The sequence below is a fragment of the Varanus komodoensis genome, unplaced genomic scaffold, assembly GCF_004798865.1.
Source record: "Varanus komodoensis strain SLA01 unplaced genomic scaffold, ASM479886v1 scaffold1, whole genome shotgun sequence".
NCBI lineage: Eukaryota > Metazoa > Chordata > Lepidosauria > Squamata > Varanidae > Varanus > Varanus komodoensis.
In genome coordinates this window covers 95,707,741-95,768,688 of record NW_025335268.1, presented here as the reverse complement: position 1 = coordinate 95,768,688, position 60,948 = coordinate 95,707,741, and the positions used below count along the sequence as shown (strand labels likewise).

At 41.2% G+C, this 60,948-nt stretch overlaps 3 protein-coding genes across 4 annotated transcripts in view; all 3 read right to left on the bottom strand.

The window, feature by feature from the left end:
* Positions 1-3,293: 3,293 nt before the first annotated feature.
* Positions 3,294-24,405, bottom strand: NPM3 (nucleophosmin/nucleoplasmin 3). Of its 2 annotated transcripts, XM_044437065.1 has the most exons (7): positions 24,394-24,405; positions 8,396-12,421; positions 6,915-7,000; positions 5,798-5,917; positions 5,536-5,629; positions 4,898-5,047; positions 3,294-4,166 (listed from the first exon to the last, which is right to left on the bottom strand). In XM_044437065.1, exons 2-6 carry the CDS (start codon positions 8,469-8,471, stop codon positions 4,914-4,916), a joined length of 510 nt encoding a protein of 169 aa, XP_044293000.1. In that variant the 5' UTR covers positions 8,472-12,421; positions 24,394-24,405; the 3' UTR covers positions 3,294-4,166; positions 4,898-4,913. The 2 variants fall into 2 exon arrangements, 1 of the variants encoding a protein (XP_044293000.1); XR_006415406.1 differs by lacking the exon at positions 24,394-24,405 and having other exon boundaries at positions 4,766-5,047; positions 8,396-14,846.
* On the bottom strand, positions 14,954-49,758 carry OGA (O-GlcNAcase). The gene is made up of 16 exons (XM_044437049.1): positions 49,267-49,758; positions 42,157-42,208; positions 39,786-39,883; positions 37,604-37,734; positions 36,661-36,832; positions 34,045-34,143; positions 33,604-33,888; positions 32,664-32,822; positions 31,376-31,986; positions 30,826-31,000; positions 26,342-26,427; positions 25,365-25,469; positions 24,068-24,153; positions 22,044-22,236; positions 19,179-19,338; positions 14,954-17,070 (listed from the first exon to the last, which is right to left on the bottom strand). Exons 1-16 carry the CDS (start codon positions 49,493-49,495, stop codon positions 16,934-16,936), a joined length of 2,778 nt encoding a protein of 925 aa, XP_044292984.1. The 5' UTR covers positions 49,496-49,758; the 3' UTR covers positions 14,954-16,933.
* Positions 49,759-56,430: 6,672 nt separating this feature from the next.
* KCNIP2 (potassium voltage-gated channel interacting protein 2) overlaps positions 56,431-60,948 on the bottom strand; it is a 122,665-nt gene continuing 118,147 nt past the window's right edge. Inside the window, exons 6-9 of the mRNA XM_044437034.1 lie at positions 58,052-58,159; positions 57,719-57,823; positions 57,145-57,207; positions 56,431-56,563 (exon numbers count right to left, since the gene is read on the bottom strand). Coding sequence (XP_044292969.1) covers positions 56,516-56,563; positions 57,145-57,207; positions 57,719-57,823; positions 58,052-58,159 — 324 coding nt within the window. The 3' untranslated portion in view covers positions 56,431-56,515. The remainder of the gene's footprint in view (positions 56,564-57,144; positions 57,208-57,718; positions 57,824-58,051; positions 58,160-60,948) is intronic.

Here is a 60,948-nt window from a genome sequence, read left to right as displayed (position 1 = left end):
ACGTTTTCATGAGCATAAAAAATTAGTTCCCATGTTTGTTACCATGAACCATTGGTCTTCAACTTAAAATTTTAAATCACTAGGCTTTATGGCAGCTCATTCATAACATGGATGTTCATAACCTGGGGACTGCCTGATGGGATCTAAGTGATCTAGCAGTGACTGAGCAAGAAAGAGCTCTTGGGGGAGTGATGACAGTTGAATTAAAACGTCGGCCCAGTGCTCCGCTGCTGTGAAGGAGGCAAACTCCATTCTAGGCATAATTAGGAATGGAACAGAAAATAGAACTGCTAAAATCTTACTTCCCAGATATGAATCTTTGGTGTGACTGCACTTGGAATATTGTAGTCAGTTCTGGTCACCTTACCCGAAAAAGGACATAATTGAGCTAGAAAAAGTACAGCGAAGGGCAATGAAATTCTCAGGGGGCTGGAGTAGCTCCTCTATGAGGAGTGTGTACAACAACTGGAGCTGTTCACCTTAGAAAAAAAGCAAGTAAGGGGAGACAGGATAGAGAGGTTTACCATTATACATGGTCTGGCTAAAGACCCTGCCTAATTTTAGAAGCTAAGCAGGGTTGGGCCTTGTTGAAATCTGGCTGGGTGACTTAAAATGTTGTGAACCACTCAGAGAGCTTCAGTTAGGGGCCATATAGAAATGTATTATTATTGTTATTGTTATTGCTATTGCTATATTTCCCTATCCCATAACACTCAAATCTAGGTTCATCCCATGAAGCTGATTAGTTGGAGGTTTAGGACAGATCAAAGGAAGTACTTCATCACACGTGTAGTTAAACTATGGAATTCATTGCCATGGGAAGCGGTGATGGCCCCCAGTCTGGATGGCTTAAAAAGAGACTGATCAGAGTCATGAGGGAGGCGGCGATCGGGCCGCCAGCCTTGCTGGCTGTGCACTGCTCCTTTGGCCGGGGTGCCATGCCTGCACGCACCAGCCGCTGAGGCACTTGGGCGGGAAGAGGTCTTGCACCCATCCCGCTTGTGGGATCCTGTGCGAAGTTGGTTTGCCACTGTCTGTCCGGTGTGCTGGACTAGCCGGACCGTTTGTCTGAGCCAGCATGGCTTTGCTTATGTTCTTGTGCTCTTAATCTGAACGTTGTGACCCAAATGAGCCATATTCTGCACATCACTGATTCTGCAGTTTTGACCACTTTGCATAATTTAGGCTGGTTTTGCTAGCTCGGAGGAGGAGCGGGATACTGAAGACCCACCTACAGCAGGATGTCAGTTTCCCCACTCCTCAGCACTTGCAGATGCTTGACAGGTTAGACTTTATGCATCTTCAGCAGAAGTCCCTGCTGTAGCCGCAATAGATTCTCTCTGTCGTCGTGCTTGTTAGCCGTTTCATGAAATGCAGAAATGTAATAGCTGAGCATCTCCCCACTCTATCCCAGTATGTTCAGCTGTAGCTCAAAAGGGCGACAGGCTCACCTGTTGCTTTTGGCCCATTGTGCATGTACTAAAAGCCATGGGAGTCCTGGCAGCAAGCCTATGGGTGCAGGGTCTTCCTACATGGCAATATATTAGGTCAACCTTTCCCCAACTTGCTTCCTTCCAGGAACATTGGACTGTATTTCCCAACATTCCTCACTAGCACATCTGCCTGGAGGATGCTGGGAGCTATAGTCCAACACATTTGAACAGAACCAACTTGGCAGAAGGGTGTTAGGATTTGGAATAGTCAACCAAGGTCACTTTGCTTTGTCCTGCTGTCATCATGGCTGGTGGAAGTGTGGACTGCTCTTTTGGACACAGATCCTGATCTGAGACGCTAAGACTTTCAAGTAAGTGTGAAACAGAACTGTTTCCTCCACTGCTAGAGCTGCCCGAATCTTTAGGTCCCCACAATACTAACAAGGCTGCCATCTTGTGGCTGCATAATGAACCTGCTTTTTCATGACAGACACACAGGCATAAGCACTGCTCCGAACTGAAAGAGGGTAGCCTTTTGCAGCATCTGTTTGGGTACCTGTGCAGAACTGATGACAAGGGAAGGCATGGCTGGGCACCTGCTGAACAGGAACAGTTCCCTACAGGAACAAGGAACTGCCCTCAGTTGGACTGTTGGCCCAACAAGCCCAGACATGTCACCTTGAATTGGCAGCAGCTTTCTGGCATTTCAGGCAGGGATCAGCCTGTAGGCCACCACTCAGCTATCCAGCAGGGACAAATAGAGCAGGGGCCCCCAGTCTTCTTGGACTCATGAGCACATCTGCAAATCTGAAGAAGCGCATGCTGCGGTCACCACCATGATTGCCCCCTCCCAATTGCCCTATGTGGCCTGTCACACAAGGGCTACCATGGGGGCCAGCTAGTCAAGAGAACTAGAGGTGTGTGTGCGGGAAACATAGAGGGAGGCCTGAGGCTAAGAGGGAGGGTGAAATATCAAGGCAACAGGGTAGAATGGAAACAAAGGGCAAGGCTAGAAGCTACAAAGGGGAGAGAAAGCTCATCCCAATATTTCATTTCTATGTTTTAATCTAAGGGGACTTGTCATTAACTTCATTTATTGTGCTGATTCAGTACAAAGTCCTATATAGGTGTCAGCAACCCTCCAAGCTATGAGGATTACAGGCATCCTATACCGAGCAGGAGAAACGTGGAGATGAAGGCCATTTCCACTTGTCTCCCATCCTGCAAAGCAGCCAATTTTGCTGTGTAGTGATAGCACTTTAAGGGGGAGGAAAGGAAGCTGAGGTACCACCAGGATGTCTCACATCTTGGCAGCACTGATTTCCTCCTCTCCCTTCTCGGCACTCCCTTTTGTGACCTTGGAGAAACAGCTGCTGTGATTTTATCAGTGCAGCCATGAGTGGGAAGGGCATTCCAAGTGCAGAGTCCCAGCTCTGATGTTGGAGCTGGGACTCTGAAAAGCTTGTAGCCTTCTAGACACTGCTATAGGGTTGTGCTGCCCATACCTTTGTTCTATGAATCCATTATCAGGTCCATATAACTAAGTGGTAACAAAGAAGAGGTGGAATCGACTTGCTATTTAAAATGAAGGCAAAGAATCAGATGGAGTTACTCAGTTCAGGCATGCTGATAACAATGCTCCATTCTCTTTCTTCCCAAGAAAGCAAAGTAACAGAGGGGGAAACGAGTTCACATCTGTCATCTCTATGGAAAACAGTAAAGACTATCCTTCAAATCTGTTACATATTTGGGAAGAGAGAGGAGGGAAGACACAATACATTAAAAGTAGTTTAATGTTATTCTCAGTCTCCTGATCCACCAATGTTTATCTCCAGCTTGAAAACAATTTAGAGAAAAACCATGTATTACAAACGTGTTTATTTTAAAAAGCAAGACACCTTTGTTAAGAAGTGGAGGCACAACAGTGCGGAACAACTATGGCCACAAGATTTAAATACAACATGGACATTTGGAAGTCCTGCCCTATGACAAGCTAATGAACTTCTTTGGGCATCAAGGGGGAAAAAGCAGTAAAACAGGTGGCAACACAGTCACTTTCAGTGGTACAAGATGAATTAGTAAATGGATTTTTAAAAAGCCCCGTATAAGGACATTTATAATTTGGTTAACACAGTAGGAAAATAAAAGATCTATACTTTTCCATAAAGCAAATCCTGCAAGTATTTTGATGGTGAGGAGGTGGAGGATCAGATGCCTCCCTAAGAGCAATTTCCCCAATCTGGTGCCCTCCAGATGGCGCACATTATAGCTCAATACATATGGAGGCCGCAACTGACCCACAGAAAAATATTCTTCCAGAAGTGAACTCAGTGGCATTACCCATTTTGGAAGGAACATGTCCTTTAAAAAAAGAGTGTAAAATGCATGGGGAAATTGAGGCTCTCTTAACAACTTCTCCTGGAGAAATAACTCAACACACATCAACAGCAGCAGTCGGCTGGTGCTTGGGACTCGTTCTAAGCACCAATAAGGTGTGCTCAGAAGGGTGCACAGTAGCTACCAGTCTTCCTAGGGAAAAAGTTCCTGAAAGGTGCTAGTAACTCTCCGGCATCTCCTCAAGCAGAGCAGCCTTCCCTGCATTCCTGGAATGAGTAGTGCTAATTACTTCCATTGGCCATCAGTCCCAGGCAAGGCAATACAAGAAAATACTTTTGTGATATTTAGCCGGAGAACAGCAACAAGGCATCACATGAAGAATTAAATCAGCAGCACCTGGCGGAAGGAAGGAAAGTCCAGTTTACCATATACATCAGGCACACTGGAGATGTAAGCTGCCCATCTGAAATGAGTCAGAGGGATTTACCTCCTCTCTAGGTTAAAAGGACAAACTACAGAACAGGCAATCAAACCAACTGGATTGGACCCCAGAGATACGGTTTCACCCCCAAAGGCGACTGTAACATCAGGGCAGGTAACCTGGTGCCCTCCAGATGGTTTGAACTGCAATTCCTATCACTCTGTCCAGTGGCTGGGAATGCTGGGATGGTGCAGTGCAAAACATCTGCAGTGCACTGGGGTTGCCTAGCCCTTGCTCAGACAGGACAAATGACTCACAGACGCAGTTTCTCCAGGCTTAGCACTGCAGTGGCCTGGATGGCCCTTCTCCTCCCCTTGCTCTCCAAGGCAGCAAGCCGGAGCTACGTGCAAGGAAGCAGTGGGATGCTCTGAACAGCCCTGCTGCGGGGAAGGGGCAGGGGCAAAGCAGTCACCATGGCAGAAGGCCTCCCTTCACTGGGCCGTTACTGGAAAAGGAAGCATCATATTGGGAACCCTCGGATTCATTGAACATGGTGCTATGAATGGATGGATACCTCCACAGGTCTAGGACAGCCTTCCACAAGCTGGATGGGCTAAAAATCCTGCAATCATTCGTTCTGAAAACCCAAGAATGGAATGGCGATTCTTTTGCAGGTGCTCTCTGGCCAGCTGAACCCATCGAGTACCTCTAGGGAAGCCGAGCTAAGACTTCTGTTGCTTCTTGGCTGGTTTGATAGGCGGCAGCTCTTCTTCCCCTTCTAAAGACTCATCGGCCTCACTAAAATCCTCCTCCTCGTCCTCCTCCTCATCATCTTCTGAAAGATCCTTTCTGTGAACTGGGAAACAGCCAGGACTGTTATTTCATAGTGAGATACAGACAATCCCTCCAGATCCCCTCTTCTTTGTCATTATGAGGCACCCTCACCTCCTGACTTCACGACAGTACAGGCAGCTCTAGGTAGCAGACTACCAACACACAGCAAAGTATCTCAACACAACATCCCTTGATCCCCTGCACTAAAGGATGAGTGTTTAGTCACAGAGCTGCCCCTGACGCACTGTCATGTCCTCCTTCCCACTTGGGTAATCACACTAATGACTAAAACATGCACAAACCACAGAAGGAATACACTATGGTGTAATGGAAGGTCGCACTTCAGATGCCAATGGCTGTACAGGTAGGCCACTTTATAAACATTAAAGAACGTGTCTTTTGGTGCATCCCTCCTTAAGAGCAAACAGTCAGTTCTTTGCATCCCTTAATTTCTGAAGGTATGACATTTTGCTCTCAAAAGCACCCCAAATCCCAGTCAGAATTTCTTACATATTTGGTGCTGTCCTGCAAGGTGGACAGGGCCAGATCCTGAACGTAGACGAAAGGTCACTGGAGGTTGGAACTCAAAATTGTCTAAACATAACTGTGGAAAGATAAAGAAAGAGAAATATCAGAGCAATTCTGATCAAGGTTTAGAAGGCTGGATTTGGCCTGTGGGTCTGAGATTCAGTAGCCACTATACACTGCCCGGTAGCCACCATACCCTCATCCATCCCCCCAGTAAATATCCAGTTCCAACAAACCCTTTTACCCAGGGCTGGCATGACAGCTTCAAGTTGGCTACTGGCACAACGATCTCCTTGTTCTGGTAGTCACGTCCTACAACCTCCACAATGTTGCATTCATCCTTGGCTGCTTCTGACAGGCAAACCTTGACAGTGGGAAGTGAAGGGACAAAGGAGCATAAAACAATTGTGGAACTACTCAGCAATGCTCAACTAGGAAGTAAAATGGTGTCCCAAGGCACCAATGTTGAGCCCCTTAAAGAAGCAAGTTGGGAGCATGCAGAAGAAAAGTGAACGATTGCCCAGTAAATGCAGTCTCCCCCAGTGCTACGCCTTCCAGATATTTTGATCCGTAACTCCCAACAGTATCAACAAATGGTCAAGAATGCTAGGAGTCATAGTCCAGAACACTTGGAGAGCATCAGCCTAGGTAAGACTAAAGTAAACAATAAAGGATCAGGCTCTCCCTCAAGGTCCCTTTATGGGGAGGGGGGAAATGGAACAAGAGTCTATTAGCCTAGGCTACCCAGGTTTCGGTTGGCATCCAACTAGCTCCTCCTTGCAGTGGGGCCACTTCCATCTATGGCAATTCACCCATGCCCAACCCGCCTATGCCCTCAAAATCTGCCTTTGGAGATTCTGCAGACCCTCTGTAGATGTAGGTACACAACAGGGAAGAGAAAGTCCCCTCTCATGGCACTCAGTTTCACCCTGTAGATTCACTAGCACCTTGTTCAAACTCACTGACCGATCCTCCTGTACGGAAGCCTTCTTCAGCCTGGCGCATTCCAGTTGTATTGGATCACATCTCCCAACTAGCTCACAGCATAGCTACCTTCTCAAAAGTTTGAGGAGCAAGATCCTATTTATTACTAACACGCTTCTACTTCTAGCCTCCTGGCAAGCTAGCTTAAAAAACAGACTTGGCAAAGGAGGGACACAGAAATCCACCTTTTCTCTGCCAATTCTCTGCATTTCCTTGCTGGCTGTGAAGAAAGAGGCATCCTTTCGCCACAGCTAGCACAAAGCAGCAGTCCACCTCTCCTGTCTCCTCTCATTTGCCTAAAAATAAGAGTTCTTAAATACAAAGCTGTGTTAAAGGACTTGGGTGCAAGTATCTTCTGAGAATGGGACCTCTCTTACCATATTCAGAGCTAGAAAGTGATCAGAGTCATCCTCTTCAGACACTTTAAAAGTGTAGGATCGGGCACTACCATTCAGCTCACATCCTGGGGGGAAAAGGAACCAATAAGTAAATAATGAAATCTGCAGGGCAGATTTCCGCAGAAAATGAACAACCTTCTTCTAACATTGACACTATATGACCCTCTTTATTCTTGCAGGAGAGCTTTGCACTCAATCTCAACATAGTCCCACCTGGTAGGAACCAAAAGGTAAAAGCCCTATAAAAATCCAGTGAGGTCAACAGCTGAAGGAAGGGCTGTGGTCAAAGAAAAAAAATCTTTAGCCCTGTTGGTAAAGATGGGTCACAGTAATGGAATATTCTTGTAGAGTCAGAGAAATTCAGGATCGGAGTGGTTTAGACTAACAGAGTTAAGTAGCCAAAGCTATTGACCAAAATCTGCCAGGGTTGTTTTTATGATTACATTATATTTCTATCCTGCTTCTTTTCCTTTTTTGAGGAAACCAAAGCAGAGTAAGTGCCTGGCTCAAAGTGAGTTTCATGGCCAAGTGGGAACTAGAACCTGCATCTCCCAAATCCCGGGTCCAACATTATAACTACTAGACCATACTAGTGCTCCAGTTTTTGACAGACTGAAGAGAAAATCCCACACATTTATAGCAAGGTATTAATACCAAACATACCAGAATTGCCTGTCATTTCTGTTTTGGATAACTCAGTTTGGGGACAGCTGCAGGATTTTAGCTTGGATTTCTAACAAAAAGCATGAATACCAGCACTACAGCCATGCCTTCCTATCTCCTACACAGAATCATTTTAGGAACATCAAGAAGGAACAGTACACAGTAGTAGTAATAGTAGGAGTAAAGCTAATCGGGAATACTAATAATAATCCAATTGTTTCATTTTGAGGAAAGGTGGGAGTTATAGAACTTTCCTATCTAAACTTGCAGAAAAGTATTTCCATAATGTGCTATGCCATGCTTCCAATAGGATGTATCTCTTGCTGTTTGATCCAATCGACTTTTAGAGTTCGGCTGTACCCAATGTGGTTCACAACCGAACTCATGGGTACAAGTCTCCCACTTCGCCACGTGTCTCCTTTGAACCAAATCCCCTCTTACAGTATGAAAGGCCCAATAAGCGTTGAGCAGAAAGTTCTCTGAGCCCGCCCATGCAACGAGCCAAGCCACGTGGAAGCATTAGAGCTTGGCCTCACATGCGGGACCGGGGTAGTTTGGAAGGCGCGGATGGCGCTGCGCGTTTTTCGGCGCTCCAGGCTTAGGGCCAGGAACCCAACATAAAAGCCCCGTTCAAGCAATGCCCTTCCAAGCCAGTTCTCCCCTCTTAATAGCAAATACCGTCGCACACCACAGAGTGCTCCCCCCCTCCCCGCGATCGCCTTACTTCCCAAACAGGAGCGGCGACCCCGACTAAGCCTTATTTGCAGAAGGCAAAATTCCAGCCTCTCCTTACCCACCGAATACGAAGCGGCTAGTGCATATCGACGGCTTAACCGCATCGACGAAGCTTTGCAGATTTAAGAAGGCAGCCATGCCTGCACAGAAAAGGCAAGCTAGAAGAGGAGGAAACAGGAAGCGGCCGTGCTTGCCACCCCTACCCGGCTTGGCTGGCCCGCCCCGACCGCAACGCCGATCGCTCCCCTATAGGAAGACCCCATCCGAGCTGGTGGGAGGAGACACCGGCGCACCTCCCATCAGGTAACGCGGAGGTTGCACTTGCCTTTGCAAATTCTGTTCTGGGAAATCCCTCTCTCAAAGGAATCCCTCGCAATTTCTTAAAAGACGACTTACGTCGCGTGCTTGCTCTTAAGGAAAAAGGGACTGTTTAAAGCATTGGCGATTCTGAAACGAAACGAATATTCAGCCGTGGAGTGGAGAGCAATCCGGGATGAAAGATTTCAGGAGTCGAGGAAATCTTCAGGATAGTTTTTCTGCCCGGTTCGCGCTGTAGCTCCGCTCTGTTGGCAAGGCGTGGGTGGGTGGCCTGTTCCAAAGGTTTGTCCTATGCGGGGGGCGGGGGGGGCGCAGTGCGCTGCAAGGTCTCTGCTTCAGTCCCAGGTATCTGGAGGAAGACCCAGCCTGAAACCAGGGGAAGGTGTGCGTCGGCTGACCGGACTTCTCCAACTTGATGCCTTCCAAATGTGCAGGATTACAACTCCCAGCATCATGAAGCTGATGGAAGCGATGAAAAGACTTGAAGGGCGGGTGTTTTGTCTTTTTGGTATAGAAACGGGTGAGATTACTTTATCCCAGGCTTCCCCGATGGGATGCTTTCCAGATGTGTTTATGTGGTTAATGAGCATTAACCACTAACCCATCTAGAACGCAGCAGGCTGAAGGCTGCAGTCACAGCTGAGCTTGGATAGGCCAGTGGTCGGACACCAGCTAAAGCAATGTTTTATTCAGTTTACTCCTAGAACTCAGGGTTTGCCCCATCCACAAACAAACAGCAACCTCAAGACAAGAACAATGCAATTTGGAAAATGACTCCATTGTTTTATTCTAATGAGGATCATGAGCGTATTCTTTGCTACTGAGTAATAATTTTGTTTTTCTTTTTCAAAATGACAAGGTGAAAAGTGAATACCCCTGGAAAGAATGGCTGTGGAAGGAGTGGTAAGAAGGTCAAGCAACTTCTGCTTTTTGAATTTGAAGGAAACAATAAAAGGAAGTTTAAGGGGGGGGGGTTGCCACTTAAACTTTTTTGCATTAGTAGGATTAGGCAGTTATGTGACATCGATGGAGACTCTATGAATGAAAGCCCTCCAAAATGTCCTCCTTCAACAGCCTTGCTCAACTCTTGTATTCAAAACTGTGGCTTTCTTCGTGGAATCAAGCTATCTCATATTTAGTAATCCTCTTCTTGTACTATTCCTTCTTCTGTCCTTGACTCTGCCAAGCATTATTTTCTTTCCTGGTTGAGTCTTGCCTTCTCATGATGTGCTCGAAGTAACCTGTTTTGGAATTTTGCTTCCAGGGCAGTTTCTGGCTTGATTTAATGTAGGGCCCACTAATTCATCTTTCTGTCAGTCCAGGGTATTTGTAAAGCTGTCCTTCAGCATTATGTTTCAAACACAGTGATTTTCTTCAGTGTCCACAAAGAAGCAGTGTAGCCTATAGCAAACCTCATCCTTCACTTCTTGTGTAGATTAACTACCACCCTGATACTGCAAACCATTATGAACTTTGGTTAGGAACTCCACCTGACAACATACATTGGAACGGTACAATGGATTCTGTGCATATTGGGGCATAAGAGGGAGTAATTTATCTGTTTTAAGCCACGTTTTTAATATTTGACCAACACTGTATCTGAGGAAGGTAGCTATGTATCTGAAAGCATCTGGTTAAAAGACAAGATGGTTATGGTTGTCAAATAGAGGATCTTTCAACCTAGAATACCAGTTTAATCTTCAGAGGGTAGCAGCAGGAATAGATGACAAGGGGTACTTCCTTTCCTAAATAAGTAAAACATATGCTGGTTGAGTTTCAGACTATGTATCCTAGCCAAAGACTGTGGGGCAATGCATACCCACACAGTAGTTGAAAATGGATAGTACGTTAACATCCTGGCTTATACCTTCTGTTAGTGATCCTGCCTTACTTGCAACCAACTTCCTGGGTAATCAAGGCCCCCTTCTCAGAATTAGGAACCTGAGGTAATGATTATTCACTCACCTTTCATAGCTCTGTGGGGAATATCAAGCAGCCTTGGTCGGCACATGGTTTTGAAAATGAGTGCTACTTACCACAAGTTCCCGTAGAGGCAAAGATGTTCTTCGGATGAATCTAGGCTTTGCTGTCTAGAACGGATTAACAACCAGTCAGAGCAGTGGTCTAGCTCATCACTTTTATCTGGAATTATCTGCCAAGTATCTAGAAAGCCACTTTTTGGAAAGGCCGGGCGATTTCCCAGCTGTGGGTGAAGGCAGGGGGTGAGTTTTTGAATGTCATATTTATAGTTGTTTATTCAGCGCAGTAAAAACAAAAGGGTTATTACAGTGGGATACTGATGGTGCTTTCCTGGCAGCTGGTTTCTGCTGTCAGATGTTAAAAGATGGAAAGGGAACTCACAAGTAGTGTGGATGGAGAAATCCCATAGAGAAACAGACATATTATTCCTTGCAGTAAGGCAGTTTCCTTCCTGTTCTGCGACAGAAAGAGTCCTAGTTCTGAAGCATTGTGTTTTTGCACTCCTAGTTGATCTGGCTATCATGCTTACCCCTCCCAATCTCCACTTGGGCTGGTACATTCCTTATACTTTGAATTTTATAGACCAATGTTAATATGGCGTTCCTTTAAGCGAGTGGTGATCTCCACAGCAAGCTGCTTTCTATGTCATGGGAGTCACAAACTGGTGATAATATAGAGATTAACCAAGAACAACTTGAGAAAGTTGTGCAATTTCCAGTATGGAAAAAATGAACAGTCAAATGAAGTTTAGGTCTGTGATTTAGCTATGTAAGGATATAACTAGAACTAAATTGCCTTTGAGGTTCTTCTTATTTATGTCCCATTCTCATCAATGTACTTGAACATCAGTTGCTGCAAGAACATCAAAATATTACATCAATATCACATTTTCCTTTTTTCACAGTTTTATTCCTTTTGTTAACCATAAAAATGCTTACAGATTGATCAGGGTAAACAAGAGAGCTCTAGCATTCAATATGAACTTACTCAGCACTGAGGTCTCTCATGGCCTTTTCAAGTCTTAGGCCATCATGGTTAGTTCATACATAAACTCATTCAACAAATTGTTCAATTTTCTTGGGTATGCTACAATTCCTAACATTTCCTGGACTGGGGAGATGCATGAAGAGATGGGGATTTTAGTGATCAGTATGGATGCTAGCCACAAGGCATTTGACTGGCTCCGGAAGGAGCAGATGCTCTTCCTCATCCAAGCTAAGTCCATCTACATAGTGTGTAATACCAATATAAAGATGCTATTGGGACTCAGCCATGCCAGGAGGAATTGCTGTTGCCAAGTCCCTTTTTCAGCACTGAGAATGTCAAAATGTGCGGAGTAACCAGTGGATGTGGTTGCACTTACTGATCTCCAGCCTGTGGTGCAATTTGCCCCCCCCCCCAAAAACCTCTCTTCCCACCCTTGCTTTTTGGATTCTAAGGGATCCAAGGCATTACAGCCATTATCTTGGGCTCAAATCACTGGGTTCTGAATTCTGCTGGGTCCAAAAGGTCCTGAAAGTCAACTGTCTTCATAAGGTACGCTACAAAGTTATTTCTACATAGTTCTGGAGAAATACTGAAAACCAGCACCACCACCTTGTTTTTGGCCAAAGGATCAGAAAGAATCTTGTACATACACTGTTACTTTCACCTACTTACTCCTTCCCCATACATTACGGTATCATGAATACCTTCCTCATCACAGCCAATGCTTGATATTGCAAAGATGGTGCAAAGCCTCATTTACAAGTCAAAAATTACTTATGTCTAAGCAAGCTGTATCAACTTGCCTGATTTAATTGTATTTCAGTTGCAAAATCTGGAGGGTTAGTGTGGAATTCTAGACAAGACACAGTAGTGACCACAAACTATGTCACAGTGGTCACAGTTATGACCACGACTACCACAAACTCTTGCTACCCATTCATTCAGTAGGAAGTTCTAATTATTTAAATTACTAGCCTTCAGCATAGTAGTTCCCCCAAGTATGCTAGTTAAAAGACCTTTATTAAATTAGCATGAATTGCAAATCTACTCAGAGCTGGAAAGAAAAGCTCCTGATGCCTATTATCAGGTACCCCACCACTCTCCTTTCTAGCCTTTCAAGTGAAGAATCTTCTCCTGTCCAGTTCTTGATATCTGGAATAATTATGCTACATCCAGTGAAGCCAATGCTCCTTTATTCTACTCTGAAAATTATCAGGAAGGATGCCACAGAGAACAGTGTTATATTACATTTCCAGGTCATTTCATTCAAGCAATATATGACTGTTTCCTACAGTTACTTATTCTGCAGGCCTCTAACAGGGGGATGGCCCTTCCCCATACACATTCTTTGGTGCACAAACCGAGCCAGATTCTCACAGAAAAGCCTGTTTTTCATTTTTGACCACATGCCACTAAAAAATACAATTTTTGCGCTGTTCAGTGAGGACTTGGGAGTATAATGAATTATTCCCCAAGGCTAGAAGAAAATTACTCACTTTTAAAGTAGATCATTATATCATTCCAGAACTTATTTTGGGTTTAAGTTACTTTCAAGTGTGAACCTTGGCTACTGATAGAATACTTACAGGTATACATAACAAGATATGTAGGCAACCTAGGCAAAGACAGCTGATATACTGCTACAGTAGTTTAGTCCCAATATCCATGCCTATTAAAAAGGGCAGCTGCAGTCCCCTTCAAAGTAAATCCCTGTGATCAAACTACCTCCTTCACCAGGACATAGTTATGGCACAAAAGATCAGAACTGTTGTTAGTCCACAATCCATCCACATCTGTCCAACCCCTTTTAAAATGCCTCTTCTCAATTTTCTCTAGTCTTGGTTGAGCAGCACCCTGGAATGCTTGTGCTGACTTTAGGTAGGACAGAGGGGGCAGCCACTAGTTGACTCCGCTTTCCCAAGGCTGAGCCAACCCTGGTCCCCTTCATATTGCTTCCTATCTAGAACTGTAGTACAGCAATAAGCCATGTGAAGAATTAAAACCTTGGACTTACCAAAAGGACACACTAGCCCCTAAGTTCCACATTAAGCACTTTAATAAAGGTAAGACTAGAAAGTAAAAATAGAATGAAAACTCAGGCGTACAGGAAGCAATAACAGTGCCACATTTTAAACAACTTTAGCAGTGATCTCTCATTTATATACAAAATAGTTCCTAATTTAAATGCTATGGGATTATTATATTGCATATCTATCCTGCCCTCCTCCTTCTTGCAAGGAACCCAAGTGGCTTTGAAAGTTTTGCAAAGATAGGAGGGGAGGAAGAGGAAGACAAGGAAGACAAGCACCCATCATCAACACCAAGGAAGGAGTGCATGTATCATTGGGATCAAACCTGAGAATTTGATGGCCGCACCACCTTCCCCTGCCAGATAGAATAATTAAGTTTTGCTGGGCAGCTTCCTGTCAGATGCTTGCTATGTGTGGAGTACATCCCTATGTAACAGGGAGCTAAGCCATCTGGCTGTACAAGCACTGGCTCTCAAAAGCAAAAGTCCCTACGATATTTTCTTCTTTGCAGTCTTGTCCACACGGTGTTCAGTTTTTGTGATGCAACAGGATTAGTGTAACAGTACAGCTAATGTGGTGGTGGTCATCATGTTGTGTACTGCATTTCAATAGCAAGAAGTGCTAACCTAAAAGATCACTTGAATCTCAGAGACCAACCGTATTCTGTCTCCCTTGACCACTTTTACCCATTTGTTAGTGTATACAAGAAAATTTGAGTACACTACCATTAACCTCATAACCCAGCATAAAATAAAATTCTAGAGAAAATCAGGGGAGATGGGGAATATAAAGTGAACAACCATGTCTATTTTTTAAAATGCCTGCTTCTTGTGGTTTCCAAGAGTTTGAAAATATATATTGTTAATGGAAAAAGCATTTAAAATACTTTCAAATCGACTTCAGGACACTACATAGTCTTTTGTTGCCTACTTACAGCCTTCAAAAATGCAGGGCATAATCCATCTTAATAAATACTGTGGCAAGAGCCCACTACTAGCTTCGCGAGATTAATTTATTTCTAAAAATGTTAGTTGTAACTTCTAATTACAACTTAAAATTAAGAGAACCACCCCAAATAAGCCTTCAGATCTATCCCACAATCCCTTTATGTTTAATATACTTACAAAACAGCACGCTTAGGATTAGGAGGAATGAACACTACTCAAGCTCAGAGTATTGATCTGCTATACTTGAGGCCAAGCAATGCATGTGTGCCTATTATGAACTACTCACATAATTAGTAGGCAGCATGAAAAATATTCTTCTCTAACCATTACTCTCATTCTGCAACAATACACAGAGACATTTTTACATTCATTTTGCAATTTATTCTATTTCTCACATGGTCTCCAAATACAATTATACACAGTCTGTTGTTCTGCTACAGATACAGTAGGTCTAAAGACAGTCATGAAAGTGGCATTCCAACTGTATGCAATGAAAAGTGATAACGATGAAAGCTGGGTTAAAGCATTGCTTTGTAGTCCCAGAACAAGGGACTGACCCAGACTTTCAAGGCTATCATACAAGTAACTTAAAACAGTGATAAGAGAATCTGTGTTAACAGTATAAAAATCAAAGCTATCCCCTCCCTCAAAATGTATAATGCCATAAATCCAGAGTTTTTTCCTGGTATCTGATGAAAACAAAACCAAGTGGCTAGATGCTTTGTATATATTCAAAGACAAAGGAAACTCATGAATGCCAGCTTGGAATTACACAAGATCTATCGTAACAGTTCAGTGACTCCCTCCCCAAGTGAAATGTATATGTTGCAGCTTAAATGCTTTGCTATTAAAACTGTTCACATAGTGAAAATCAAATACCTGTGAGTGTATCTATAACCAAGGCCAAACACCAGCTTCTCAGTAGAGGCTGCAAACTATTTGGCAGTAAATTGCCATTTGAAAGAGAAAAAAAGTATAAAGCTTCAGAATCTACATCGATGGAAAGGATTTAAAAAAGATCACCTCAATTTCTACCGTCCCTAAAAAGAAATATTTTCAAACTAAACAAAATAGTTGATTGTAGCAGGTGACAGAAATGAGGTGAGGTGTTAGCCAATTGCCTTGTGAGAACAATGCATTAAATGGAACAGTAATACCTCCTCCAATCTAATGCACCTACTTCTTATTACAACTACTAGCCATGCAGATTCCATTTGTAAGATTTCAGTGAAAACCTTAATATTTGGAACAGGCAATAATAATAGAAGTAGGTAAGTAAGTTGCACAAATGTGCTTATTTTTGTCCACAAAGAAGTCTCTAAAATGAACATGGCATGAAGATCTTGATTTACTCAGACTGAAGGACTTGGAAACGGGCCCTAAGTATTCCCTCTTTCATCCACCCAGGCTGGGTAGGCAACTGGCTGGCAGTAACAATCATCTCACTGGATCACCCTCTGACCAGCTTTTCCCCAGTAGGAGGCCATGTTGACTTTTTGCGAATTTATCCCCTAAATGACCTTTCTAAATCAGCACTCCTTTTTCTAAACCTACCTTTCTAATGAAGGGTATGAGGCATGGAAGAAAAGGCCTGTTGTGAAATTGGCTCTAGCCTCTCTTGTAATTCGACGTTATTCAAAAGTGCTGTCCCAGAGCTATACCACTTTGCTTTGGAAAGCAAAAGAATTACAAAACGATTAAACACAAAGTGTTAGCATACAGCGAGTTTATATATATTTACACACTGAAATTTACACTTCCGCACTGAGTGACTTTGCCACAGACAAATGCACAGTTTATCCCTACGAAGCACAAAGCTTAACCAATATTCTTTAGAGGTGATGGCCATTCATTTCCCTATAGTAAGTATGACAGCCAACAAAACCTAGAATTGTCCATGTCAGCCTTTCAGTAATTGACCAACACAGACACCCTGCTTTCCTCTGTTGAGATTTCACTTTCATCTCCTTCATCCACCTCATGACATATGGGAGAAGTATGTCATGGAGAAGACAGCCATTCTGTTGAGTACAGAGGTGGATGCATGGAACTGCCACCAGTACCTCTGGGAATTCATGCAAATCACTTCCCAAGGCTACATCGTACGCAGTATTCCTTGGCACTTCACTTAAGACCAGGAAATGAGGATGACCAGTATCCGTTTTCCAAACAGTGTATTGAGCAGCATCCCAGAGAGGGTAGTGGGTAAATTTTCTTGTAACTCCTGTCAGGCCAGCTGACTGCTGCCTTTGCACAGACAGACAATAAGATAAACCTCGGGCTCACCACTCTCCAATAGTTAGGTGACTACAGTATCAAAAGTTCACTGACAACCTCCTTACAAGCTTCTTCCAAGGATAACAACATCCTTTGGAAATCCCTCCATTTTAGCTATTTCGAAGCATCCCAGCTTACTGTAGAATTCCAGGATCCTTTTATCATCCGGCCTCACTTCACAGAAAGCCCCACGAGAGCCTGGAGAACAGGGAGACATTTGGGAAATAAATGGGGAAGCAGAAGGGTTACTGTAATAAAGCTGAAACTCTGCAAACACTGTTGGATTCTCTCACCAGTTGAAATCCCATTGACTCACAATATAAGTAATCAGACTAGCAATAGCTTTGTGTACCTCATCCTACTTCCTTGTATATGCCAACCTATCAAATCCCCACCCTCATTATGCTGAAGTCCTCCAGAAATTCAAGGAAAGCCAATGACCCCACACAGGCTGGGATTCAAAAAACATTTTAGGCATGCCCATAGGTTTTTAACAAATGGTCTCGAATTCAGGCTGCCATTGCAGTCTGCTCTGGAACCTTCCTGTGAGCTGACAGGGAAACTCAAAGCCTGCTTGGACACATGGAGGTAGCTCATTATTTTCTGGATCTCAACTACTGGAGAATTCACAAGCACTATTATTAGGCAATCGATACCAGCTGTTGAAAATGTATGATCAATACCATTATTAGGACCAAGCTTACACACAGTTTTGTGACGATTTTGGAGATTTTTTCCCCTCACAGAGTGATACATGACTGTCTAGGACAGTGGTGGCACACCTATGGCATGTGTGCCACAGTGGGCACGCTGAGCCCCCTCTATGGGCACGCGAGCCAAGTTGCCCCAGCAGCCAAGCATCCGATAACAGCGCACACAGGGGCCATGCGCATGCTCAGAAAGGAGTAGTGGTGCCAGGCGATGACGTCACAAGCCGCGACTCATTAGCCGCGACTCATCCGACCTTTCCCATGGCCGGACAGTGCACAGCCAAGGGTATTGGACTTGCTGTGAGATTTTTCTAAACTAAAACCTCAGTTTTCAGGTTTCATTGTAGTGTTGGCACTGTGCGATAAATAAGTTGGCTTTGGGTTGCAGTTTGGGCACTTGGTTTCTAAAAGGTTCGCCATCACTGGTCTAAGACTTGAAATGATGATGTAAATAACGAAAGTTGGCATGTCATTGCCCACATTTCACCCTGCCGTGTGCCACCCCCTGTACTCCCCCTGTACTCAAAACCCTCATATTTACTATTGTGTCTGTTCCTGTCAAGAATTATTTAGATATGCCAAAAGAGTAGCAACTGAACAATGACACAACATTAAGCCAACTGTGCTTGCAACCTGCAGTGATTTTGCTCTGTATTATTACAAATTAGAGAAATGTCAGTGCTGCTGAATGGGGGACAGGTGCAAATAAGCCTATCATAAAGGTCAATACTACCCATCATCTTAACATAAAACATTCTTCCTGCCTATTATACAAAATCCACTAAAAATTAAAATATCTACGTATGATCATTATCAAGCCTACATATAAATATCTAAGAATATTCTCAGCAGCTTCAAAGAAACTTCAGCAGCCAAAATCCCCTCTGACAAGTTGAAGGACAAGGGCAAGTTTAACAGATGGGTTCCCTTTAACAAGGAATTTCACAGCAAGGATATTACCATTGACCATTCTTTGGTAATCCCTTAAAAAACCCAGAGGCTGATGATGTAACTAAGCAGAGAAAGACACATCTTGAGGCCTTGAAGAGAGGCACACACAGTGAAATCTGTGTCTGTGCACTGGCAGAATGGCATCACCTGGAAGAACAGGTCCCCATGCAGCCCCACCCTTCCAAAGTCACTCAAGAGCTTTGGGGTACCCTTGGGAGAAGATTTCAGGGTGCAGAGGAGGAAGGAATGGGAAGCATCCATTGTGTGGGCACACATCTGCTCACACAGCATTGGGTATGTTCTTCAAAATGATGGCGACAGCAACCATGTAGGGAGCCTAGCTGTGAAATACTGGGCCAGGCGCTATTTCTGAACACTCTTTCAAGGCAACTGCACAGAGTGCATTGTAACAATCAAATGATGAATATTCTGGTTCTGCATTGCAAATATAACATGTCTACTTTGTAGGAAGGTAAAGAAACAGGAATAGCTTTGCACATCCCTGATTATTCAAGTTCCCATCTATGTTAAAGGATAACATGAACTCCTCAAAGCCATAAACTTTCCAACAGCTTATGACTGTGGTGAGTTGTTGTAGGTGCCTTAATACCCCAGTAGCTAAAACAGTCAGTGACACGTGCTTACCATTTGCCTTGAGAGAGGACAGTAGGCAGGCCATCATGCTTTTCGCCACACTTGGATCAGTCACTTTTTTATGAATATCAATCTTTATCAGTGATGGGAAGTTGGCAAGGAATGTTTCTGGAAGAACTTCTTGCTCTTCATGGAAGCTCAGCATGATTTTCTGTAATATACACAATAGGAATGGTCTTTCAACACCAAAAACTGTTCAGTGAGCTATGCTGGAAACATGGTATGCACTTTATGGACTTCTGATATCCTAGACTTCTACATTAATCCCCAAGCATCAAAGCTAACACAGCTAAATCCACTGGCTTTCAAGCAACCCCTTTCTTTATCCAAAATAGGACAAATATACAAATGTGAGATATTGTACCTATGTCAACTACCAATGGTGCAACTATCAGGACTTCCCATTTGAAAACTGCCATCTCTCTTATTGGTCTACCAGTACAATTTCTAGGCATGTTGCCACCACTGTTTACTTATCTCAATAACTTTTTGAAGCCACTTCAACTATTGGTATAAGAACTTACACCACTGGTATGTGTGCGCACATGTATGCACACAAAAATGACAGTCACTGACTGTCCTTGCACAACACAAAGCCACAGAGGCTTACCATGTCATCTGAACCCACAATACTTTTGTCAAGCTGGCTTAACTTTGGCTTATAAGCTACCATCACAAATCATGGCTTGTTTAAAGTGCCTGGTTGTGTTGTTTGAACCCAGACAAGGCAACCCATCATGACTTAAGCTAAATCCCTGCCGAGGTGCTTGGCAAGAGTGTCAAAATATCCTTGTACTCGTTCCAAGTGGCTACTGAATGACCACCATTTCCAGCCACCCCCAAAGTGGCCAAGAAGTATTAGAGAGCAGATGACAGGGACTTCTTCCCTCCCTGTTATGACTGCAAAAGCCTTGTTCCCCTTTCAGAGACTGCAAAAGTCAGCTGTTGAACCTCCTTTCATGATCCCCATTTTAATAACTATGCAAAATCTCTCCTGGTGGTGCTGACCATGGTTGCCCATCCTTTAAAATAACATTTTGGTCCCCCATGACACACACTAATATTTTCATCTATTTTTATTTTAATTTCTCCTGTCTAATCTGTGCAAATCCAGCATTCCAGAGTAATTCTGTTTATGCACACTGCAAAACTGGGATTTGGGATGTATGCCTGCTGCCCAAGTTCAGTAGTGCAGTGCCCACTTGAGCTGCAGGTGGGTTAGGGGTTAGGGTTAGGAAGCATCTGAAAGCTATCAAAAGGTAAACTGTCAAATGCTTCCAAATGGTGTTGGGAAGATATCAAGCAACCTCTCAGGGACATGCAAATCTACGAGTGGATTCCATATACACATATATTTTGGTAGGTATCAGACAGAACTTTTTAAAGTGGGATTTAGAGGTCTAAAGATATATGCACACTTTCCTGCCAAAATAATGGGAGAGGAGGTTTTAATCCTTTCTAAATTAAAAAAACAGAGTTCTGATTTCAATGGCTGTTAAAAGTACTGTTAAAAGTACTTATTCTCATATATGGGATCTCCGCAACTTTTGCAGGTTATGGTATTAGCCTCTTTGGGAAACTTGCAAAACTGAGTGCACTCCTGGGACACCTGAGCTCCTTGCTGTGAAAGGGGTGCTTGAGTCCCAAGTTTGAAAGCATGTAGCAGCTTATCTTCTGATAACTCTCAAAGTCTTCCAAAGGGGAAACTAATTGCAGCCACAGATGGGCATTGCATAGGGTGGGTACCTGCTAGACTTAGCCAGCAGGCACTTCCATACACAATACCCATCACCCGTTCCTGATGTATGCAAAAAAGTGTTACTCCAGAGTGCCAGATAAGCACAAATCAGGACACAGATATTTTAAAAATATTAACAATATTTGCACATACCATGGAGGAGAGATTTTTTTTTTTTTGGTTAAAAAGGGTGGGCAACCACAGGCACCTTGGTTGCCCTTGGAAGAACCCTGGAGGGACTACCTGTAGCTGCTTGATAGCAGCCCTTTATAATCCTTTGCCTCCCCCCTCCCCCCACCACCTTTTTTTAAATGGAAAAGGCCACAGCAAGCCAAAACAGCTCATGATTATGACAAGGACAACTTCGTGCTCTCACAGTGCCCCCTGGGATTCCTCAGGAGGCCCAAGGGAGCAGGGGGGCGGGCCCAGTTCCTATGCTGGGCCCAATCTTCTGCATGCTACACATGCTGCAGTGCTGCTTATTAATAATCCAACTACATTGTCCACTGGAAGTAACATTCTGTCATTTAGAATTATACATAATCATAAAATTGTGCCCATGACTATAACAATGGAAAGCTATCAGGTACAATTGTTCTATTCAAATTTTCTAAGGATGAAACTTCCTTCAACTCAAAGTTATTCAGATAATTATAGATAAGGGGTGTCTGGAGAAGAGCTGGTATTTGAAAAGGTCCAAGGCAAATTGTTCCCACTATTACCAGGAGACTAAAAACATGGAAAGGAAGCATGGCCATGTTTGTTTATTATAGTAACATCCTGCCTTTTTTCCTTTCAAGGAAGCTTACATAATTCTCCTTCTCTTCTCAATCTTATCCTCACAACAAGAATCCTGTGAGGTAGGCTGGGCTGAAGGTCTGTAAGTGGCCCAGTCTCCAAGTTAGCTCCATGGATGAATGGAAACTAGAAACCAGATCTCCTGAGTCCCAGTTCCACACTCTTATCCACTACACCACACTGTTATTTTTATTATATCCCATTTACCCACTATTTTTCATGGAGGAAGTGGAGACTAGAGACCAGATCTCCTTGTTCTCTAGTCCAACATTCTAACAACCATACCACAGATGTACAGCAGGCATACATGGATGACTAACCTCTGCCTCCGATAACTCCTTATCACTGCTTGGCTTGCTATACTTCTCCTGCATGAAAGGAATCCAGGCAATTTTGCATTTCTTAATGAAAGGAGTTACATCAACAGTGCCCAGGGCATAGCCACAGATGCCATCTTCATCTTCCAGGACAAAACAGTAATCTGGGCTAAGAGAAAGCAAGCCACCTACCAGCCTGAGGGGAAAAGAAAAGAAAGGTCAGTTGAGTCCAGAGTGACAGAAAGCAGAAATAATCAAAGTCACATTAGATTACAAATGTGATACAGTACACCTACTGAACTATTATTCCAGTGTAGTCTCATAATGAGATCAAGAAGTCATTAAGATATAACTAAAGCAATATACTATTGTGCACATTTAAGCAAAATGTTTGAGTCTAAGAGTGCTACTATGATTTAAGACTTATTAAATGCAATGGGTTGGGAAGTATGCAAAGCACAAAATGCCATCTGTGGGATTTTCTTCAAAAATACTTTAGATCTAATAAAGGAAAAAAGAACTGGCAAAGTCTGAAAGTAAAGTAGTAAGAAATGTGCAGGAAACAGAGAATGAATGGATGCCAGAAAATATAAAAAGATACAGCTATGATGGTTTGGGAAAGATTGTGCACATGTGGGTTTTGAGAAAAGTTGTGTAGGTAGAACTCTGGCAAATAGCAAGAAAGGCTGCTCCTAGCTGCAAAGGGGGGGGGGGGGTGGAAAATCAACATCTGAACTTGTGCCTTAAATGGAATGTGAAGTAGAAAAGGAAGAGTAGCAGAAGGTTTTAAATGTAAACATTAGGTTGGTATGAGGAGCAGACAGGGACAAGTACAGAAGACTGGTACAATCACAGTAGAAGGAAAAGAGTATTTTGGTTGTAATGGATGTAATCAGTTCTGGATGGTTGTCTCACAAATGCAACACATGACAAAACATTGCAATTAAACCAAACAGAAAGGAAATAGATTAATTTATTTACTGAGTTTTTATCTTGCTTTTCAGACAACTGTCTCCCAAAGGAGCTCACATCAATAAAGAGTCCAGCCTCGCCATCCCATTACAAACTAAAATGAAAGAACACATAAGAGAAAGGCAGTAGGGAGGAAAGGAAGAACAAGGGGATCATTTTTTCCAAAAACAAAATGAGGTAGTGATCTATAAGTGGGCATTTCAGTGCACGTCAGTCAGACTCATGTTGCTTGCTTATACGAAAGGGGAGTTTCATTGGATAAAGGAAGTACACTTTTGAGCATGGCCATATGGGGAATCCCAGGATGCTCAGATTTGGCCACAAAACCTGACTTCCTTCTTTCTAACAGTGGAAAAGTTAGATTTGCACCACCTAGCAGGGGTGGGCAACTTGTGACCATCCACGTGTTTCAGCCCACAACTCCCATCATTCCTAGCTGATGAACTCCAATTAATAGCTGGAAAATGGGGGACTCATCCACTTGGCTAAAACATTTCTGTTGATCTGGTGCACAATAATAAGAAACTACCTGTGTGGTTTCTTGGCAGTACTGCATTGAGCTAGGTGAGTCAGAAAGGAAAGGCAGTATCTAGTATCCAGATAGTTTATAAATTCTTATTTCCAAACCCTGACATGCATTCAGCAACCAATTAGAATGCCTGCTAAATCCTGAAAGATTCCTGCTCATCTCAGAAGCTTGCCTGCTATCTTTCAAAGGGTGATGCATCCTGGCTTTATTGTGCTATAACCCTACGTGGTTGCCTGTTTGCTTCTGCTCCACAAGTTTCATGTCTATTCTCAAGTATTTGTTGAGAGTAGCCAACCATTAATGAAATCAGCAAAACTGCCAAACTTCTGGCTGAACATGGCAAAGTGCAAACCAGAAGCCTACATAATTATTATTAACTTGTGTTGCCAAGGCACTGTAGTTTCCTGCTTTTCCCAGATGCTTTGAATATTGCATTGACATTTCTGGGCAGCAAAAAATGATGTATCATTACTACAAAACAATACAGAATCAAATGCATGTAAGATTTTCTCAAGAGTATACATACTTGTCACCAATTAGGTCAGGCTGACTATGAAAAGGCTGTTCAGTTCCATCATCATACATTTCTCTGCAGATTTTGTATACAGATGCCTAAGGAAATACACAAAAAAAGCATTATACACATTTGCACCACCAGCAAGCACAAACTTTGGAAGCCATGCTGCTCCACTAAAATGGGAATGGTAATTCTATAGTTAGATTCCATGGTCCCAAATAGGCTTATATTTGACAGGTACTACACTGAAAATGCAGGTTCTGTAAGGAAATTTCATTTCACTGGGTGGCCTTGGGAGACTATTACATTAATCTCATGATAGACTCCGGAGGTACTTAGACAAAAGTGGAGCACAAATATGTCAGATACATAAGTGTCTAAAAAAACAGATTCTGTTCAACTACTTTGTATGACATTTAGCTTTGCTCCCATTAGCATTTACAGCTATTTGTTGTAAATATATATTCTTGACTTCAGCAACAGAAAGAACATCCTTTTGTCTGGTAAATTTGAAGCCAAAATAAGATGCTTCAGGGAAAAGGGATGCATAAATTTAATAAAATCTATACCATATTTCTGCTGCTCTTTTAATTCAGGCCTCCCATTACAAAAATGAACTTTAATGCAGGATGTGTGTGGTGACCATGAAAAAAAGGTTTGAAAAAAAATAGTATGATATACAGCTCATCCCATGCATTTTTATTTAGATGCAATCCTATGCATGTGTAACTAGAAAAACAAAACAAAAAACAATTCCCTGCCAGCTATCCTGGGAGTTTAGGACTTTTTTCTGTCAGAACACATATAGGTATGCACTCTAAAGGAGTTTAACTTCAAATGTGTGGAAGTATTTCCCCAGATATAAAGTAGAGGCTGCAAATTCTCATATGAGATGGGAAGCATTATGGAGTAGTGTTCACTCTATAAATTAAGCATATTATAAAAATCCTTAATTCCATTAGAGGCTGCCTAAACCTGTTTAACTAAAGGTAATTAAGGCAGCTAACTGGACTAGAAGCACAATGCACTTCACATTTATATTCACTTCCACAAGTGGGTTCAGATAATTGCAAAAAGGAAGTAGGAAAAATCTATTCTAAGTGATTGCTGGGGCTACCAATGATTTGCAGTTAACCCAGAATGTGGCAACAACAGAAACTTTTCCCGTTTGAGTCATACTTCTTGCATACAATTAAGACATTCATCAAATAGACTTGAGAAAGTAAAAGGCAACACTTTTTTCAACCAATGTACTTTTTCAAACCTAAAGAACAGTGTACAAGAATGGTCAATGAATTTTGGTTACCTCATCTTTAGGAAAATAGGGCCTGATGGTGTAGACTTTAGAAGTAGGAGTCAGAGGAGGTGGCTGAAAAAAGAGGTCATTTGCTCCTTCAATAGGCAGCAAACGCTGTGAAAATAAAGAGTTAGCATGAGTGCTGGAGAAGCAAGATGCTATACATTCTTGGGCGTGCAATGCAGACTCCCAAGTTAACTTTTGCTACTGCAGGTACCCCAGAGGAAGGTACGGTTTTGCAGGCTTTACAAATGTAAGGACCATTTTGCCATTTTATCTGAATAGATGATTTAAGACACACAACTGTTATAGCACTTAATGGGGTTTACATTAAACTCATTTCTGCTTTAGCATGATTTCGCCAAATCTCATCTATGCTCTCAGCATAACATAGCCATGTCAGGAGGAAAGGTTTGGTCTGAAGAGGGTTAACTGGTCAGAGGAGACACTAACCCCAAAACAACGTGCTGACTCAATTGGCTGTGCGCAGAGAGCACCTGTGAGGGGGAAGAAAGTAAGCCCCTGAAAAATCCATGAGCAAATTCAAGCACAAAACAAACAAATGAACAAACAAGACTAATTGCCAATTGGGTTACCAGGAACATACACTACAAATTTTGTATTTTTGAAGAAGCCCAGAGTACGTAACATGAAGGTCTCTTTGTTCATGGAGTTCTCGTTGGCAGATAAGCAAGCGCGCATTGTGCAATTGCGGGCGCAGATAAAAACGCTGTGCGACCTGCAAAGAAACAATGTGAAATGTACAACTAAAGCCGCTGCGCTTCGCAGGCGCGTGGGAATGGCAGGATCTCCTTGGGATATTACTGTAGAAATGGGAGGAAAATTATTTAAAAACAAAGCTGTCAGGCTATTTGTGTTTTGGACCAGAAAGCCTTCGGCAGACCAAGCCTTCCAGCCCTCCGATGCGCAATAAACGTTTTCTCAAACAAAGACAATGTTATTCAGTTGTGAATTCATATTGATACCTGGAACTCTCCTGCTAGACCACCTCTAAAGGCCCAGGGTTCTTGGTCTCCACTTAAGAACTGTGCTGAAGATTGACTACGACACCCTGTGGAGATCAGATCCAAGCGGAGAACGTTACGAGAAGGGGGATTTGTCCTGAGATACTAAAATGTCCAACAAGCTAACACACACTTGGTGGGAAAAGTTCTCTAACTGTGCTATGATCCAAGAACTTGCAGGGCTGCAATAATGTTGCAGGATTGGTAAAGATTCCTATTTATTAGGTGCTTGTGCCCTTTATCAATAAAACTAAAAAAATGCTAAAGAATGTTAGTGAGCAGACAATTCAGTATGTTAAAAGTTGCCAGTATGTCCTGTTCCACACATGTACGTGAGAGATACAAAGATAGACAGTCCTTTTTTTAATACACTAAGAATACTTAGAAGTTCTGTGGAACAAGGAAACAGCTGCTCAGTTCCATCTGTTACAGGATTACAGTAATCAGCCATTATTACAGCACCTTGAAAATACTTGGACCTGTCTGAAGTCACATTTTCATATTGTTTGAATCTTGCCAGAAAACTAGGTTTGGTATGGAATAAAATAGCCTAAGCAGCTATGTGAAACAGAGGCTCATATAAAAGATTAAAACCATCTCTGCCCATTTCCATGGCTCTGCTTATACAACAGCAATCACTGAACACAGTATACACTGTGTTACCAATAAAGGCAACAAGGGCCTGTTCCAGCATTTCCGTTCATCCGCCTCAACTGTATCAGAAATGCCACAATTCCTCACAGCCAGTCAGTACTGAAAAGGGCTTCAAAGCCCTCTGAAAAACATATTTAAGAACTGGGCTGTAATTATCATCACTGGCTCGGCTTCGGCAACAGTTATCTGCTCTCCGAGCAATAAATCCAATTAACATAACCAACCTCTTTGAGAGGATATGAGCAGGTGAGTAACTGATACGGGGATTAAATGACCTGCCTAGTCTTCTGATAAGATAAGCTGCGCAAGTTTGTTTCTTCTTGTGAACAGCGACCTACTTCCTGTTCAAGTAACAATCTCAGATCAGTACAGTCAGATGTGCCATGCTAGCCAGGCAGTCTCAAAGCGAACCAAGCCGGATGTTGATGCTTTGCATCAAATTGTGAAAGCAAATCTTTTGATATAGCAAGTTTGAGATGACCCCAAACATGCAAGTTTGAGTTTCAACTGTTTCCATATTAGAGCCTCTCATGTAGAGAGACATTATGTATTTCATTTGTAACTTGGAGTACTTCTCCTTTGAGACTACATCGTAACTAGCACTCCAACTATTATACACTTTATAGAGCTGCATGAATGAAGAGCTGTATGAATGAAAATCAAGAGTTAATGCCTGAGTCGCTGCGCAAATGTGACTTCAGCCCATGCCTACTGTCCCTAATCTGAGCTGCCTCACAGACAGAACCTTCCCATCTTAAATTTATTAATCACGACACGCTGAGAGCATCTGGCGTGGTCCATCCAATAGCAGTAGACACTTGTGCTGAAGATTCTCCCATCTGCACACATTGGGGAAGAAGATAGTAGAAGGCATTAGTAATCCATAGCAGTATTATCCACACCAATTATAAACTGAATGCTAGCTGGATTGAAAGAAAGGGAAAGGAGATCAGCCTTCAGTGGACCACCAGACTCATCAGCATTCTATGGCTAGACCATCCTGATTTACTTTTAAACCTATGCACATCAAATGATATGCAAGTTTTATCACTATATAATTAAGACTGTCAACTAATGATCATGGTCCCAGCCATTAATGACAGAATCTCAGCTAGCAGATCTTAGGAGAGATACTGAGGTGAATGTATCAAATGGAATTTAAAAATGCTCTGTACTTTTTAGCTGTGTCAAAGGGGTCCCAGGTATCCCATGAGAGCCACAAACAGCAGTCTGCTCAGAAAACTGTCAACCTCAGGCTAGGACATCAAAAGATTAGTCTTTAACAAACTCAGCAGCCATGCTAAGCATCTCTCTTAATCATAATACACAACATTTATATTTTATTGAGGATTATATTAAGTGGCATATGCTGTGTTACCTTCCCTAGCACTTTCGGTATAAAATTAATAACTATCTTGGTTCCTATAGTTTTGAAAAGAGACAATACTGTTCAAAATCCTAAGGGCTATGGGCCAGGTCAATTCCTTGGGAGGGAGACCAGTAGGAGTCCCATGAAACAGCAGGATAACAGAAATCCTTAAAATCCGTATTTGTTCCATCAAGTGAAACAATCCCACTTGATTCTCCATACAGTGATGCAGTTAATTAATTTTAGATTCTGGATGTAATGCTTCCTTCTTCAGACAATATGTGTCACTTCACTTGCTTTAAGATGTGGTAAGCCAAGCATGCTGGGACTAGGGCCCTCCTGCTCATTCTGCTCAGTAGGCCTCTAGACATCCGTTCTTGAGCATGCCAGTGAGTCCATCTGAAAGGAGAGGAGTCATAGCTATATGCTTCTATGTCTATATTCCTAAGCTAACATGCTGCAAGCAGCACAGATTAACGTAGGTACAAGGGTAAGTCAGGGTGCCAAGAAACACCAGATTGCTAGAGGGGAAAAAGCAAAGTTTGAAAACAATATAATCACTTCCTCAAAGGTTTGTTAAACATTTAAACAACTTTTGTTCTAAGATCAAAACAGCTTTACAATTCAAATTAATAGCACATCAAGTTTAGAAAATCATATTGTTATTTAAATGTAGCCATAGCTGTTTTGTTTCTTTATCAAAATGCCTTGGGTCTAAAGTATTATAGAAAATTAATTTAGACTTCAGAAAATTCAAAGGAAGTCAGTTTGAGATTAATCAGAAATGTCTTCAGTCCCTTGTCTGAGCCCTTGCTATTTTTGCTCAAATTGGGCTCAAATCTAGCTGGTCTCATTGACGCCACTGATTATTTATTAGATGCTTCCATGTTGCCATCTTGGAACTAAGATAGAGGACTCTTACTTCTGCTAAGCACTGAATTCTGATTAACAAGGAAATACACATTCTGCACCAAGCTGGTGAGTTTAGCAACATCTCTGTTAATACAAATGGTTAAAAGTATTCCTAAATATGCCCTATGCTTCTCTGAGCTTTGAAATGTTGCTGTTCATGCCTTAGCAATGTTTAAGAAGTAGCTAGAAAGTGTTGGGATTCCAGGAATTAGAGGAATTCAACTATGTAACCAAAGTAATTACACCACTTAGTTATATCTCCTTTTCTGACTTTAAAATGTGAGGGGGCATCAGACAAAGACTGAGATACTTTTTTCTACTTCTGTTCTTTAAGTAACCAAAAAACTCACCAGCAGATCAGTCCTATCACAGTGCTAAATGACAGACTGTATTCTAAAGCCTAGATTTTGAATGATTTCCTTTCTTATCAGGGAAGAAATGCTTCCACTAACTTTCTCCTGCCAACTTTCTCCTACACCAAACCCTCACATTTTTCCTAGAACTTAAAAGTCTTCTGCTGAGTATTAACTAAATGCAATCTTGGCAGCTAACCCAAGTCTATTTATTTCAACATACATAATTAGCTATGACTAGATACAATTTAACATGACTTTAAGTGGTCCAGGAACTGTAGGCTGATCCAGACACTGAGGTTTATTAGGTTTGTGACAACTACAGAAATTGTGACAGGAAACCATCAGCTTTGCTGCCTGCTGTGTACATCAAGCAAGTCCACAGCATATTCCTTTACAGCTGGATTGAAACCTGAAAGTGAAATGAGGTCACTAGAGGAACCCAGGCCATGCTGGTGCTAGTCCAAAAAAACCACATAATTTTTAAAAAGGCTGCAGACCAAAAAACAAAAACAAAAACAAAAAAGCTCTTGATTTCTCTTCAGAGAACACCAGTCTGACATGAAAGCAGACTCCAGAGCTCTGGAATTTCTTACCCTTGCCCCAAATCAGGCATCTTGCAAATGTCAAAGCAAATCACTTTTGCACCAGAATAGCCTTATGCTAAAGCTCGCATGCGCAGAGAAAGGGCTAGGAGGCTCGGCTTCCTCTTGGCCAGGCCCACTGAAAGGTCACATCTGCAATTGTTCTGTTGAAGACAGCAATAACGTTATTGAGACAGAGCAAGCAGCAGATGACTGAGGTATAGTCACATTTCATAGTGTCATTTCCAATTCTGCAACAAGGCTGGGAATTGCTGCATATTATATAATCCAGTGTGCATTCAGTCCAAGTCAATACTCATGTTTCAGATATCTTTTAGATTCATTAGCCCAAGAAAAATGTTTCAATATGAACAGCTATTCACTGATTGGCCAACTGTTATGTTTATTGCCAGTCTTATAGTGAAGCATAAATAATGAAAAAAATAGAAGTAAGAAAAGAATCTAAGGTCAAATCAACCATAACATCAAAACATTTGGGTTTTTTTTCTGTGGGCTAATTAAACACAATCATATATGCTAGTTACCACTATAATTGGTTCCTAAAGAACATACCTAGCCACTGCACAAAAGATTTCACCATTGACATGATGCTCTTGATGTCCCAGACGTACGAATACATGTCATAGAGGATTGTTCGGTTGGCACAGTTGGAAAGACGAGTGAACATGCCCATCACCAAGCTACACATCTCTTCAAACTTGGTGGCTCGAGCACGCCATTCTTCAATCTAATGAATGAGATTTTTATTTATCCATCAAGCATTTATATCTCACTTTTCAAGGCGAAAGGTTTCATAAAGTGGCTAAAGATGAATATCAAATCCCACACTGTATTTTCCTTCAGGAAAGATTCAGAGAGGCTCAGTCTAGATTACAATCACCACACTATTCATCACTTCCACATCTATAGCCAGCATAATACAAAGCATGAAAATAATAGAAAACTCCTGAACACCAGCCTGCTCCCATACACAATCTACATAATACTCTGCAAGCTAGGCTCAGAGATTTCATGTGAAGTTGCCAGATAACTTTCCTTTGCTACTGCATTTTTTAATATAAATATACAGACACCTACCAATGAAAAATAAGAAATCACTCACCTTTTCAGAGTCCTTTCCTTTACAATTTACACTAACAACACTGCTATTGGCTCTGAGCCACTGGAACTCTCGTAACATTTGTGCCCCTTTGGGCCCATGTTCATATGGGAGGTAGAACAAATCTGCAAGTAACTGTAGATCTTCTAGAGTCACAGGTTCTGCTGCATACAAAGGCTTCTCATGGGGGCCAGGCACAAACTGTTCCTTGTTAGTTTGCTCATCTGTCTGCATTGGTGCAATGTCACTACCACAGTCATCCTGCATTAACATCTCCGGAGATTTTGATTCAGCAATGCTTTCTTTATCAGTATCCATTGGTTTTAACTCCTCTGACATTTTTGCTTCAGCAATATCAGTCAATATTTGATTTATATTCTTATCAGCATCCTCTTGCTTTTCTACCACCATGTCCATTGGTTCCTCATCTAATTGCTTCTTCTCCTCCTCCACTTTAACCAGAGCTTGAGACTCACTGCTCAGTGCAGTTCCTTGACTCATTATGGGCTCTTGGTACACTGTAGTAACCACAGTGGTTGAATTTAAAGAGGATGGTGCCACCAGAGGTACATCCACAACACTTGTTTTAGCCCCACTGTGGGCCACTTGCCTACCTGTAAACACAGAACAAACACACAGCTTTAGTTCTACTTGCTAAGTTTATTTCACAGAATCCTTTTTCTACATGCAAATAAGTTACATTCAAAAATATGCATTCCACAAAGTGCAAAATCATGCAAGTGTCTATTTTGTCTCAATCAGCCGTACTCTGGAAACACCTTATAAGACACTTGCACAAATTTCATGTTATATTTTTGCTAAACAGAGGCTTTGTAGGAACATGTGACATGTGTGAATCAGTACCCAGAATTGATCATGAGGTGCAAACTACACCTAAATTGCCTGCTAAGATGCAAGCTATGATGAGCAATAATGAAACATATTATTAAAGAAACTGGCTATCAATATAAGTCTATTTGGCAGAAGATACCAGGATATATTTCCACCCCTCTGCTTATTAGTATAAAGACTGACTTCTAAAATTATGTTCTGCCTTCATTTCAGCAGCACCAATTCCATATACTCAGTTTTCTTTGTAACAGAAACCCAAATGTAATTTTGAACAAACTAAAACAATATTTCCCATATATTAAGGAACCAAATCAGCAGTGACCCCTTGAAAAGGTTTGTTGGCAGTTTGTTCTGAAAGCTTGAAAACCACTTTTCATTTGAAGAACATTCTTTATTCACTCCAATGTTTCAGTTCTGACAAACCATAAATCTTACTCACTGCTGTACTGAAGAGGTACTGCAAATTCCTGTAGCCACTCTGTTAATGACAATTTCAAGGCCATCTGAGGGCTATAGAGAACATCTGTTTCAATATCTTCATCACTCCCTTCATTCTCCAGTTTAATCTGAATTGAAACTGTGCTGTCTTCAGTGTCAGCTACACAGAAAATTAAGGTAACAGTATATTAATTGGTAAGCCAAGTTGAAAATTGCCATATATTTGCATTCAAGGGCAAAATTTTTTGCTATCACCACATACTCCAGGGAAATAACATTCTGTAACTGGATTGCATAAATTAGGAACATTTCATACATTTATCCAAGTTCTGTGGTTTGGCCCAGCTAATGAAATGAAATTACTAGTGAATGGCTATACAACTCTATTGCAAAAGCTAACAGAGAATAAGGGTTGATAAGATCAACTGATCACAGACAAAACATACAATTGGTGTTTACACAAGATCAATTCTTGATCATATTAGTAATTTCACCTACAAATTGGTTAAAAATACTGCTGGACATCTAACAGTTTAGAAAAGTTTCCAAACTACATTTCAGTCTTCCAAGGCTCTGTTCTAATCAATTATCTGGTATTTCTGAGCCAGGATCCTACACCAAAATCTGAATCTATTTTGCTTTTTGGTTAGTCTTTTTACATTCTGTGTTATCCTTCCAATATCTTTGTTTTAAAGCTTCATCTATATTTTATGTATATTTTGCCATACTTGGGCAATTTTACACTTAGCAAGTTTTAAAATATATTTAGCTCTGACCCAACATCCTCTTTGACACCTGTTGCTCTGCTAGAACTAGCTTCTCCACTGCAAGTACTTTTGATATTACCACAGAACAAAGTCACTTTTCCTGAAGTAAGGTATTCGTCTTGAATTGAAATTTTCTGTATGCATTGTTTTACAAGCATTATCTGACCAACTTACTCATCACAACATCTTTCCTTACTCCATTCATATTAGATTTGTACCAGGTTGCCAGTGTATGAATTGCAACAAAATTGGCTTCAAATTCACAGTTTGGATTGGTCAGGACACCCTTTAAGCGTGGGATGAGTTCTGTTGATCGACCTTTATATGGCCCAAGAAACAGTCTTTTCTGATCATAGTCATTAGCATGAATGTTATCCCAGATGACTGGAGCTCTGCGAATTATCTTTGAAACTTCTTCAATAGACTCCACTGGAATGTCTTTAGATACCACTTTGGGACCTAAAATAGTTGGATAATAAAGTACTCAGAATGTGTTAACAGTATCTTCATAGTTTAGGATGATAATGTTTAACTAGCATACTAAAACATTTAATTAAAAGTCTGAATTTAGTTAGTGCTTTTGACTCAAATCCTGAGAAAAAGCAGAATATTCACCTGTCCATAGCACATCAATTCCAGGTAAAAGCTTCTCTCCCACAGTACGTAAATAAGGAGACTGAGCAACATTTGGATAGCAGAAAGTGCCACAGTATTCTACAATAGAACAATATGCATAAGTTGACACTCAAAAAATAATCAGAACATTTTTAGGCATGGATGAATTGAATTACTACAGCTGTCATTCACTCAAGTTGATGATACCTGTTGTGCTTGTGTAACACATGTGCAGAGTGCTGAATTGTGAGAGCTTGCCTTTCTCTAGACCTTTTCCCACAGAATGTAGCTGGGGGCCAGTTCTGCTCTCTCCCCTATGTGATGCACAGATTCTTACTTTTCTTCCTTCTGTAACTTTGAGGGGTTGGTTTTAACTAGATAGGCTCAATAAACTGCATTAATAGCAGTAGAGTTTTGCTCTTTGCAAGGAACATCTGGACTGCTGCAAGGTTAGAATGGAAGGTCATGTTCGCAAATCTAATTTTTCTACATCTCCACAGCATTTGTGGTTACATTTAAGCCCCTAACAGAGGCTTTGCATCTCCAGTAAACACTTTATTAAACTTCAAAACAATGTGAGAAAATTAAAGGCAGGATACAATCAGTGAGCACACTATTAGTTTAACAGTATAGCTGGACTCATTTTAATGTCACAAGTACTTTGGTGAGTCAAGTCTTTTACCCATCACGTATGAGCAAAAGAGAATATGAAGGAACTTAGGCCAAGAACATGTCATGAAGTATTAATTACATGTAGGAAAAATAGGAAAAATGATACTGACAAAATAGTCTATACTCTAATCCCACAACTATGACATTAAGGAATTTGCTTATTCCTATATAAGCAGTTCTCCTTAGAATATATTTACAGCAGTCTGCTTGTAAAACAAACAAACAAGCACAAAACCCCCACCCATATATTAAACGCATCCCCTTCTCTTTCTTTCTCTCTTGTACTTCAAGCATCTATTCCTCAAACAAACAAGTTCTCAACTGCAGTCAAAGAAAGGAAAATCGGCAATCATTGCAGAATCTAAGAAGGTTTCACCATCTGGATCACTGACCTATTTGTTAATTAAACAGTATCAGTTAATCAGTATTAACTGATTAAGTGTATTCCTCTTAATCAATTTTTACATCTTGGACAGTTCTGGAATCTTCTTGTCTGGATCCTTTTTCTGAAGAGATGGCATGAGGTTCTCTGCACATTAAAACAGACAAGGTACCTTCCAGAATTACAGCTGTTACTGATGTGGCATATAATGTCACATCAATTACATTTTAATCTATTTTATTATGCTAAATTGATGTTAGTGGGAAACTCAGATTTTAATGACAGCCTTGAAATTGATTTCCCCTTTGTTCAACTAGTGGTTGCCAATGACAAGATTTTGTTGTTCTCTGCTTTACATGCCAAATAAAACTTGCTTGCTATGGTGGAATGCCAGTACTTGCAAGAATAACGTTTATCAAACTCTGGGGCTATCCATGCTGTTTCTAGAGCTTCAGAGTCTCCTTTACTATTGGAACACTTATTGAGGCTGAACAGTCATATTGCCCCATTATCTATCTTTATAAATATTTCTTATTGGTAACAATTTTGCAGAGTCTTAAAAAGAGATGGAATATTTATTTCATTCATACACTGCCCAGTAGCTGAGGCTCTCTGAGCGGTTAGCAAAAGACAGAACAGGGAAGTATTTGCCCATGAAAGGGTTGCCACTTAAGCCTCACTGCCTGAAACATCTATGAAACTCTGGTTGGACCCCAGAAAATCTCTTTAGTAAGGATTTGTCTAAGTCAGCTAATTGCTGGAGGTATAACACAGCTTATGCTTCTTTTAAGCATGTTTTGGCAGTGCTCAATAGTTGTCTCTTTTGGGTAGAGGTCATCACATTAATAAACCTTGTGCTATAACTTGTTTAAATATTTACTGATATACATGCTATTATCTATCTTCCTCCTGGACGTTAATGCACTTTGAGCACAAATGGATTCTCTATGGTCTTTTGACAACACTGGGAATGTAAATGCTGAACTCCTAAAATGCAATATATTCAGGGTTGACCTTAGAACGTTTTCAACAACTGAAACAGTTATATATAGAAGCCACTTGTGAATGGCTATTTATACAGATACTTGCTCCTCTTTTGCTGACATTTATATGTAATTTGTGGAAAGCCATATCTCCAAGCAGACCTCCTCATATGTATATATTGCAATTGTTATAAACTATCCTGAGACAATATATTGCAATTGTTGTAAACTGTTCTTTACCGTCCTGGTAAAAGGACAGTATAGAAAAGTGTTTTTAAAAAAATCTATGCAGCTACAATTTTTCTATTTTCTTCTTTGTGTTGCTTCATTTTGTTACATTTTACAATAAAAATATAATTGGCTTTAAAACCCTATTTTATGTTTTGTGCATAAGAAAAATAAGAGGGAGAGACTGGCTGTGACATGCTGGCTCAGAAAATGTTTCCTGTATGACTTTGATTGTACAATAGGAAAGCATATTTCTACTTTCAGAAGGTAAAAATAGTAATGCTTCAACAGGAATTAGAAGGCTTTTCACTTCATTCCAATTAACATTTAGTAGCAATAATGCTTTCTTACCTGTGGGACAGAAAAGGAATGTTTCTGGCTCTCCAAGATACTGGTAGATTTCATTTGTGATTGAAATCTGGGCATGGGCAAAAGAGCTGAATACTTCTTTGTCCGCTGCACACATATTATGATCAATATCATCAAACAAGAGTGCAAATGATCTGCAACCAAACTGAGAAACCTGGCAGGGAGAGGAAAATGGAAAATAAAGGCTTACTGGAACTACATAATAAAAGTTTGTTCATAACTACATGACAGTATCTTGTCCAAAGTAACTCAAGAGATCAACTGCTTCGGCAGGCTATCCCTGTTCAACTAATGAATCATTATGTCTGAATAAATATGCATAGTTATTCCCTCCACATAAACTTCCACATTCATGGAAATTTATGTATAAAATAAACCTAGAGTATCCAATTGCTAAATATTATTTCTCAGTGTAAAATAAAATGACATGAAATAAATTTAGGAATGTGCATACGTGGGAAAGGGGAGCGTATGCACAAACATGCAAGAGAAAGAAAAAGGAAGGATAGTTGACAGGCCTTGTGAACTATTTTCAGAAAACAGCAGGGTGCTGGAATTGCATCTATATGTGTTAGTTATATGTCATGGGGGTGGGGGGACAGCGTCATTAAGTAAACCATGAGAAATGAGGGTGTCAAGAGGAGCCAGCTAGAGAGGTTTTCCACAGGAAGTCAGCACGGGGGGAACATGTTAGGTTGCTTGTTAAACAGCTTGGCCTTGTTCAAGCAGACGCACAGCACGTCATCTTAGAAGAACCATAGGATCCGGATAACTAGATCTACATCTGTGTAATAATGTACACAGGCAGGAGAAACAATTATACCTTTGTGTCAGGTTTTTTAATTAAAAATCAGAGGGACATTCCCCTATCCAGCCCTTGGAGTTTCTGATTTCAACAACTGGTATGTACATAAATGAAAGATACCTGGTCCAATTTGCGTTTCAACGTAGATACTTCCTTAGGGTTTGAGAAAGTAATATCCAGTCCAGGAGAGATGGCATAGATAAATTCTATTTCATACTCTTGAGCAGCTGCGATCAGAGTCATGAGCTGCTCTAGAAATCAAAGCCAACACATTTATCAAGGATCAACAATAAGAAAATAAATCCATTCTATCAATTTGCATGATTCACATTTCATTACATTGTTAATAATGCAACATTAATATAAATGTTATAATTTATATTAATATGTCATTAAAATTTACATTAAAATATTTATTTTATTTAAAATTTAATTAAAATATTTTGGAATATGCGCAGGCAGCATATATTTTTAAGTCTAAGAGGGAAGGAAACACGAAGAGTAAGTATTTCTTGTCAAAAGAATTCCAACCCTCTATGTGGTTTTGATATATACAGCTATTCTCACAACCGCACAGCATGCCAATAATCTTTTTTCTTTTTCAAACACAATGTAATAGTTCACAAATAGTACTAGTCTAGTGGTATCTGTACAGTTTCATTTAGAAGATCAAGGAGGATTGGCACAGGGTTATAAAATGATAAATACACTCTTTGCAAAAGGTTTAAGTGAGTATTTCTAAAATGAACATGACTACAAATTGGGAGAATATGCTTGCCTAATCATGTTTGCAAATTGCAGCTCCTCAGGTCACTTGTGGAAGAGCATAATTGCATATTCAATAGGGCTCTCAGATAAAATAAGGAATAAATGTAACCTGCCTGTTAATCCTATGCATGCTTGTGAGTATGGAAAAACCTTTTCTTTCAAATAAATATGAACAGAATGAAAAGGTAATGTATATTCGTTTGAACTAAAAGGATTCAATAGTTGGGTTGACCCAACAACCCACACTCAAAAGCTGAGTATTGGTTGTCACTGAACCATAGACTGCTATCTTGTGTCAATCCATCCATGCTAAGAAACCATGGTCTGTTAACTACAAACAACCTCTAAAGATAACCTATTTTTGTTGTTGGCTGGATTCATGCCATGACCCAGCTTGCATGATCAAAATAGTCCATGGTAATTTATTTAAGTCATAGTGAGCTGAAGCATATGCTGGCAAAATTTATATATTCACTAAAGGCCAAGAATAATGAGAACCCAGATGATGAAAGCTGCATGAGATTTAAATAACCCTCATATAACCTACAACAACCCTACAACAAGTCATAGGCTAGGTGAGGGTCTTTAACTCTTACATGACCCCCACTTGCCCAGGTTAGCAAAATACCAACAAGTAGGAGCTAGGCAGTGAATATATAAAATGTCCAAAGCTACCATGGCTTGAATTGGAAAACCCCTAGCTTATTGCTGGGTAGTGAACTCTGGATTGTTTATGGTTAATAAATTATGGTTTGGTTAGCATGGATGGGCTCACACAACACAACAAACCTCATTTATTCAAGAACAAGTGTTTTTAATGAAATTATTTTGTAAAGTATGAAATGAAAATGTTTTTAATCCACATGATTCTGAGCTGGTGCATGTAAAAATGCGGTTGCATAATTTACGTAGACCAATTTGCAAGAATGTGTTGTTCAATATTACACTGCTATAGTTAACTACATCCATACAATTACAACTGGATATGCACCCTGTGGTCTAGTATAAATGCAATGCTGCTACATAGTTTGCTCCGAAAAATCAAAGAACATGGGAAATATATGTGCAAACTGGGAAGAGTGCAGAGCATATGAACACATGGGTCATTGCTAGGATATCTGATAGTGGTATACCTGTAACAGGACTTTAAAGTCAAAAAGAAAGTCATCTGGAGCACAGAGGTACAATAGTTGCATTTACTCCACTCACCCACTTGGGAAACAATGTGGTGTTGAGATAGCTCTCCATATTTCCTTTCTCACTTGCATTACTCAGTTGATAGCTTCAGATCATAACTTTAGGACATATTTTGCAGCAACTTTCCTAAAACTACATAGGTCTGTGTCATGCCAGTGTCTGGATGGGGCCACATCCGGGAACTCTATGCATACTAACTTGAGTTCAGTGATGGAGCCAAGGTGAAGGGGGTTGTAAATAAACCTCATTTACTTTAATTCTATTGTTCATCTCTCCATACTGAGAAATTCCTCATGTTTACTGAATCATTACTTCAAAATACAGTATGGCTAGTTACCAGCTTCCTCCACAGAATACATTTCTCGCCAAAACATCCTGTGCTTGTAATCATCTTTTGGTGCATATAGGTATGTATTCAGTCCCCATTTTTGAAGTCTATAAAGTAAAAGCCAGAACAGAAAATTCATTAAGAGAACATTGTACAGTTTTAATTTGCTTTTCCTACACTTACATAACCAAGAGTACCTAAATAAGTTAAGAAACAAGACGTTTCTTTTCTAGATGATTCTTGACCATCTAGAAAAGCAAAGAATGCTTAACCTAGACAAATAATTATTAATAGAAAGATTGCATAATTATACAATCAAATTACTTAGAGTATGCCTAATATATTTAAAGTTGCTTACTTTTCATTTTTTTCTGTGCATGCCTACTTTCCATGTTCTTTCAGAATGTGTTAGACTCTACAACATATGTACATATAGGCATTTGGCTGGATTTAGAAGCAACCATCAGTTGATTCTTTTTTTAAAAAAACTGTCTCTTTTTTGAAGGGAACAAACATATTTTTCTAACAAGCAATCATGGGGGAATGCGAGAAGAGCAATGTGAGAAAACAATCACAATCCCCCTTTTTTTAAACCAGAGGCCAACATGAAATTCAGATATCTGAAACAAAATCACCCTGCTCTTTGCATAATCTGACCCCTGGAGTCTATTGTACAGAAGAGAATTGGACAGAAAGTCAGTATTACTGTGATTGCTATTATAAGAGTAACAGACAAATGCTGTGATCAATTTTCCTAACCTTTAAAAAAATAAAAGGGTTTTTTGGACAGCAGAAGTGGACTACGGATAGCTAGGAAGAAAGTAAAGGCAATGAGACAATTAACTTTGACTTTTGTAAAAATTAAAGAGACAATTCTTTATCAATATGCAAAAGTAGAAGAAGGGTTGTGCATATAATTCTGCAAATTCCACACTATTTTAAGAATCCCTATACAGTACTGTTTATTAGTTTATCAGACATGCTTACAAATTTAAGCAATACACATTAAAAACACAATTCAGTAAAGCACAACAAAGCAGGAAGAAACAACATCAGCAATTAAAATCAAGCAATGTCTTTTCTCAAAGGCTGACAATGTTTTCATCTGCCTTTGGAAGGCTAGCAAGAAGAAATCTCTCTACAAACACTTTGGAAGCAAGTCTCAAAACATCAGCATTGCAAGAATAAAGGCCTGTTCCTAATTGAAGGCTAACCTAGCCCCACAACACTTAAAATATGATTTGAAGCAGCCCTCATCAGAGGACCTACATGCTGGGAAGGGTCATACAGGTGGACATACTCCTTGAGAGTATCAAAAATATACTCCTTTAGTGCTTTTAATAACCAGCACCTTAAAACAGGCTCAGAAACAAACCACTGACCACAGCAAACCTTTCAAAATATACGATCTGCACTAATATTGGCTCATACTGCCTAAGGATTAATAGGACAGCTACCATATTTTGCAGAGCTTAAGTTTCCGAACAGACTTCAAAGAAAGTTCCACAAAGAACATATTAAAATAGACTAATCTGGAAGTGACAAAAACATGAATGACAGCAACTATAGCTCTACCTTCTAGGAGCGGACATAGCCAGTATTTAAGCTGGCCCTCCAGACCACTGTTGCTATCTGAAATCCCAGGAGCTTTGCCAAGTCCAGCAGTATCACCAGACTATAAACCTAATCTCTCAAGGGAAGCATGTGACTATACCCAGCACAGGCTTTTATAGACTGTTCTGGAAAATCAACCAGTCCAGTGACTTCCACTATGATAAACTCTACCTCATCTGAACTAAACTTTAGTTTATTCACCCTCCTCCAGTCCATCACGGATTGCAGGCATACATTCAAAGGTTTGCACTGCTTCACCTGGATCTGACAAAAAAAGAAAACAGAGATGGGTATCATCACCTTATTGATGACACCAAATCCCATAGTTCCTGATAATCTTTTGTAGCAGTTACATGTAGATGTTAAACAGAGCGGAAAACAATACTAAGCCCAGAGGAACCCCCATGCCAGACTACTCCCGCAGATAGGCACAGAAACACTTCCTGGAAACTTCTCCCCAGAGTATGTAATAAGTTAAAATAGCTGCATATTTTTGGACCACAGTGAAATGACATAAATCCTTAATACGAGGACTACCTATTAGTAGTGTTTAAAAAAGGCTGTAGAAACCTATTGGTTTTACTAGCACATGTTGCAATCCAAAGTTCTTTTATTACGCTGATCACTCAAGGTAGGATCTGCCCAATTTTGATGTTTTGAGGCTTTTGCCACACGTTTTTAACTACATGTCTTTACTTGTGCTTAATATTTTTTACAATATACAATTATGCAAATTATGCAATAGAATTAACATGATATCACATACCTTCTAAAAAGCTCTTTCCTTTGTTCCATAACCCAAGGCCTTCCATAAAATCCTGTGGGAAATATTGAAGGTAGATACAGTCAAATATTAGGTTTCCATTTAAAGAAATATTCAAATTGACTCTAAAGCCAAGCTTTAATAATTTGCAGGAATATATATCTGCTATTTCCAAACTTCCTCAGAATACTTTAATGTAATAGGAAGAAAGTATATTTATTTATGTATTTATTTATTTATTACGCATGAATTGCTGCTCTTTCCAGTGGTCACTTAAGGCAATACACACAACGAGATTAAAATAACATACAAATACACTAACAGGTTACTCACACAGCTGTTTCAAGGCTTTGTCTGCCCAGATAGATATATTTGACCTATCAGTCAAGAGGATAACATGCACACTAAACCACAAAAGCTATCCCAACCTCTACCAGGGTGGATAAAAAAATCAAGAAATGTGGACTTTTACACTTTAAATAATCACAAGCATAAATTTCTAATTCAAAAATAACATAGTTACTATGAAATTTCAGCACAAACATGCTAGCCCTACATTTACAGTCATATAAAAATGAAGTTATCTACTAAGGGCATTAATTCCCATTTTTATTCTCAAATTGACTCCATCCAGTCTAAGAGCTCTAGCTTTTTCAATGCTTTAGACCTTCAGTTTCTCACTAAGGTGATGTATGCAAAGATAATTGTTGTCTTGTGCATACAAGGCACTGGTGCTTGGTTAAGCAAGGCAGAAAGACAATATAGCAAGGGAGCGAAAAAATAATGCTTAAATTTTTTTTTAAACCCTGTTAGCTACAAAAAAAGGTTAACTGGATTTTTCCTGCTCAGTAACTACCACATCTTGCTTTTTCCCATTGCTCACTGCAGTTTATTTTCTTTGCTACTTTGCTTTTTGTGAAGGCAAGGGTGGGCAAGAGACACAAGTTACAAGATGGGCAGCCAACCATGGCAGGTTGTTGTGTCATCCAAACCCGGATCATCTTTTGTGGGGCAACTTATTTCTCGGGGATAAGCCACACAAGGAATCTACGACTTATTGTACAGTTGTTCTTGCTCATGATGTGTTGCCTAAGTTCAGAAAATGGTTTTATCATGAGTTGCCAACAGAACCACCATGTAAGAGGACCCCAAAAAACCTCACACTGCTGGCTTTTTGCAATCTTGCCAATGACTGCCTTTCCACTGATGCTGGAATGGCACTCTGAAAAGATTATCACTTGGTTCCCAGCTTTTAAAAAGAATTTTTCCATACCCCAAAAATGAATAACCATACTCATAATTGGGAAAAAAAAGTTGATCTTTCACAAATGCATAGTTACTACTATCCAATATAAGTACTGACTGTAAGAGGTTACCTGTTGTCTAATTTACACACAGTTCCAAAAGACCAAGAAAGAAGTCATAGTAAGAGAAAGAAAGGACCTGGCAGCACAAGTAAAAAGCATGGAAAATCGTGTGTGGGGGGAATAAATGCACCCAAAGTTGTGAGGAACAGCATCTTCCCCTTGGCCAATGTGATCCCAACAATTTTATTTTTTCTTAGTGTCTACCACATTCCAAACACTCTCCAGAATCTTCAGCTACTTCAAAAAGGGAAGATACTAATTGTTGTCCCATTTTTGAAGCACTTACTGTTGTGGTTATTGCTCCTCTGTGATAAGTTTTAAAAGGACTACACAAATTTGCACAAATGTAATAATTGGGAAGCGAACAGAAGAAAAATGCATAAGCTTGCTTTAACTGCTCCATTAGTACAAGTGCACCATTTCCACCCTTTCATATACTTTCCAGCCTTTAAATCTGCCTATATTTCTGCATGTTTTTGGAACTGTTAGGGGTTTAAAGTGACTACAGAAGTGCTTAAAACAGGTGCTGCAAAAAATGGGGACATTAGCATCTCCCTTTTCTGGAATGTTGAAAAGGTGAAGTGTTGAGTAAGTAATCAAGTGGATTACACATTTCTAATGGGAAGATATTTTCCCTCTTTTTATGCTTTTCCCCTTTTACCAGTGCTTTTCAATTTGGCAATTAGACCGGGGAAACTGAGTGCAAATTAGCATATACGTAGTCATACCTTGTAAATCTGCTTCCTACTCTTACCTTGTACAGTTAAAACAGACACTGAAATTAATGCAATCAACCCTATCCTCTAGCAATGATGATGCATCCAAGAGCATCCCAAGCTGTGAATGTTATCTTTCAGGGCAGATGGGACATTTATGGTCTTAGAGATGCTTTGGTCTGTATCTCCTACCATTCCTCACCACTAGTTAAACTGACTACGCCTGTTGACAGGAGGCCAAAACATTTTGAGGGCCTAAAGTTGCTCATCTCTGCTTTAACCAAAGAGTAAACTCCCTTTAGAACAGGTTGAACATATAAACCAACCACAATCACTAGCAGCATTCAGTGAATCTGCAATACAAATAAGATACACAAAAGAGATAAAGTTGTTTCTTTAAAGATATGCCTGAAGCTGTTCATAAAAATCAGTGAATTACAGGATGTTGTGGTTCCTAGAAATCAAAGCCTTTATAATAAGGAAAGTTCCTACTGGAGTGAATATCCCACTGAGGACTACTGCAATTCATTTATTTGGGCAGGGATCGTAATACATTTTGGATAGCATACCCATCTGAAAATCAATTTTAAAGATGAACAAGTCAGTTCTTTCTCTTGATGTGAATCCAGTATACCATCACAATGTGCAGGTTTCGTATGCTGTGTTGTGCCTTGTCATAGGTTAAATAACTTATGACAAGTCACAACTCCCATGGGCACAACACTGCATATCAATCCTTTGCTTCTGCGTTATTGTGTCATACAAAATAGGTAAGCAGGAGTTAAGTTACAACCCTCTAAACTCCAAAACAGACCATGGATTACACAAAGGTTGTTTAACTCTCACACAACCCATGCTTCTCTTGTTCCCATAGCATGACACCTGAATGGGGGTTGTATATTCAAAATGGCATCTATACATACCCCAGCCATACCCAGGGTTATGCAACCCATGGTGGGTGTTGGGCCACTAGTCCACCTTACTGACATCTTTCATTCCTGGAATCCACAGTGGCCCAACTCATATATAGTAATGCATCCAGCATGCAAGTCTGCACTACAACTCAAATAGTTCCCACAGACAAACTTATACATCATGTTATTCCAGGATTTTGGGGACAACAGCTCTCTCCCATCAAGTCTACCTCCATAATGCTCAGGTTTAAAAAGTTACTCCTCCCTTCTTCTCCAATCTTCCCCTGAAAGAGAGAAGAAAAAAGCTCCATAGCTTTGTTCTAAAGTTTGGCTGCTTCAGGGAAGTTTGTAGGAATACAAGAAGACATATTTAGGCAAATTATCTTCAAGGTGACACATCACTTTGCAACGCTATCTAACATGACAAGCAACCAGTGTACATCAAAACAATCCCCAATGGGAAATGACAGGCAGGATGACTGAAGTTAGGTGACCTGATCCTAGTGCCCTAGACATACTCATTACCCAGTCAAAAATGTGAAATTAGACGGTTTACTGGGATACTGTTATGTTCCAAATGCCTCTACACACATGCAGCTCCAGTGGCTGACTCCATGCTCACTCTAGGGTAAACAGTAGCACGCATTAAAAATGGACACTCAGAGAGGGAACATAATGTAGTAATGCATGATGGAGAGTATGATGCCATACTGCAGTTTTCAAGATGCATAATAATGTGTCTGCACAGCTATATATACACACAGAGAGAGACACATGAGATCTCGAAATAATGCAGAACTTGTGTCTAGATGAGACTGGGGAATTTCTAACTTGAAAAACAAATCACAGTTTCTGTTGAAGTAAGTTCACCTGTCAATAACTATAATAGTGCTGATTGTTACATGTTACTTCTTGCCTCGTCTATCATTAATTTCTTGGGAGAGGGTCCTCATGGTGCTTTACAGTATAAAGTTGATTAATTCACGCACATCTGGAAACATAACAGTGAATCTAACAGAGCCAAAGCATCTGTGTTCAACCTTCCTGCCACCATGGTTTTTCCTAACTTTACCTGACGATGGAAGGGACAAAAGAAGTAGGGTAGAACCTCATGATGGGGACAACATGTGCTGGGCCTCTACTGTGCTAGTCATAGCCACATTACAGGAGAACCCATGTAATACCACCTTACTTGAAGATGGAGTCTTACTACGTATGATGCTGCTGTGACAGCATGCTTGGACATAATGGAAACCCTTGCACAGCCTTTCCCATTCGCCATCACTGCTATGTAAGGTTGCTACGAACAGCTGTGGGAAGCAACAGCTGTGGAAAGAGTTGGCACTAAATCCAAACTTCAGGGAGTGGTGATTTGGGCTCAGTAAGTCATCATCTTAGCTTATAATATGCTTGGGAATTCTGAAGTGAGGATGTTCATTTTCAATCGCAAATTCCAAATCTGGCTCCTATCCTTGATACAGAATAACAGTGAAAATACCTTGCTTTTATGGTATATTATTTTTGATACTCCAGTGTAGTAGGGCATGCTACATTGCTCAATTATATGGAAAATTATTTATTATTCTGATCATTACTTTTACCCCATGCTTCTTTTGTCTGTTTATGAAACCAAAATTTCACAATTTTGCTTCACCATGGAGGTGTGCTGCTATCCTCTGGTGAACATGACAATGCCCAAGTTCTCTCTCTGCCTTGGAGCTGCTGAAATGGACAATGACTATCTTCATCAATGAATGGCAATTCCCTTCCTCTCTGTTGCTAACACTTATTTGGTCACTGCACAGGTCCAGAATAATTTGATAATACAGGATAAATTAATGATTTCTTTCCTGTTAAACTCTCATGGAACATTGAAACATAGAGGATAGGCAGTCTTGGGGGATTAAATGTATAGGTTGTATTTGTTTAAAATTCCCTTGGCAACTTTGTTCATTTTTCTCATTTTAGTTTGCTCTGCCTATTTTAGTTTGTTCTGTTTTATAGTCTCTTTTATGCATTTGTATATATTAAGAAAATAAACAAATAAATAAAAAGATAATACAGGAACAAACAACCCCAGCTGCCATTTTCTGCTACAAATCTGGATTTAGGGTAAGAAGATAGAAGAAATGCAGTGCAGGGTCAAGGACAAGAGGGACAGAATCCTAGCAACCATAATTGTTTAAATGAACACCAAGGGCAGCCAAAAACTGGAACTCTGTGCATAGTATAACTTAAAACTAATTTATAACACAAGCTTATGCATGTTTTTTCAAAAGTAAGTTATACGCATATCCCCAGCTCAGGATTGCAACCTTAAATATATAAATTATAAGAAAAGGAACTATGTTAACCAAAAAGTAACTGAGTGTTTTACCAATGTAAAGAAACTGGCAAATGGGAAGCTGTTATGCTTATCGCCAATAGCCCAAAGTATTAATCTAGTTTTAAAAATCACAAGCCTCTCATGCTAGCAAATAAGGTTTTGCCCCAGGTTAATCTCAGAACTGCATTCCAGCCTTGCTGTTTTAGTACAAGCACCAACATGACTGGTATGAACTATACTGCAGCTATAAAATATGAATACATGAAAGTGATTTGCAGATGAAATAAGCCATAGTTTCAACTATTTTTCTTATTAAAAGATACAATCCCTTTTCTCACAGCATTTGCTTCTCACCTGGCATCTTCTCTTCCCAGAAGAAGTTAACACAAAATGATTATTAGCATAGGTCAAGTGCAGGACCTCAGGCACAGGATACCAACAAATTTGGCCCTTCTGATGTTTCTCAGGAGGCCTCGCTCCTCTTCACCCCAGCACTGGCAGACTGTGAGCAATTTTTCTTTCATTCTAAAAGGATGCCTTACTAACTAGTCATAAGAGTTTTAAATTAAAATATGCTGATATCTCCACCACTGTTGCCTTTCATTTCATCTACCAATGGATTGTCCCTTCCCCCACAAAAGTTCTTCCAAAAGTTCAGGCCCTACCTGGGCACAAAAGCAAATGCTCTATACCAATACAGCAGAGAACAAACCCGATCTCCTAATTCAAACCCCATCAAGCCTCCTCACAGGAAAAAAAAAATGGAAAATTTGCCACAGAATTGGCCAATACTGGTTACCAGATAAGTAAGCAAAAAAATAACCCGTTCCAGATTTTGCATTATCTTCAATAGCTAACAATATTTACAAATTAATCCAGGTTAAATCTGGATGCACACATGTTCCCTGAGCAGCTTTGAACAAGACTGTATCATAAAGCCAAAGCACCAAGCACAAATACATCCTTACTAGATCATACAATCTAACCAAAAAAGCCTTTTTTAAGCCTGTAGAAATCTATCCTAACTAGACAGAAACAACACCAATCATAACATAACATAAGGACTCGGTATATGAAGGACCCCCAGTATATGGTTGATCATGGAACAGTAAAAGAGCCCTACATTATGTGCACTGAAAATGCTTAAGGTCGAAACAAAACAGCCATTAATTTTATTGACTATCTTTTTAAGTTAGTAAGATCAATAGCAATCATTCAAGCAACAAATAAACAATAAGTTATACAGGAAAAGCTTAGTCAAATGATTAGTCTTTAAAGGTGCCAGGGGACTCTCAGTCACTTTTCACTGTGAACATCAGTTCGATAACTTTGTTTTGTTCTTAGCACCTACACGAAAGGAAGAACAAACGGTGTGGTTCAGTAAGCGTGAAGTTAAAGTGAGATACGTTAGAAAGGAGAGCTCGGCCTTTTCTGCAGAAAAAGGTAAACCGCATTAGGCCTCCGCCTCCAGCTTTCATGGGCAGGGCGGAGCCTGACGGTACACAAAGAGCGAGCCGGGAAAAAAGGGTCGGCGGTAGCAACTGAGCAAAACAGAGAAGGCGATTCTTTATTCAGCTACAGCCGCCTTCCATGACTCAGTCCCCCCTCCGAAGTATTAAGACTAGAGCTACCAGCTTCCCAAAGCCAACTACTGGCGGATGCTGGGAGTTGTAGTCCAAAACATCTGGAGGGCCTTAAATCCGGGAAGGCTACAGCACCTCTTCCTTCTCGCTTTTACCTTAATTCCGACCTGCCCCGCACCCTTCCTGTTTCCAAGTTTCCTCCATTACCTTCTACGACGCCACACAGGAACCGTCGTGCACCTCCACTGCCTACAGTTCCAGCGCTGCTCCCGGGATCCGTTTCCGGGACCGTCGGGTCGTTTCTCGTGGGGGTCGACTCACTCGCAGGCACGGCGGAGGCCGGTCCAGGGCTTGGACTGGCCGTACCCTGAGAATCCCCCCGCGTTTCCTCGACCATCCCGGCCATGCCCGCTGCAGGACTCCCGTCAGCCGCCATCGCCCTTCCCTACTTTCTAACGGGGGAAGCTGCGCTTGCGCGGGGAAAACCAGCCCCAACCGGTCCGAGCCAGAACCAACCGCTTTGCTCGCCCAACCGGGGCCGCGGTTGCTGATCTTGTGCCGCTCCCTTCCCTTCCTTCCTTCCTTCCCTCCCTCCGCGTGCGAGCCAGCCACAAACCCCGAGCAAGAGCAAGCAGCCCAACAAAGCAACTGCTTGAAGGAATGGACTGAGCGACAAACAGTGAAGAGAAGGGGGAAGGGGACGGAAAACCCCTACTGCGCAGGCGTAAGGAACTAGCAGACGATTAACTGCGCATGTCTTTCCGGGCCGGAGGAGGAAGATGTGTTAATACGCACGCGCGAAATTGCAGCTGCCTCTTATTGCGCATGCGAACGGAGATAGCTCAGAACCATAGAATGTAGGAGCACGCGCAATTGGCATTCAGGGGTTGAAGTTGGGTTCTGCGCATGCGAGGAGGGAAAATAAACAAAATAGTGGGTGTTATGCGCAAGCGCAAAGCAAAAAACGGCGGCGCGGGGACTGTTCGTATGTATTTTCGCGCATGCGAAAGGAAGTTGCGGAGTTCTCGTCGGCTGACTTTCCGCCTTGTTGCACATATACGCATGCGGAGGAGGAGGAGCCTGGCTCCTGGGATTTTTGTGGCTTGACACACTTTTTCTTGGTTGCTGAGCAACGTTGGAGGCCTTTGTTGGCGGCTGAAGGTGCACCCTCCTGCTGTAACTGTGCTTTGGCAGCTACACTTTCTGCGGTGTATTTCAACAGCTATCTTGCACCAACCAGTGCAGTCTAGTGGTTACCATTAGCAGCTCGGCTTTGGAATATGGATAGCGGAGCTCAGCTTCTCCGAGTGAGGCAGGATGAAGCGTGCTTGATGATTTTGTCCCTGTCGGCCTATTCTGCATCACAGGGCTGCTTTGAGGATATAAACTGGACACTACAATCAAGTTCTGGGCCTGTCTCCGACTGCCACCTGCAAGGGAGGCTTGGATATTGGCGATAAGGAGATGGGCCTTTTCAGTGGTGGTCCTTCAGTTATGAAACGAGCTCCCCACTGAAGCCAACCTGGTACCAATTAAAAATTGTCCTCTACTGCAGGACATTCAAGTAGTTTACTGGGGCCTGCTAGCTGTTAAACAGGTCTTAAGATTTTTCTTTAAGCTATAATGTACGTTTTAAATTTTGCATTGTAAACTTGTTATGCTGTTTTATATGATACAACTTCTATTGTTATTTTTAATGTGTTGTTGTGAACTGCCCAGGGGGCTTCGGCTGTTGGGTGGTATAGAAGGACTGTCGTGTGTCTATGCCCCTTGAAGGGACAATGGGAGAAAAACTATATAGTGAAGAGTGAACGGGCTGTAGTTCAGTGGTAGGGACATACTTTGCATATATTGCCAGCATAATTTCCAGTCTCAGGATAGTTTGCCTAAATATATTTTGACTTATGAAACAACTTTTATTTCAAAACTGTTGGCCTCTTTGGCAGGGGAAAGGTATAGCCTGCTTTATCTGCTGCTGCATATCTTAAACTGCCAGTAGTATCTGCTGCTGCATATCTTAAACTATTATTGATGTATTTTCTACCAGTTTTCACTCCTTCTTCCTGCAGTCCTAATCCAGCTTTCCTTATGATATGTTTTGCATAAAGACTGAACAAACAGATAAAATACACCTTGCCTAATGGCTTTGCCCACAGAAAACCATTATGTTTCTCCATATTCTGTCTTAACAGTTGCTTCTTGTTCTTCATCCACATTACCCATCAGGACAATAAAGTGCTGAGACAGGCCCATTTCTTTCAGAACCATCTATAGCTTCGTGTGAGCTACACAGTGAAAGGCTTTGCTGTAGTCTATAAAGCACAGACTGATCTTCTGAATTATTTGGTGTGTTCCAGTAGCCAATGCAGGCTTGTAATATGATCTCAAGTGCCTCTTCCTTTTTGGAATCCACCTTGAACATCAGACATTTCTCTATATAGGGTAATATTCTTTGTTGCAACCCTTTGAACATCACTTAAACCTAATTTGCATTGCTGTAAACTCCCAAGCAGCTAATTCTGGACACAAAGCAAAGGTACTGGAAAAAATACCATGCTGCTACTTTTTTACACGTGGTCTGATAAGGTGGACAAATAGTTACAGCTGATCCCCTGGCATGTTAAGAAAGGACTGTAATAGTTGCAAATTTGCATACATTTACAAAATATGAAACAAATGTAATCCATTCCATTGGAAGAGAGAAACTACACTACTGCATGGGTGTTTTGGTGCTGTTGCCATTTTCAGAGGAAGATTGTGAGAACAGTTATGGTTAACAGTTCTACCTTCATTTATAGTGTTGTTAAGATGGTGTGGAAGAGCAGGGTTTCATTTGATGCCACATAATTATGGGTATAGCTGACTTCACAAAGCTATTGGACAGATATTTAAGAGTGGTTGGGAGGCTAATAATGCAGCACCTAACCTGCCCAGTCTAGCAGTATTGCTCTGACTGATTGCCTCCCCATCTGTTTTTGGATTGTCAGCATGTCCAGCAACGTTTAAGGAGGGTTTAGTTCATGTGGAATCTTGTAAAGCTGTCCAGAAAGTGCTGTGCTGCATTTTTGAAGAAAGGCTTCAGAATCCATTTGGCTCAGAGAGTCTGATGGCCCCATTCTGATAAATCAAGGTAGACATTTACTTTTTCCTCAGTGGAAAATTGCATATGTGAGGAACAAAAGAGAAGTGCATGCAACGCATTTTAATGGAGTGGCCTTTACCTCACTGTGAGGGGAATATGGGAAAGCAAACAGAAGCAAAATTGTGGTGTTGTGCATAGCCATTGTGGTTGCATTTTATTGTCATATCTGATCTTTGTTATTATACAAAATATACAGAGTTGAAAATGCAAAGCTGATAGCAGAGCTTGATGTTCCCTAGTGTAATAGGAGAGGGCTGCCTGGCTCCCACCTAGCGGCTGTAGTGAGAGCACAGGTAGAAAGATACAGCTGGCATATGGGCAAAGAAGGGAATAATAGATAGCATCTTGAATCGCCAAGTTTCCAAACTGAAGACAGCCCCTCCCACACTGGGATTGCTGTCAGACTGTGGAGTCATCAATAAACAGGATGAAAACATATTCAACAAAAGAACAGTTGCAAGAGATGGGTAAGGATACAAGTGTTGCAGAGTCAGAAATAAACTAAATGGAACCAATATGATAGGAACAAAGAAACTGTAACATCAAATGAAAAGATCATACCTTCCTACTTTAAGTTCATTACTTTTGTTTTCTGTACCCATAATTTCTAACATACATGATAGGAAATTCCCAGTTTTCCCATGAACACACATGAAAAGTATGGTGGTAGGCAAATTCACAGTCTTCTCATTCTGCTCACCATGACTGTAAGCATTTCAGGAGGATGGCCAGGTTAAAAGTGATGCTAAATATGCAACTTAAGACACACTTCTCAAATGCAGAATCCCCTGGGATGGGGAACTACCTCCTTAGAAAGGGGGATAGAAGCCCTTGTTTTAATATGAGGATGTCTAATCTGGATTGGTGGGATTGCTCATTGTGATGATGAAAACTACTTGGCATTTCTTCTCTGATCTCAACTCCTCAGGGTAGTTTCAGTGGCTCTATGCCTGTATCTGACCATAGAAACCAAGAAAGTGGAAAAGGTTATTGGCATTTCAGGGAAATGAATTTTCTACACATTTTGAAGGTCCGAAGTTCATTTTAACTAAAGGACCTCTGAGGAAAAGACTCTGCCAAAGATCTAGAGCAAGCAGACAATACTGGCCTAGACAGACAATTGTATAGCCTTATAACCTTAGCTTGAACTTGCTCTTAATCTGGCAGATGTAAGTATAAGTTATGCTTTGGCTGCTCCAGAGAACAGCCCAGAGATGGATGGCTAGCCTGCATCTGCAAGCAGGATAGCCTTGATTTTGAACCAACGAAAATTCCCAGTTCTGCTACAGCCTTGCTTCCTCTGTCTGTAATCAGGAATACCCTAAAATTGTTCTCCTTAAAGGAACAATTCAGAGTTCTTAGTGGTAGGGAGTCACCAATTTCTGCCAGAGTGTTCCAACACAAAGACCCATCAGGAAAAATTCAGGGCTGCTTTAAAGACACCTTGAAGTCATAGTCTTATAAGAGAAGCATTAACCTTGCATAGCAGTAAGGTAGCTACATGGCCTTGCTTGCTGACGGTCTTGGCAAAGGTGAAGAGCAGAAACTAGGGAAATCTTTTGTTGTGAACAGAACCTGGTTTTCTTGGGTGGAAGATAGGTATGTACAAGAGGACAGGAATATGTCTGCTTGTTTCATGGAAAAATCACATGTGGGAATAATGAATTTTGGGAGGATTAGAGAGGATGGAACCAATGAGCATTGTCTAGAGTGATGTGGAGAGAAGGAAAGGTATATACCAGTATAAAGGAATCTTTTAAAATGCTGCAAAAAGCCTCAAAACTGTGCAAATCTAAATAAACATACAGGATAGATGCAGAATTGCCCACAGTCTCAAGCTGTGACCCTTAACAGCACACATCTAGCATAAGGATCCTTGAATGCTGACATTGTGGATTGGCATGATGGGAAATGACAGTCTCAGGAGGGGAAGAACCACACCTGGGCTCTAGTGCACATGGAAGTCTATTTGCATAGCTAAGAAATCCTGAGCCAGCCAGTTCCAATTCTAACTTCAATCCAATCCTTCATGCACACACATTAGGAGTTTTTCCTGCATTATACTATTGACTTGCAGCCCCCAAAACACAGTTCCTAACTCCAGTAGGGCCTAAAAGGTTGCTCTACATTCCACAATGTAATGATTACTCAGTACTGAAACTATAGGCTGAGGCAAAGAGATCAAAAGATATCATGATTGATTGTTGGGATAAAAGGGACAATAATAGCTGAGGGAACCTCAGAGCTAGAATAAAGTAAGGTCTGTGAATAGCACTGAGGAGTATTGGAAGAACTAGCTTGTGTCTGCTAGGCAGGGCTAGGGACGAAGATCTTTAACATCTAGGCTTGCCTGTTGTCTAGCTGCTGCAGCCTCTAGCTTACACAGACTTACTGAGTACCATTTCCATATTTGTAAGGATACAACAGCCTTCCACAGCCTCATGCCCAGCAGATCTGTTGGACTACCACTCATAATCCTCATAATCCAACACAGCTGGAGGGCAGGACAATAGGAGAGGCTGAGATTCAGTAATCTCACATTTTGGCATTGTCTTTATATCAGCCTTACGCTTTGACTACATCAAAGCTGTCGCTTTCCTTCTTCCTTTCTTTTCATACTTTCTAACAAAATGCTTCTCTATGTGTTGGTCACAATTTATCTTCACTTACTGTAATCTCTTCATTGCTGACCTTCCTACAGAACAAAAATACATTCAGACTCTTCCTATCTCCACTCCGAATTGCATCTCTTCCTTTGCTGTTGCATATTTTCCATGCTGGCCCCTCCAGTTTCCACAACTGTAAGTTTCCTTCTCCACTTTGGTCATGCATTTTTGCCTCCATATGTCAGATAGCTTCCTTGTCTTCATTTAGGCCATTCCATGAGACCTACATTTTTCAGCAAAGCATTTCTTGAATTGATATTTCGTTCACGTACTTTTCTTTGGATCTGGCTTTTCCCTAATACACCCTCATTGCCCTCTTACTACATCCCCATCTTGTCCAGTTAGGATGGACTGGAAGCCCTCTGCACAGGGCCAGTGTTACTGCTCTGTTCTGTACAGAACCTGGCATTCCCTTGGAGTTCCATAAGCAGGCTCTGAAGCTGCTAGCTGCTCCTACAAGTTCCAAGGGCTTTTTGCCATGGGGATAGTAATAGAAAAAGTACAGCATCAGAGAGGGTTGGGCAGCTGCTAAAGGAAAGCCATTAGGCTCTTGAAAAGAACAGCAAAGTCTCCCAGCCACTCATATTCTTTCTGGGCCATATCTATTCCTCTTATACATTCACTCTTCCACTTCTACCATAGACATGTTCACAGCCCTTTATAGAACTTTCAATGCATTTAGCACAAGACATGTAGTTGAACCCTGCCCCGACTGATTCCATTCTGATCTAAATGCTTCCAGTGAGATGTTTTATCCACCTGTACCTCTCTGTCTCTATAGTTTCTTTGGGGGTGAGGGTATGGGAAACCTCTGACCCAGTTATCAGGCTAACTGCTCTTTTTCTCTCCCCAGCAATCCCAATATAAATTGCTCTTGATTTCTAAATGCAAACCAAAGGTTCCATAGCACTTGCCTCCCTTGAATGGCACTTTCTGTTGAGGGTGCAAAGGAAAGAATCCACAAAGCAAAATCCCACTTAACCCTCTTTTCCCTTGCTGCAACTGTTTTCCAAAGTTGCTAAGAATTAAATTGGATTTGGTGCCAAAACAGCAAGATGCTTTGACATTGGGAAAAGTCTCCATTGCTGGAAGCATTGGGGTGTTAGGACATGTGCACTGAAAGCCTTGGTGCAGATCAGATGGAGCCCCCTCACTGTAGGGAATGGGTAAGATTGTACATACACCAAATCCTTTGTGAGTTCTTCGCAACCAGGATTGCATTGCCATTTGTGGTGTGGAACCCTCTTGGAGCACCTGTGACAGGTTGGGGGGTTGCTGTGTTTTAGCAGGTCCTAAAGGGTGAGCACACTAATTAGTGACAAGACAGTGCAGTTTTCTGGGAGAGGCAGCAGATTGTTCTGTTTTGTCTTCAGTGCCCAGAAAAAATGCTTGCAAATGCTAGGCCAGTCCCCTTGCTGGGCCTTGGCCCAACCCAGTTGCAGCCTCCCGCTGGATTCCCACTGCAGGCACTTCCACCTCACTTGCATCTGAAATACATGAAGATTGTCTCCACAAAAGTTGCCTAGTCCGCTTTGGACAAGTGGCTGCTTTGTCCATGCAGCTAAGAGAAGAGTGCCTCAGAGGAGTACGCCAAGGAGAGAAGTCCTGGGGGTGTGTGTGTGAAGGTCTGGGCTCCAGGAGCAGCCAGCTAGATCACATTGTCAAAAAGCTTCATGGAATTCATGATGTTTTCATCCTGCCGGAGACAGAATAGCATCATAGTTTTTGTTGTGGGAGTGAGAATTAAGAAGTGCAGAGCTAAGGGGAAAATTAAGAAGAAATTCTAGAACTGTGTTACTGTGATAGAAGAGGATGCCTCAACTTTGTCTCTTGCTCCACAAACACTAATTTGAACAAAAGCATCCTTTACAACAATCTCTCCCCACATTTTTGCTTAGCGTTAAGGTGGAATTCTGGATCCTGTGCCAATGTTGCAATATCCCGTCACTTTTTAATGCACTGCGGTGACACACTTACTGGGAAGTTCATTCTCACTTTCTCATTCTTCCCCAAGAGTCCTCACTGTAACCCCTGAAGCAAAGGTGGACATTTTATGCACCCCCCCCCCAGCTGTTTTGGCCTACAACTGCCACCAGTCTTGCCCAGCACAGTCAATAGCGGGGGCTTATGGGAGTTATAAGCCAAACTAGCTGGAGGACCACAAGTTGCCCTCCCCTGCTTTAGAACAAGGTAACAAAGGCTGGCTATACCTTTCGTTAGCTGCTGCAAAAAAAAATATAGTGGGCTAATGGCTATCCAGGGATAAAATTATATTACCTTCTGGCAGGACTCAATGAATTCTTCAATAGTCACCACACCATCTTTGTTTCGATCCATTTTCTGAAATGCAAGCAAAGAGAAATGTAAATGGAAGGAGAGGCTTGTTTAGGAGCAGCTTCTATGTAATAGAAGCCCTCTACAACACCAAAAATCAAAAAGCACATTTCCAGCTTCAAGACAGAGATGGTTCAGCAACCTTGTCTCTGCACTGGGGAAACCTGAAAGGCACTACTGGAAGATAATGGTTCCCTTTCTCCTTTTAATCATTTTGCAGGTATCCATGGAGACATCAAATAACTGGTGTTACAAACAGGTTCAAGACTATGAATATAATGCTAGGATTTAAAAGAAATGAGGGGTGCTATCTACAGTAAAGACTGCAAGAGAGGAACGCAAGCTTCCATATGGGAAGGCTAAAGCTTTGACAAAGCCCTGTTTGAGGCTTCTAGGAAGAAGATCCATTCAAATATTTGGACCAAAATAACCCACAGTCTCAATTCCCAGCAGTGGGAACATTTTTGTGGATGAGGAACAAGGTACTGACATGGAAATGTCTGGATTTTAAGTTCACCTGGAAGAAGTTTTCCACATGTTCCCGAGGTGCCTCTTCATGCATGGCTGGATATGTGTACTTGCCCATCATGTCATAAATGGATTTCATTATGTCCAGCATTTCCTGTAAGTCAGAGTACCAAAGAAGAGTCATAAAGTAGATGACTAGGAGAGTCTATCCTCTTTAGAGATCACTATATCAGCCTCCCCTCACCTGGGGTTATCCAGACATTTGGGGTATATGTAAGTTCCCATTTGCCCCAGCCAGCATGGCAAATGGATAGGCATTCTGGGAGTTGTAGTCCAAAACAACTGGCAGATGCCAGATTGGGGGAGGCTGCTTTATATATACCTCTTTGGTGATGCAGCCATCTTTGTTCAGGTCATAGAGGTTGAAGGCCCAATTGAGCCGATCATCTACAGTGCCACGCAGAATAATGGACAAGCCAGCCACAAAATCCTGTAGGAGAATAAAGCAGAAAGATGAGCTGAGGAATCAACCAAGTACAGCCCATGTGCTACTAAGGCTGTGACTTAAGCACTACAGCTGCAAGAACATGGAGTGGATCCAGTAGGTACAAACTACCAGGTCCCATTCATAGTTATTAAATGAAGAATGCCCCCAGGAAAAATAATTCAACTTTTAATATTTCTACAGTGTGATTCTAAGGATGTTTAAACTGAATGGAAGTCCCACAAACAGCAAAGGATTGCATCCTTAGAGATTTCTCCAGCCATCTTTCCATCTGTCTTTCCACGAGTGCGTTTTTAACAACAGTGTATAATGTTGGACTATCATCAAGAGCAAGATTCTCAACTTTCATTCCACTTTTTTGTGGAACTCCCTTCTGACACTCCTAGTTGCAACATAGTGTGACATTTTCACATTCGGGCAGCAATTTTGTGGCTAGTGCACTTGGGAGCAGAAATATATAATTCATACATGCAAATAACAGTCCACAAAACTTTTTAGAAAATTACTGTGCAGGAAAGAGAGCCATTGTGGCTTCTCTGCTTGTTTGCAGGAGGCAGAAAGAGGACCTGTCCAATTGCCCTGACTTCTCAGCAAAGTGTGGGTCTTAATTTAGAATTCGTGACAGCCCTGAAATGTAGATCCAAGCACATCCAGCAGGTGGCCCCACTGACCAGCTGAGTGGCAAGGCTCAGGTGGGTGCCTCACTATGAGTGCAGGAGTAGCTTTTTATATATTTTTAGGGATGATGAAGCTGTAGGACAAGCTGTTTGCATGCACTGAAAGCAGCATACACGTCTATGCTGGGTACAGATCTTTAAATCCAGAAAAGCTTTTGTCAACAGCTTGGGAATATAGTTAATGTTGCAGTTCAATTTGTGAAGTCTGGGGGCCATCTGTAATCAATTTCTACGTACTTTTGCTTTAATTTGACACTTCGGTTTGTCACATAAGTGACCTGTGTATACAGTGCCTTGCAGAAGTATTCACCCCTTTTGACATTTACACATTTTCTTGTGCTATAACATGTTACTCAGTGCTGTGAGGGTGCAAGTATTGTTACAGTGGCAGAAAAGTGAACAAAAACAAACTGGCACTGGTTGGTTGCATAAGTTTTAACCCCAGCGAATCAATACTTGGCAGAAGCACTTCTGGCAGTAATTACAGCTACATGTCTTCTTGGGTAAGTCTCTGTCAGCTTTGTGCAGCTGGATCCTGCAGTGTTCGCAAAGCAATGTTCTTCCTGGCAAAACTTTTCCATCGCTGTCAGTAACTTTCAAGTTTTGCCACAGATTCTCAGTTCAATTGAGCTTTGAGTGGGCCACCCTAGGACATTCAGATTCTTGTTTTAATCCATTCCCGTTTATTCTGGTTGTGTGTTTAGCATCATTGCGCTGCTGGAAGGTATGCGTCCATCCCAGTCCCAAGTCCCCTGTAGACAACAACAGGTTTTTCTCTAAATCTGCCCTGGGTATGGCTCCATACACATTGCCCTTAATCTTGACCTGCTTCCTGGTCCTTGCTGAGGAAAGGTGTCCCTACAGCATCATGTAGCCATCATCATGCCTCCTGTGAGGATTGTGTGTTCTGGGTAATAAGCACTGTTGGTCCTGTGCTACACAAGTGCAGCTAAGCCAAAATATTCAGTGTTGGTATCATCACACAGAGAAGCTTTTTCAGTTTGTTTGCTTCTGTTCCCTATGTGCTGTTTTTGCAAACTCCACGGGGACTTCGATACGAGTTTGTTTCAGCAATGGCTTCTCTCTTTCCATTCTTCCATAAGCCTGGCTTTATGGGTATCCAGGTGATAGCTGTCCTGTCAACAGCTACTTCCATGTCAGCTGCAGATCTCTCTAGCTCCTTCAGCATTACCACTGACATTTTGGTTGCTCCTCTGAGTAATGCCTTTCTTGCCCAGTCTCTGATTTTTGGTGGATAGCCTTCTCCACAACTTTATCTCAGAGGGGGTTTTTTCATGGCCTTCATGATACTGTTTGATTAGATATGCTCTCCAACAAATTCTGCAGCCTTCCAGAAACAGTTGTACTAAGTTTGGGATCATATAGTACTCAAACTGCACACAAGTGAACTCCAGTCAACTACATATGGTTTTCTGGAGGCAGTGGGCTACACCAGAATTTATTTAGGTATGCAGCCACAAAGGGGGGAACATTTATGCAACCAGTAAGTACTAGTTCATTTTTGTTTCCTTAACTTTAGTGCCACAATAAAATTATTTCCTACTTTCACAGAGTTGTATATCTTGTATACATTAAGTGGCAACAATGCCAATTAAATCAACTTCAATTTCAGGTTGTAACACAACACAATGTAGAAAAGTCATTCAGGATGAATACTTCTACAAGGCACTATGTGTAAATAGAAGCAGGGTATCCTTATTAATTCTGATAAGAACATAAGAAAAGCCATGCTGAATCATGGTCTGTCCAGTCTGGCACTTCGTTCACATGGTGTCAAACCAGCTGTCCACAGGATCCCTCCAGCAGGATGGGTACCAGAGTTCCACCTGGCCAAGCTCCTTAGCAACTTGTATATGCAGGCATGCTGCCTGTGAAAACAGAGGCAGTACATACCCAGCAAGGCTAGTCACCATTGATAGCCTCCTCCATGAATTTGTCCAGTCACATTTAAAGCCATCCAAATTGGTGGGCCTCACTAGTTCCTGTGGCAGTAAACTGCACAGTTTACTTATACACTGTGTGAAGAAGTTCTTTCTTTTAACTGTTCTACATCTCCCACCAATTACATTCATGGCA

Coding starts and splice junctions, on each gene's coding strand:
- OGA (XM_044437049.1), bottom strand. CDS start 49,495: ATGGCGGCTGACGGGAGTCCTGCAGCGGGCATGGCCGGGATGGTCGAG. Junction 31,001..31,375: donor AAGGAAAGGACTCTGAAAAG/GTGAGTGATTTC, acceptor CTCATTCATTAG/ATTGAAGAATGGCGTGCTCG. Junction 25,470..26,341: donor GTCTAGCAGGAGAGTTCCAG/GTATCAATATGA, acceptor TTATTTTCACAG/CGTTTGCTGCCTATTGAAGG.
- NPM3 (XM_044437065.1), bottom strand. CDS start 8,471: ATGGCTGCCTTCTTAAATCTGCAAAGCTTCGTCGATGCGGTTAAGCCG. Junction 7,001..8,395: donor CACTAGCCGCTTCGTATTCG/GTGGGTAAGGAG, acceptor TTTTCCCCCCAG/GATGTGAGCTGAATGGTAGT. Junction 5,630..5,797: donor AGCTGTCATGCCAGCCCTGG/GTAAAAGGGTTT, acceptor ATCTTTCCACAG/TTATGTTTAGACAATTTTGA.